This window comes from Peromyscus leucopus, chromosome 16_21 (genome assembly GCF_004664715.2).
Source record: "Peromyscus leucopus breed LL Stock chromosome 16_21, UCI_PerLeu_2.1, whole genome shotgun sequence".
Lineage (NCBI taxonomy): Eukaryota > Metazoa > Chordata > Mammalia > Rodentia > Cricetidae > Peromyscus > Peromyscus leucopus.
In genome coordinates this window covers 79,044,001-79,116,089 of record NC_051084.1, presented here as the reverse complement: position 1 = coordinate 79,116,089, position 72,089 = coordinate 79,044,001, and the positions used below count along the sequence as shown (strand labels likewise).

Sequence of the window (72,089 nt, the reverse complement as noted above, 5' to 3'; positions counted from 1 at the left end):
CATGTATAGCTGCAATGAAGGGAAGATCTGATGATGTCATTCTTTCTTGCATGGCAGCTGGCCAATGTGCTTCCCAGCTGCAAGCATAGGCTTGAGGACACAGACTAGTATGAACCAATGTGTCTTCTCTAACCAGCGCATGCCTGCACTACTGATGCTAGGTCACACTATTCCTGACAGTGGCCTTCCTGGCACTCATGGCCCCCAGAATGGGAGCCATCCTTATAGGACACTTGTCACACAATGCTACTGTGGAGACTGGCTGACAAAGCACCGCATTCCACCTTCCTCCCTCTCCCCGTTTCCCGTTTCCCCTCTTCTCACCCTTCCATCCTACCCTCTCTCTATTATTTCTCTTTCTGCCATCACCATCACCAGGAGAAGCCCACCAGGCTGTGGGCTGCTGCGTGAGGAAGCCCTGTGACAAGGCAATAGCTCTCAGGCACTGAAGCTCTTTCTCTACCCAGCTCCTGTGAGGAACTGACCTCTGCCACAACCACATTATGTGACTAGTGTGGGGAGACCGTTATCTTATGCAAAGACAACAAGCCCTATGTCTCACACCCTCATTAGTTTCTGATACCCAGAGGGGCAGATGGCAGCTTCACTCTTCCCTGGACCCCTCCAGGAGCAACATGCCTTTCCCCCACCCAGTGAAGTTCTTCTCCATCTTAGGCTTTGCTCAGGGCTCTTAGCGCATTGGAAGAGGACCTGAGGTGCCAGATGCCCTGCTACAGACCCCTATGTCTTCCTTTGCCTTTATTTACATGATCTGTTTATAGTTCTTTGATGCTGGTTTTGGAAAACACACAATAACATAATTAGGCGATTTAAGGAGATCAAATTGTAACATTCCAAGCACCATTCTTTGGGAGAACATACGTAGTCACTTTTCTCTCAAAGCCTGTATGTGAAACTCCCAAACAAACATGGGTGAAAGTTTTCCTCTTATGTCACCCTGCAAGTGACCCAACTGTACTGGTACTCTGTCCATGTGCCTCTTAGCCTCAGTGACATTGCATGATAAACTTGTGTGTTCCTTTTCCTTCCGGCCGAAGGTCTCGTTACAGCCTCATTAAAGTTTCTCATTTTTTATTCCAGGTCAGGTCCCCTGGCAGCCATCTGCTAGAAGTAGTTTTGGGTAGAAACTGATGTCATTTGTCACCTTTGGTGAAGGCTTTAGTCCTCCTGTAATTCACAGAAGCAAAATCTGCTAATTTGACTAAAGTCATTGCCCAAGTATCAGGGAAGACTGGGTCTGATCCCAACCCTGATCACACATCCTACTCACTAATATACCTGGAATAGAAGGCCAGTGTCCCAATCCAACCTCAGTGAATCTTCCCAGTGGTGCTCATTGGAGGCATTGCGTCATCTTGAACATCTGCTCAAGGAATTCTCACCAGCATGTAGGGTTAAGAAAAGGCGATTAGCGTCAACTGACCTGGTGTCTTTGGAAAGAATCATGTTTACAGCACAATTGATTGTCTGTCCACATGAAAATGAAAGGTGCTATGAGTAATTAGCAAACATAATTTAGTTAGACTCTGAATGTCTTTGACTCCGCAAAGCTGTTCTGTTCATTAACATCAAATTCCCCACTGTTTTATTATGCATTTGTGTTGGCCAGAGTTGAGAGGCCATTTGGAGTATGACTTTTTAGATAACACGGTTTTATTTTTTTCTTCTAGATTAGTTCTTTCATAAAATAATAAGATTCTTTATAAACCCTATCTAATATATATTCTCTTGGCATGAGTCCCACATAAACTACCTACTACAAGCCTGTGACAGAATGAAATGACCTCTGTCTTTATGATCTCTCCATTATAGCTTATGCTTATGACCTCTCCGTTATAGCTTTGCTCTTAAAATAAAAACTGAAGAAAAAAGAGGTCATGAGTTTGAGAAGAAGTTGGAGAACATAGGAGAAATTTTATGGGAAGGAAGATGGGTGGAAATGATGTAAATACATGACTCATATGAAATTCTCAAAAAACAAACAAAACATTTAAATGGAAAACATTTCAAAGAAAAAATGCTTTGATAACAATGTGAACAAAAAGGTTTTTTGCCATCTTAACTGACAGTTTTAAATAGCACGGAAATATTATTCTCTCTGTATAGGCAGTCAATATAAGGTCTTGGGCCAGGAAGTGTTCTAAAGTTTCTGCTCCCAACCTGTAATGTTATATAAATAAACATGCATTAGTGTGAAATAAATAGCCTTTCAGAACTAAGCAAATGCTGGTTCGATGCCTTTGTTCACATTAATTAACATGAACTTAACTGGTTTAAAACCTGTCTAAATGCTCTATATTGTGACAATAGGAGATTGTACTTTAAATTGTGTGCAGAATTCCCGGTAATACCAGGCTCTTTCATTAAACTGGGCCAGCAAAGTCTTCAGAATGCTCTAGGGGTTGGTAACCTTCCACACCCGTGTTGACCAATTGGTAATAGAGGACTTGCAGCAGGCCTGGTACCACTGAGGACCTAGATTTCACTCTACAGCAGTCTGAGATTGCACCTGGGTGGGTACCTTACTGGATGGGAGGCAGCTCCAGAAAAAAAAAAAGAAAGAAAGAAAAGGAAGGAAGGAAGGAAGGAAGGAAGGAAGGAAGGAAGGAAGGAAGGAAGGAAGGAAGGAAGAAGAGAAAGAAAGAGAAAGAAAGAAAGAAAGAAAGAAAGAAAGAAAGAAAGAAAGAAAGAAAGAAAGAAAGAAAGAAAGAAAGAAAGAAAGAAGAGAAAAAAGAAAAAGTTAGAAGAGACAGAAATTTTATTAACCACAAGTTCTCTGGTTCACTCGTCCTTAGACCACAGGGAATTTTGAGTCTTGACTTGCTTGTGAATACCTTACTTTCCGGAGCTGCCTGCAATCCCGGAGTAAGCCCTCCTCCTTCGGATAATTTAGCCAGCGAGTGCTCCCTGGAAATGATGGCTTGTGGCCTGACTTCGGAGCCTGCTCTTCTCACCCCAGACAGCGCCTGGGTCTTACACAGTAAAAGCACTCATGAAACATTTTCTCCCCATTTTCCCTGAACACTCGGGTCGTTTCCTGCTCTTCTGTTCTCTGACAGCCACGCCAGCCCTTTGAAGAGCCGCATTACACTTCTTCCTGCCTCCTTTCACTTTACCATTTAGAGGGGCTGCCCTCGCCCACCCGCGGCGGCTGCAAAAGGTTGGCACGCGCAGCCGCCATCTCAAATCATGCATACAGGAAGCACGTGTGTCCCAGGGGTGTGTACAGCCCTCCTGTCAGTGGATCCTCAAGATGTTTGATACCAGTGGTCCTCTGTTACCCTTTCCTCTCGAAGCCCGTCTCACGCACAGATGAGAAGCCAGCAGTCCTTGCATGATGCATCTCACATCTCACAAAATTACAGCTTGGCATTTGTCTAGATGCCAGAGAGAGAGGTGGTGGGGGGCGGGGGCGGGGGCGGGGGCGGGTTCTGTTGTTTGTTTCTTGCTCCTGCCTCTGTGCATCCAAGGCCCCAAAGTCATTTCTTAATATCCGTGCCTCCCTTACTCTATTCTAATCTCATTCCATGATCATTGCCTTTTGTTTCCTACATTGAATTAATTAAATTCCCTCTCAGTCCAAATAACAGATATCCCCCGAGTACCCCAAGAGACCAGAAAGCTCCTTCACATGTGTGGGAGCCCAGTGCCCATTTAACTCATCTGTTTTTCCTTGTCCTTGAGACAGCGTTTTCACTTTTTTCCTTATGTTAAACATCATTTTATCAAGGGTTTTCCAAAGGTGCTTTCTATATTACAGTTGCTTGTGTGTGTGTGTGTGTGTGTGTGTGTGTGTGTGTGTGTGTGTGTAAGGGGGGGTGGTGAACCAGGGGCCCAACACATAAGGAGCAAAAGCTCTACCCTCGAGTCACCCTGCTGGCCCCTCAGGCTTGGGTTCAAGTAATGTGCTGCTGGTTTCCATGCAGACTAATCTCACATGGGGGTATTTCATCAAGACCTCGGATTAGCCATAGTGAACAAGATAATGCACTAAACAGATTTTGTCTCATTCTGTTCCAGGAATTTTATATTAGTTGATGACACACACACACACACACACACACACACACACACACACACACACACACTTACTGGTGTTTTGCCTACATGTATGACTGTAGGAAGTGTCAAGTGCTGGAACTGGAGGTGTGAGCTGCCGTGTGGGTGCTAGGAATTGATATACTTTTTAAGATAAATAGGATTTACCTTTTTGTCCTTAAAATTTGTCTCCGTTGATATCAAATAAGAGAGGATAGCCATGTTTCTAATGACTCATATACTATTTTACCATCACATGACAACCAATAGATGATGAATTAGTTAATTAACTGATTAATTGATTATGCCATCTTGGGAACTGAACCCAGGGCATCTTGCACGCAATGCAAGTGCTCTACCCACGAACTTCATCTTGAGTAATAAACAGATTATTTTTTTCTGTAGCATTTCCAATGATTTCCTTTTTCCCCTCTTTTATGTTAATCCAAGCAGATAAAAAGGCCAAACTAATTAAAAATTAAATTAAGTGAGGAGATGCTATTCCCCTGGCTAGAAAATGTTCAGTTGTAACTCTGAGTAAATTACTACAAATGAGAAATAAACCCTTTGCCCATGGCTGTAGAAGACTGGAGTTTTTGGAGTTAGAGTTCTCTTCTGGAGACTCCTCAGTGCATGAAGGAATGTGTTTTTAAGGCTGTTGGGTACCATTTAATTAATGCCTCATTATACTGGGGACAAAGGTCATGGGAAGAAGAAATCCTCATTTCAATTCCTGCGTCCAAACATGACTTCAGGTCATTTATCATCCTGAATAGTGTTTAGTGTGGCAACTTTCTTTGCAAGCATATATGAATTATATATTTTTAGTTAAGTAGTCACATATCCTTCTGTGTTATCAGCAGCAAAAGGCTCTGGGGAAATCACCTGAAAAGGGAAATAAATGCCTTTAGATTGAGTAGTCGTAGTCTTCAGCTGGCCCCGTGAGGAAGGACTGGACTCTAACCAGAAGCTGGACAAGCCATTGAGAGGCACGTTTGGGGTCAGTTCCGTGTAACTTTCTACCCTGCTCTCAATAAATAAATAAATAAATAAATAAAAGATTTAATGATTTAATTATTTTGATCTTCAAATTGAATAGTTAAAAAAACAGATCAAGGAGTAGAAATGCCTGCATTCCTCTATCTGCCTTGATATCACTTAATAATAAGAGAATCTCACGTGAAATGAAACCACAGCCTAGGACATCGTTTTATGGCACCGACACAGGTAAAGCCGGGGGTCTATTGCACTGGAAGGAAGATTTGTAAGATGGTCGTTTATATCCCTCTCTGTGCATGTAAGAACTATGTAAGAGCTCCCAGCATGCCCTTGGTTCCAGACACCCTCTATACTGCCCTCTGCAGGAGGTCAGAGGTCGGGGTCGTGCTGCGGGAAGATGGTATAAGCAGGGCGAGATGGCTGGAGGAGGAGGTGGTTCACCTTCTTTCCTTTGTTGAGTGTAAGTTCCAGGCCGGGCTTGCTCATCCAGGAAGATCTGTGTATCCAGATGGGCAGGCAGAGCAGGCCTCAAGGGACAGAGGACATCAAATACAGATGTGGGATGGAGGGTGCTGTCCGTGCAGGAGGGACACACCTCCAGATGGCAGAGGTGATTTCAAATGTGCTCCATGTCATAGAAATAAATCTCCTGTTTGAACACTGGTGAGAGGGACTAGTTTTGGAGAAGTTATTTTCTAGAAAGACTTCTTCCTGCAGGAATGATTGGCAGGCAGCTCCTCACCACCGTGGCTTGGATATGTTTGGCTTCGAAATAAAGACACAAAGGAAAAAAAAAAAACAGCATGTGCATACCAGCACAGACTGTATCAGTTTATAAAACAACATTCTTAGAACTTACTTTATAGAAAGAACATATTTTATACAAAACCATTATTCCTTGGTCTAAACAGTGTTTAAATGTAGACAAAATAACAATGGATGGGCACTAGAACTTCTTTTATATTTATTTTATACAATGTAATGAAATAAAACTCTAATCTGTATTTTTTTTTTACTGTCAACTAAAATCACAGTGAAAAGGAATCTTTAAGATGTTGGTGGTTTGTATTTTGCCCCTGCTCCACATGAAAACCCTGTTTTTCTTTACATAACCCACTTAGGTTAGAATATAGTTATTTTTTTTTTTTATTTAACAAATGCTTTCTAAAAGCATGCTAAACTTTAGAAACAGAGTCTTCAAGTTTCAAAGCTATAGCAAGGAAATTGACTACACATTGGCATAGCCGATGCAGATTTTTATTTTGTTACCTCAAAATTAATTCGCCTACTCTGGCTGTTATAGAGTATATTTCATAAATTAAAAATAGTGTTAAATTGAAAAATGGCAATGTTTCGCATAAAAAAACATTAACTGCTGTTTGTTAGGTAGGACATTATATCTTATTAAATAAGGAATGGGAAAAACATACCTATGTGTCTGCTACCTGCTGTTTGCAAATTAAAACCAGATGTAACTCCTAGTACATATTGAAACTAAACAAAACTGGTAGGCAAATTTTATATTTTATTAGCTTCTGGAGGAGAGCTGACAGGCATCATCTGTGATCAACACGTTGGTTCTTCTATGGAATTGGGATTTGTCAGACTAAAGGAGGATAGGAAAAAAAAGCCTCAACGGTGGAACCAGACCATGAGACTTCAAAAGCCGTGGCCCTGGCTGCCAAGGACAATCCTTGTTAGAGGAATAAAGACATTGCAGCAATGTGAATGAGAATGTCCCCTACAGGCTCTGAGAGCTGAGCACCTGGTCCCCACTAGGTGTCACTGTTTGGGGAGTTGGCAGGCTGCGGTCTTTCTAGAGGAAGGATGTCACTGGTACTGAGTTTGGAAAAAGGAAAACGCCTCACTTACTTCCAGCTTGCCCACTCCATGTCATGCCTGTGGTAAAGTCTGTGAACTCTCAGCACCCTGTCCTGTGCCATGCCCGGTGCTTGCTACCATGCTCTCCCACCGTAAGCCTCATCCCTCTGGAACAGTAAGGCCAAATAAACTGTTTCTTCCATAAGTTGCCTTGGTCTTGATGTTTTGTCAGGGCAACAGAAAAGTAATTAACATCTAGCCTACCTACAGAAAACTAACATCTATAACGTACAGCAAATGAGTTGGTTACCTTAAGACTGAAATTCATTTCCTGTATTTCAAATGAAAATCAAGCCTCTGGTAATGTGCTTGGTCATTATGATCAAGCCCGTGCTGCACTGGATTGAGAAATAAATAGATCTGACATATCTGACAATCCTAAAGTCCTATTGTGTCAATTGTGTGCACCTTTGAATATAAGACAATCATAATTTGCAAAGAAAATACTCCTTTTTCAGCAAATCACCAGTTGATTAATACTTCTTTTCTAAGTCTCCTAACTGTGTTCAGGGCCAGGGTTTTTTCAACGCCACTGAATAGTCACTAAGAGTACTAGAAAAATTTGTTCCGGAATTTGAAATCCTTTCGAGTTGTGGGGAAATTGCATAGCTAATTTTGACAGATAACGGGGCACAGATGGCTTTGTTACTTTGGAAGCACTAACACTGCCTCATCCAGGGTTTTCCTTCAGGAATTATTGAAGGGAGACACAGGAGGAAAGGGACAAGTTAAGAAATGCTCTCTCCAGCCGCCAAGCAGCTCTTTAGCAAAAATGGAGGCGGGGCTCAGAAGACAAGGCTTGGGATCCAGTGACGATCTCAGTTCTCCGCTTCCTGCCGCCTCCATATTATAATCCCTGATCATCTTCCACACTTATCCATAGAACACTTCCCACTTCTCCCGGTTACAGACAAGACAAAACATAAGGAGTCTTCAAAACTAATAAGAACTGGAAGAGAAGGTAGCATGTGTGTATCTAAACGCTCCCATCCATCTCTATGCACCTATAGGAATATCCATTTCATTCCTTTTGAGCTTGTTTCCTTTATCCAATGTTTGTTGAGTTTCTACCACGTGCCACCACTGGGATTCAGTGTTGAGCAGTAGGTGAAGAGAGATATAGCCTTGACTTAGACTTGGTTCTCATAAATTTAGAGTTGCAGCAGAAATCATGAGGAGTCAAACACAAGACCTCAGTGGCACCTAGTGTGGTTAGTTCCACTGAGCAAAGCAGGAGGGCTATGGCAGAGACAAGGAGACAATGCACAGGTTGAAACTGACTTTTCAGTCTAGGGACAGTGGGCTCTCTCTGAGGTGTTGATGTATGAATAAGGAGATGGATGGGATGGGGATGGGCTGCTGGTGTTTTCACATACACTCTGTGCAAGACGAAGAACGATAGCTGCCTGTTTAAAGCATGGACCACAGAGAGAAGGAGACACCAGGGAGGAAGGTCACATGGGAACACAGAGGGCAGCCATTGGACAAAAGTGTGCACCAGCAAGGGAAGAAGCAGTGAAGGGCGTGGCAGAGACGGTGATGCCATTTGGGCCATAATATCATCTGCTGTAATAATGGCTGCTTGGGGTCCAGAAAGAGAGGGAAGTGACTGAGAGCACCCACAGCCTGACCTACATCTACATATGGTGGCCCATAGAAGGACCCTGGTGGTGCTTTTTATGTCCTCTGAGATATGAATGCCAGGTAGCAGTGTTGGTCCATTTGCTCAAAAGACCACAAATGCAACACATTGTGCTAGAAAAACCCAGACAATCCACACAACTTTGGTCCTGTCCTGCCAAGAGAGGCAGGGTCTGTAAACGAGTTCTTCGTGACCTCGTTTCTACTTACCAGGCCACCCTGCAGAGTGGATCTTTGGGTAAGCAGGGAGCCACAGATAATGTACCCACAGCTATCCCTGTGCGTTAGTTATGAATTCTGTGCTAATTAATGTTACTCAGCTAATTAAAATAGATGTAAATTAATTCAGAACGTATCATTCATGATTTGTTCAAATATTATGTAAGTAAAGAAATTTACCACAAGAATAGGTCAATGGGTTCCTTTATTCTCCAACGTGAGAAAATGAAAACCCTGTCCCCATGCACCTCGATGTTCTGCCCTGCCTCTGGTTTGTTCCTCCAGGTTGTCACGCTCTGGCAGCACCTGCTGGGGGCTCACCTGGCATAGGGCACGGAAGAGGGTGAGGGAGTGACCTTCCCAGCAAGGGATCACCCCTCTGCTGTGTCCGTGTGGCCCTGCTGAGGACACTGGCTGCTTACAGGAGAAAGTGAAGGTGGAAAGGAGTCAGGAGGGAGGGGTAGGGGAGAGATGGGCAGGTACTCTCGGCTTGGAATCACAGAAGATGACTGTCTTAGAAAGAATGTTTCCATGCTTTTCTGCACAGCAAACCTAAGACAGGAGATGGGCTCTGAACCATTTTGAGTGATGGTTAAAAGTAAGGGTGGGAGTGGACACACCGTTTTTGTGGTTTGTTCACCCAAAGGTGTAAAAATTTGGAGGCTTCTTGTCGTGGTTGCTTTTCACAGTAGGAAAGAGCTAACCGGAGAGTAATTCTTACCTTCTTCTAACGTCAGCAGGCCCTTCCCTCCCTGAGCCAAATGCTCCTCTCCCCATGGGCTTTGCTGCTCGGCGGCCAGGATGGGAAGCCTTCCATGTCTGATGTGTCTCCCAGGAGGAGGAGAACCTCTCCACCCAATCCCTGTCGGCCACTCGCCATGATCTCACTGACGGGCGCTTTCAGAGCCCCAACCATACAGACAGCTAATGTGTGCCAGGTACTGCTGTGAGGACCTGGCCTGTATTAACCCGTAGATCTTGACAACCACAATGGGCTCCATACCACAAGCTGCCTGTTCTGATATGTTGGATAAACTGAGGCACAGAAGGCTGACCATGCAGTGACATTTGCAGTTACTCAACTCACAGTGGCTGTGTGGGAGTCAAGATACTTCAGATTATTGTTGTTACGGCTTTTACAAAAGCTTCCAAAGAATCACCTAGAATCAAGATAAAATCTTCCAGAGTCATGTCTACGTACTGCACTCTATTGAAGAACTGAATGGTGATTGGGGAAGATAGTGTGGACTTTTGCAGTCTTTTCAAAGATGTTGACTACTGTGGGTTTTATCATGCATTGGACTAAGGTACCCTTCAGTAATCCATAGAGCATCAGAGGAGGAGGAAGTCTGACTGGGCAGCAGGGGAAGTACTGAGTTTATGTTTGGAGCAGCAAAGTCTAAGCAGATGAGGTAATGCCTTTAGTCTTGAATGGAGAATAAAATAAAGGTCAGAGACCACAGCCTGTGGATTGAAACCCAGATTTCTGACCCGGTTCTTGTATAACAGCATATCCCTCTCAGGTCTAGCTGCTTGTGAGTCTGTGCCCCACACAGGAAAAAGCCAACAATGAAATCAGATTTAGAAAAATAGCCATGATCATATGGAGGAAAAATGACTTGAAGTAGAGTTAAAATCTAATTCAACTGAGGAAGTCAGATTGGCATCATTAGAATACACTGAAATCTCCTTAACTATTTATGTTTATTTTTTCAGCTTCAAGGTAAAGGCATATTTCTATCCTTTTTTTTTTTCTCTGCAACAACTAAATTCTTCTATGTGATTTGTGTCTTTTCTTCCCTGGTTCCTAACAAACCTATCACTCAGAAACAAATCTTCAAGCTATGTCTGTTAGAAATGTCTCTATTCCTTGCCTGGACCATTAAAACCCACAGCTCCATCCTGAGTTTATAATAGATTATACTAATTGAATACATTTAAATAGTGGCTTTAATAGCTGATAGTATAAAGGGCCCACTGCAAAACCTCATGTTTTAAATGGGAAGTGATGAACAGGGTAATGTGGGCAGGTGGGGAAGGAAAAGGGAGCATGAGACACAAGAGTCCAGAGCCCACAGAAATGTTTTACGTGGGGAAAAAATAGACCCCTGCCAGTCATAAACAGAAAGGTCTAAGAAAGTTGGAAAATCTGTTGTGGTTTAAATGCAAAATGTCCCACAGGGGCTTGCATGTCTGGACATATGGTCCTCAGCTGGAATCACGATTGGATCCTTTCTCATTCCAAGTTGCAATGTTTTCTTACAATAAATGACTCTAACCTATTCAAATTAGGAATCTGTTGAAGTGTATTTTCCCAAAGATGTGCCGTAGCCCACAGCCTTGGAGTCTGTGATGCAATCTTATTTAGACATAGCATCTTTGAACTTGTAATCAAATTGGGGTGATGGCCCCCAGAGTGGACCTAATTCTGCTGACTGGTATGTTCACAAGAAAAAGAGCCAATGAAGACAAAGACACACGGAGAAAGCCATCAGTGACATGACAAAGGGGTTGATTGGAGCACAGAGCTGCAGCCTGAGAGTCACAGAGGCTTGTCCTTCGGGGCTAAGGAGAAGGCCAGGGCAGTCTCTCCTACTCTGCAAGAGTGTGTCCATGCTTGGCATTTGGGCTTTGGATTTCTGACTTCAAGAACCCAGAGAGTGAACTCCTTTTATTTTAAGGCACCCAGTTTTCAGAAATTAGTTCTGTCAGGCCTAGAAAGGGGATTACAGTGTTCCAGGTAAAAGCCTCTATTTTTCTTTTGTCTTCTGCATCCTATCAGTCCCCTTTTCTGTATTTGTTTACCTTATGCAAATATTCAGGTCCCTCATCCCTCCCCATCCCTACTCCAGCCTCAAACAGGCCTTCATCTCTCTCTGTAGGAACACTGCATGTTATTTCTCTCTCTCTCTCTCTCTCTCTCTCTCTCTCTCTCTCTCTCTCTCTCTCTCTCTCTCCATAGTCATGCAACATTAAAATCCATCCCCCACACAGCTGTTCAAGTCATCTAACTAAAATATCTTTGAATAAGGTCCCCCCTTCCCAGCATGCTGTATCTTTCTGTGATTCCTATTTAAATACAGAGGAAAGTCTGTGTTTCTCAGGGGAAATCATTAGGCCATTTCCACCAAACAATAGGTGCTATTAGCGAACCTGATCATCACCCTGGTTCTCTCTCTCGAAAATGGCTGTAAAAAGTGCCTGTGTCCAAGATGCCTTTCTGGTGCTCCTTTACTGTCTGGCTAGAAGGCCCCTTCTCTCCCGGTTCCTGGGGTCACACTCTTGATTGTCCTTAGTTTGGTCCTAGAACTGAACTACATGAGGCCCCCTGAACCAATCCACCATTAGCCACACAAGCTGGAGACAGACACTGTTCCTTGTCTTGCACTGAAGTCATTTTTTTCTTGTCTCTGTCCCTGGTGACTGAGAGCTCCTTAATGCGGGGCCACCCTTGACAGCTGAGCCTGGCAAAGTCGATGCTGCTCAAGGCACTCTGCATGTCTGGACTGACTGGCACCCGAGCAGTTTCAGGCCCCCTGCCTTAGAAAGCAGCCATGCATTACCATTTTTCCTGTCCTGTGCGAGTCCATGGGTGCTAAGCAACGTGCTCTCCCTGGAAGGAAGAGGGGGCACTCAGGAGTTTTGTGACTGTCATATGGCAGCCAGTAGTGACTTCACACCCTGAATATATTACAATGAGCTGTGCTGGCTCCATGTTCCATAATTTTGACCTTAACAACAGGAGTATCTACCTAACATGTAGAAACTCTCTTGAACATAATCCAGAACATTCTGGAAAAGGAGCCTTTTCTTGTGCCATTAACCCACACATTGCACAATCCTTTTGATTAGAGATAATAAATCTGTGCATCACAGTTTATAGTTGGAGACAGGAATTTATAAACACACACATAATCACCTACTATATACATCTAGTGCATAACTTTACAGCTCCCGGATTATCTTAAATCTGAACCTACAGTTCATATAGTTCGTGAGTTTTCCTCTTGTGTGTGTCTCTTCAGGATGTAATTGAAGTAATTATAGTACAGTTGAGAACTTAGGATGCTGAGCTCTTCTAAGATGTTTCTATTTTCCTTCAGGCTTAGTTGGTTAGCATGGTTTAGACCCACTAGGCACAGAGCTAAGCTTTCTTACCCAGTTCTATCCTGTTCTGCCTCCAGCTGCCTAATCAAATGCTCACACTTCTATCATTGCAAAGAGTTAGCTTGACAATTAATGTTCTTTATAACTTCTGTATTTAGAATTTTGTTTGTTTATAGTAATGACCTGCATAAAAAAAAAGTAGAAAAATAACAGAGAATAGAAATATAAGGTGCGTATGAATATTGTTTTTATCACAGAAATAGAATTGATTATCTGGTCAGACATGGCTAAACTGAGTTGTCCTGCTCCTTTGATGTGTATTGATGAGAAACATGTCTCTTTAAGCCTGGCTTCTAACTTTCAAAATGCAGCTATCTTTCCAGAATTTCTGCTATTTCTGCCAAGGAAGGGAAGCATATTGCTGTTAACCTTTTACCCTCAAGGGCCTTCAAAGGTGTCAAAAAGACTGGCTTTTGGCCAAGGCATCTCCCTGGGTCATTTTAAAGTTAACCCTTAGCAGAGCAAAGGCCTCACTGTTCATAGTCTAGGAAAGTCTGCATGGCCCCTATCCTCCAGCCTCACCAACATCCCTCTCTGCATGACAGGGTACTATGACCCACACAGATGGAAAGCGCCCTTCATCAGGCTGTGGGGACGTCTGTCTGCTCACACTAACCGTCCTTGCCATCCTGGCCAGACAGGAAAGGGACAGTCAGAGAACTAGCAGATGGGCACCTACCCACTACAAACCATACCCAGCCAACTTTAAGAGACAGTGAACAGGGGTAGGCCGTTTGGGCCCTGTGTTGTTCTTTTGTATGTTTCCTTTGGAAGGTGATTTCATCTTCCATAACAGTAAAGGAAGTTCCTGAACATGGCTCCAAAACACAGACGCAGATACAAGGAGCCCTTGCCTTTTGTGAACCAAATCTGCACCCGATAATCGAATAGCTTGGTGCATCATTCTGAACCACCCTGAGTGTATGTAATTGTCATGGTTTTGTGAGACTGTTTGGTTGGAGGTACTCAAGTAAATGTTTTCTGCATCACAAAAGCAAGCATTACATGGTGTGGTAGGCATTCAGTCTTGAAACAGAAGTTGGTGTTTGCAAATCTGAATTATTTTTTTCAGGTTCAGGAGATTCCAACTGGGTGAACTTGTTAACAAAATAATTAACGAAGTACTTTGAGGAAACATTTGACTAACAGGCAGAGTGCATCCTGGCCACAGATGTTAACTTGTTTTACTGATTTCTTCAGAGAGTTCTGATAAGTTATGTATTAACTAGTGGCTTAGTCCATTGGTCAATTAAATTAATCAGCAAAGCTATAGAGAAAGATTATAAGAACCAAACAGCAGATGCGGTGGGTGTTCTCAGGCCTGCACACTAAGAGGAAGGACTCAGTGGGGATTGATTTGCAATGGGAATCATTGGCAAGGAAGTGGAGAGGAAGAGGGTACGGAAGCCTTACCGTAGCTTGTTAGCATTCAAGCAAGCAGAGCACACGGATTTTCTTGTCAGCTTGCCTGTCTGAAATGCAAGGACTGGATTCTGACTGTCAGTCAGTCAAACTGTAATTACCAAAAATAGCAAAGTCAGAGGCCGGATCTCTGGAAACACCTCTTCAGGAACCGAGGAGCTCAACATGGCCTTTCCTGTTCAGCTTATGCCAAACACTGTGCAGAGGTCCAGGGGAGACCACTTAGAGTAGCTGTTAGCAGAGTCTTGTGACTCTTAGTCAAGGACAGAGACATCTTGGGGACATTGATTATTCTACTTTGCACCTGACCCTGTGTGTGTCTCAGCACAGGACCAGCGGATGGCTGGGCTGTGCAGAACCTTGCGACCGGCCTACTGGGGCTGGCTGTCCAGCTTGTCTTTGATGTTTATAAAAACGGCATCCTCATTAACGCAGAGAACACAGAATCCTGCCACCTCAAGGACACGTGTTACCTTGTGAAAGGATAATCAGGTCACTGTTTCTCACAGACTCCCTAGACTTGCTCTTTGCCGCCCCCCCCCCCCCCCCCGACCATGCAGACCGTCTAGGGCCCTTCCTTGGAAAGGGAGCTTACCAAAGCTCTCGCTCAGCCTCTGACTTCAGCACAGTGGACCTTGGGTCACTTTGAAAGAGGAAGAGGAAAGAAAGAGACAGTAGCTGGAAGAAAATCTCATTCTACCACCCTTAAAAACAGAAGGACAGGCCGGGTGGTGGTGGCGGTGGCGGCGGCGGCGGTGGTGGCGGCGGCGGCGCTCGCCTTTAATCCCAGCACTCGGGAGGCAGAGCCAGGCGGATCTCTGTGAGTTCGAGGCCAGCCTGGGCTACCAAGTGAGCTCCAGGAAAGGTGCAAAACTACGCAGAGAAACCCTGTCTCGAAAAACCAAAAAAAAAAAAAAAAAAAAAAAAAAAAAAACAGAAGGACAGACAGAACCCTCCCTGACCCTTCCCTGTTCTGGCTCTACTTAAGACACAGTAGTGGCTTCTACTTTTAATTTCTCATTTGAAGCTCGAAATGCCGAAAAGCATAATAATGATTTTTCAGCATTGTAACCCCTTTCTATGGCTTTTCCATTTCTTGTATAATTTGTATAATAATGTGATTATTCCTGTAATAATGCAATAAGAGCTAGGCAGTAACAGAATAAGTCCATGTGGTAAAAACCAGTAACAAGATTATATAATCTGCATGCTCTCTGCTCCAATTTCTGCAAAGACTGGGGGAATTAATGATTGCCCACTTTCTCATTCTATCTGAGAACTAATAATGAGTTTTAACAGTGGTGTAAACTAGTTAAGTTTTATGCATCTGTTTTGCTGTTTTACAATGTACTCTTAATTATGAACACTTGGCTCAATGCTGGGTTTTAAATTTTCTGTCTCCTGAATTTCCTGTAAGAATGGTGTGCATTCTTAAATGTCAATTTTTAGACAAAGAATTTTAGAGAAGAAAGTATACAAGGGACTGAGGGTTTGCACTGGGTAGAAGATATGACAGAAAAATAGTTCCCAGAATGAAGTCTGATTCCGTATTTCCATTTCAATGGCAGTATACGGTTTTCCAATATGAGGGGATAAAGTTTTGCTGATTTTGTTATTTGGTAGTTAAGGTAGGAAGTAATGAGCCTTCTGTCTGTTTTTAACCCCACCCCTCCTGCTTCGTGGCCTTGGTAGTAGGCCCTAGCTGTACCTGCTCTGAATTCAATTTAGCTGCTATCGATCCTGCCTCTGTTCTTCCTGCCTAAGACCTGCTTACGTAACGGGCGGCACAGCCAGACAGAAATAAACCTTTGGAACTCTGTAAGCAAACTGCTTACATATATTTTTGTCTTTCCTCGTTTCCCCCAAATCTTCGCGGTAATGATCTGTGAGGGTGTTTCCACCTCAGAGTTTTATTTTAGTACCCGAAGAGTATTTGACTCAAGATTTTGTGGAGATTAAAAGACTAGGGATCAGTGGGCCTACACTTTGGAATGCGATAACTACATACTTTTTATTAAAGGAGTTAGTTCATAGTTTCCCACAGAGCAAATCACAAATACCTTTTCTTCCAACTTACAGTCTTTTGTGGCTATCTGCTAGTGACTGAACCATGCATGGACAGAAGGACTGAACCATGCATGCATGGACAGAGGACTGAACCATGCATGCATGGACAGAGGACTGAACCATGCATGCATGGACAGAGGACTGAACCATGCACGGGGTGGTATCTCGGTTGGGCTCTGTTGCTCGAAGTATGTTCTCCTTTCCTCTGTTTCTAGGTTCCCATATTCTTGTCGGTTTGCACAACCTTCATGATAGAGAAGTGATGATCCAGGAAATAGCACTGCTCTTACATAGGTACTTGTTCAAAATTCAGGATAAAAGTAAATCCCTGTCAGCTTAACTATTTTAGTTGTTTTCTGCCGATTCCTTAATGCATGGATCAAAAAATAAAGTTTCCCTTTAGAGTTAGCGAAAAGAAACAGTGTGGAAAGCACAGAGTCACAGGGGACCTGAGGACAGCCTCTGGGCTTCAATCTTGCTCTAAGGTTCCCGGCCTGCATCCTGAAGGATCTGAGGGGAGGATTTGTGAGGGGACAAAGATGTACTGGGGGAATTAGCCCAGAAACTTAGAACCAGCAAACACCTCTGGGGTCTCACATTTTCACTCCCCTGCTCTCCGTCTTTGAGATCTCTAGTACTTTCTGTGTCCCCCGAGATAGGCTCTGGGGACCAGGCTCGCTGCTCCCAGAAACAAGCTTGCCAGGCAGCCTCGACGATTAGCTCCATATGCCCCTGGCTCTGAGCTGCCTGGCCGAGGACTCTAATGCCGTGCCAGGACCCCTGGCAGGAGAGATCGGCATGCCCTTCATTACCTTGGCTTTGTTTCCCTCGTGCTTACGTCATGGTGACCACAGAGGAGGAAATTGCTGTGATCTGCAGGGCTGACACACAGTTCAGGTCTCCACTCTCCCCAGACTTTCTTTGTAAGAGTTTAAATTTAGAGCTCGTTGGGGTTTGCTTATTATGAGAGACCTAACTTTTCTAATAGTTTTAACACATTTCTTTGCCATCCAACCATCCCGACGTCTATTAGAAAATGAAAATTGAGAAGTACTTAAAAACCTTAGAGTGTTTCATGAGATAAAGCACGGAAGCCCATGGGAGCTGGTGAGGACTTCTGCTCATTCACCCCTGGGGAGGGATCCGACTGATCCTGAAGGCCATCTGGACCTTTCATGCTCCACCCTTGGACCTCATATTTTCAGGTTCTTAGTCTCCAATACACTAATCTGATCCCAGAAAAACATCGAGGCTCCCTCTAGAGTAGAGATAGCATCCTTCCCTTGCCCTTTGTATATTACAGTCAGAAGGCCTTCGGAAGAGGCCTCGGTGCACACCAGGTGTGGACTTAAAGACAAGAAGAAGCAGGAACTAGAGAACATGGAACATGGCTTTGTCTAGTGATATTCTCCATATTAAGACATGTTTTATTTGTTCTAGTCCGATAATAAAGCAACTTCAAATTTTCTCACTTATTCACCGCAAAGGGGATCTTGTGCGGGGGCCGGAGGGTAGGAGAGAAAGCATCACTTACGTGAACCATTAACAGTGCCAACCGCCTGGTGGCTTGACTTTGCAGTATGTTTCCCATGTAATATTTTTAATGACAAAGTAAAAAGAAATCGGGGAATGAAACAAACACGAAAACAACTGAGGAATGTGCAGCTTTTTATGGGAAGGGGCGTGTAGCTTGACATGCAGGCAGATGGTTTTAGACCACTGTTCTCTCTTCCGTTCCCTCGATTAGCCCAAACAGAGTCAGATCTTTTATAAAACTTGCCTTGTCAACGTTTCTTGTCAAAATCAATGCTCTTTAAGTTTCCCTGCGAGGCCTGGACCCAGTCTTCCACACAGCTCCTGCTGCACACCCAGTGTGTGTATTAGAAGGAGCAGGGAGACTTCTCTCTCTGTCTCTCTCTCTCTCTTCCGTACTCTTCCAGTTTCCTTGGTCGTATCTTCTTTGTGTTCCTCCCAGTCTTTCCTAGGCGAGCAATAAATATTTATTATCTTGAATTTTGCAATTTTCCTGCATAATTCTACTGCTTTATGTGTGTTGAAAGCAAAAAAAAGGATGAAGATGCAGATGTGCAAATATAATGTGCGTATGTACGGTGTATTCACATACACAAAGGACTTGTACATTTTGCTCTATCAGGTTCACAGAGATAAAACTGGTGAACTTATGTTACACTTCTCGCTCCCGGGCATGCAGAATTGCTTTTTGGAGTTTGAGGGACTGCAAAAAGAAGGAGAGAGGAAAAAAGTCTCCCCATATTTTCTAAGGAGATTGTATTTTTATTTTGCATTTTAAAATGAGAATTTCTTGAGTTTATTATATTGAGTCATATGAACTTTCCATTTTTTTAGCCAAAAAGGGTTGAATATCAGGAACATCGTTTGATTCCATCTAATAAGATTAATAGACTCCGAACGCCAGCGTCACCTCAGAGGTGCCCCCATGTGTGACTTAGACGGCGGCGCCTCCCTCAGGGGCGACCGCAGCACCTGGCAGCAGAGCACACATTGTTTCTCCACAGTTCCGTCATCTCTCTTCTCAAGGGCAAACACAGATGAGAAAGGACAGCTTTCCTGCCACTTGCCAAGACTTCCATTCAGGTACAGAGAGTTCCTTTACCCTTGGTCCTCGTAGTCATTGGAAGCTTCCTTTGGAATCTGCTCAAAAACAAATGCCAAAAAAAAAAAAAAAGCCATAGTTTTGCAGAGGCAGCGATGGGGAGAGATGTGAACCCAGAAACCCTACCTGGTGGATGTGCTTTCTTGTACCCAGAGAGACCTTAATTAATGTTAATGGAGAAACCTCCTTCAGAACCCAATTAAGCACTTAGCCAGCTTCTTAATGACCCCTGCTCTGAGCCGGGGTGTGGAGAGGGGAATTGATTTAACACCAGGGATGAGACTATGAATGTTCCATGGGCACGGTGTGCAGTCCTCTCTCGGTAAAGAAGCTTTCCTTCCCATTCCTCATCCACTTGGCGTCGCCCGGACACCTCGCTCGCACTCTTGAACTCTGCTATGGAAAGGTTAGCAGCTGAGCCAAAGGCGTCCCCCAGCGCACAATAACGGTTATATAAAGCACTTTAAAGTATACACAGATTTTGAGTACCTAATTATACTGCAGGTGCTGCACAACCCCCGGTGTGAGGAAGGTTCTAGAATCCTCTCTTTATCACAGACTGACATAATGAAAACTCCCCAGTGCTCAGGAGACGTTGTCCGCCCCAGAACACTTCTCCCCAGGCATGGGACCCCCATCATCATGATTGGTGTTGATTTTACATCAACATACAAAGTATTCCCTCATTTAAATGTTTTAAATGAAACTCAAAATAAACAGGCTCACTTATGCCTGTTATTGTTTCAACATTTTTTGGTTGCGTGTGTCTAAAGCACAGCTTGTATTTTACCTGAGGCCTTCCTGGTTCGGATAATATTCTATTGGAAGCCTGGGGCAAAGCAAGGATAGGAAATTCTACACAACAATCCAGAAATGTGGCTTCTATGAAGAAGCGGGTTGATGGGCTCGGCAGGCAGGCAGGAGCACCACCAATTCAGACTCACTCGCCTCTTTGACTAGCGTAAAGGGTTGGCGCTGGGTCAGTCATGACCCAAATAGCTCCAAATGACTGAAGGGATGTTTTTGACACGCTGGAGGGAGTCGTGACTGGAGCGCATGCTACATGGAGTGTAGAGTGAGCAGAGCTACGCACGGAACTTCCCGGCCTCTGCCTGCTCTGTAACAGGACTTCCATTCCTCCCTTCCTCTCTCTTTCTCCCCTACGCCCCTAGGACTGAAGCTGTTTCTACCTCTTTGATATACGGGGTACGCTACAAGAGATGTCTGGCAGTCTCCTGCCGCTGAGCTAGAGGAGATCATCTCTGAGAAATGGTTGGAACCACCGGCATAACTCCAGGCTCAAACGTTCCTTTTATTATTGTGCTTTTAGCTTGTTTTCCAAACAGGTTGCATTAGATGGTGGTTGTCATGACCCCTTGTTGAGACCAACCCACACTCTTCCAGTTTCTCTAAATTTACCTATAGATTTATGTTCGGTGATAATCAATAAGTGGTGCCAGGCCTGTTAACTGACATATCTGGCTTACGTTCTTCTCGTGGCATATACTCCCTAAACCTGGCTGGAATGGATACGTTAATGAAGAGGACTGATTTCATTAGTTATCCTGTGAAGCACCACACACAAAGAAGAGCTTGTACTTCGATATATGGGGCTTTGCCAACACCTAACATCAGCAAAATCTTGTTACACTTGATTATAGCTCATGTTTGCTGGCAAGTAGATGGTTATTTTGTCCATACAAAATTGTGAGTGTGGTATTGCCAACTGAATCTCAAATAACACAAGTACACACACTCCTGCAATAGAGAGGGGAATAAATACCAGGGCTTCCTTACTTGAAGGCGTGATCTCTCCAGCTCGTACTCTTTGCCATTTTGCTGTCTGTCTTACCATGTAAAAAGCAGCATATGCTGGGGGAAACACTGATTGCTTTTCAAAGTGCCGACTTTATTGTGTAGTAAGACAAGAAAATCACCAGTCCTGAACAGCCTGGAGTTATAGACATGATGTTTCAGAAAAACACACGGCTAAAATTATAGCAATGAGATTATCAGGATTATTTGATCAGATGACCTAAGTTCACAGGAGATCGTTGCTTTGTTGCTTTAAAATCATTTCTACAAACATGGTTTTTCCAAGCATGTTCCTTAGGACCCATGCACACCTTGTTGCTTAAACACTGGCAGCTTGCAGTATACAGACCCATTCAAGGCACAGCGCTGGACATGGAGGGCTCTGTAGAAGTCCGCATACCTGGCAGGTTGAAAATATGGCTCTGCATGTCCGTTATCAAAGAGGAGCTGAGACAACCAAGGCACAGGGGTCAGTGGCGGTACGGGACTCAGCCAATCACAGCAAGTCTTGAGGGCATCAGTCCTACAGGCCTAACCAAGATGGCTTCCGTATTCCTTATGAAAAAAGACACTCAGAAAAACACTACACATGAGCTGCAATCTAATTGAAGATACCTATTATCTGCACTCTGTACGAAGGAAGTGGAGAGGAATCTGAGCTCCCACTAGAGCAGAGGTATCCACAGTGACCTCAGAGAACTTCCTGCACTATTCTGATGTTGTTGTTACCCATTCCTTTCTTTCCATCTATTTTGTCACAATAGATCAGAAACAACCACACCCCTAGAATGCCCGTATACAGTATGTACCATGTGTGCCCACAGGAGACACATGAGGTTGGGTGGGTGCAATACTTTGTGTGTTACTTGGAAAGGCACATTATTTTGTGATTGCAGAGTCCAACAGTGACAGATGTCTTTAGGCCATATGTCTGGCCAGGAAATTGAATTCTGGCTTCTTGGCTTTGTATGTTCTCTTGAGTCTCTTCCTTTACACATGCTAATACATAGATATTGAACAATTATTTTATTCACATTGGAAAATATAAAAGGTTTTTGTGACTCATGATGATTTTAAGTAATAACAAGGTTCTTAAAGTCACAGAAATACAACCAAACCGCGTTTTCACCATTACGATTCCTTCCCTTTATAATGTCATATGCACACTCTCCCGCTCGGCGGCTCTGTAGGGCTCCCTTCCTGTGAAATCTACAGTCTGATGCTCTGCTGCAGAGTCAGGGTGTGAGCAAAAACTCCAGGCAGTCACCACTATGGATCATTTGATGGACAGGCCAGTGACACAGAGCATCCTTGAGGGAGAGGTCATACTTCACCCTTGACAGAGAGTTAGGATTGTTCATGCGTGGAGCAAGCAGTGAGCTTTGTTTGTTTGTTGTTCCAATTCATGTGTGAGGAAAACAAGCAGAAGGTGATTTGTAATAAGACAATGGAAACAGAGTCTGGCCAAATGTGGAGAGAGAGAGAGAGAGAGAGAGAGAGAGAGAGAGAGAGAGAGAGAGAGGAGGAGGAGGAGGTGGAGAGAGAGGGAGAGGGAGAGGGAGAACAAAACTATGTCATATCAAGGTGGGTTACGACCAGAATTCAGGGAAATGGGAAATGGCAGATTTTTGAATTGTGTTCACCATGTCTTTGGCAATGAGAAGATTAAATGATAAGCCCACTTTTTGGTTTACATTTTTGAATGGGTATTTTGAAATCTCTTCCAAAGCCAGGACTGGTGACACACAGCTGTCATTTTAGGACCTGAGGAGCTGCAGAAGGATGATCGAGAGTTCAAGCTTGGCCTGGTTCATAAGGGGGACCCTATCTTAAAAATAAATAAATAAATAAATAAAAATAATAGATATTTCAGTTTTGTTCTTGATTTCCCCTCCCCAATCAGCTGATTGAGATTTGAGTTTATATGTTGTCCGAATCTGCTTATTTCAACTCGAAATGACATTTGCTTAATCCTGTCCTTTTCCTCCCCCTCTTTTGTAAAGAAACCTGAGGGAAAATGCCTCCTTAGTTATGGATGCGACCTTGTTTACAAGGGGATAGTCTTCGCTTGCTACAGTTTTCTCTGGTTTTCAGCCCAGTTTTCATTTCTGATCCTCAATTTTAAAACAGTTCTCACCACTGGCAGCATGTGCCACAGAGCTTCACCCTGCTCCTGTTACAGTTGCTATAAGTCTTGATGTGATTTGTAATTGAATAGACTTTATTAATGTGCTTCTTTCAAGAACTCTGACAGCAAGGCGAAGGGAAACGTAGAACGCAAGGGCAACATGCTAGTTTCACATTTTAACATATTGCACGGACATGTTTGTCAGGTTTGGGGTCGCTTGGAAGGATTTGGGCTACAAACACACATCTGATAGGCAAAACCGAGAACGTTCTTCATCTGTGCGGCGACCTATTTTATCATGGACATGAATATTCATTTCCAAAACAGATGATTCTTAGAGTTAAATGTCCAGATTTTCGGATGTAAGTTGTACAAGCTGTGGAAGTCCTTTCTGGGTTTAACTGAATCTTACTTCAGTGTCTTGTGCACTTTTTTGTGGGGATTTACTCTGAGAATGAAACTGGGTATAGCTTTGTCCTTCCGGACCTGTGCTTTTTGTCTCGGAAGCGGCTGAAATCTGTAGCTACGGAGCTTCACATTGCAGTCTGCCAGGACTGTTGTTAGCACCGATCCCGGATCCCGTCAGTAATTATGCACGATTGTGATAATGGTTCTCCAGCAGCACATTTTGTTGTTAAACTATGTATCTGAGGGATATCTAGTTCTGGATAAGACAGGAGGGATGACCCATTTTCTGCTTCCTCGGGAGCAGAGCAAACTGCCTGTCCTCTGGTGGCTGCTTCCCAGCTTGTTTACAGCACAAGTCCAAGGCCAGAGGCCGTCTCTATGTTAACTCTGAAAAATACCATCCTCACTCTTCTCGGATAGTGTGCACTCAGAGAACAGGAAATGCCTGTATCTTACTGACTTCCCAGGGATGAGGTTCAAAAGGAGGAATGAAAAACAAGAAATAACCAGTTGAGACCCATTGTCAGAAATATTTTAGGAAGAATTCGAATGTCCCATCTATCACCTTAATTTGCATAACTTAAATTTATTTCCATTTTACCTAAAATACCTATCTGATTTTTTTTTCCTAATTTCCTGGGCAGTCACAAGGTTTAAGCTGCTGAAAACATCCATTTTCTAAATCCCACCATTTAATGAAGAAATACAGTAACGTGGCCCCTTCCCTTTGCTACCCACAGTTGACGGAGCACGTGAGACACATTGAATGCGTTGTTACCTGTGTTTTATTGAATCCAGAAAACTATCTGAATATGTGAACTGATGATTGTGAATGCACGACTGGATGGTTATAGAAACTGCTGAGTCACACCCGTGGGGACAGGGGAGTGGTGTGAACGGCTGTCATCACTGAGCAAAGCAGCATCCTCACACTTTATTCAGAACTGTGCGGCGTAGCCCAATTTGGTTGCCTTGAAAAGGAAGCAGGGTAAAGAAGGACACAGAGCCCTGTTCATTTCTAGATTAAAATAGTCATGTCTAAGACTGGCCAGGAAGACTGGATCTCCCTGCCTAGAATAGGAAGGACTAACTTAGCCCGTGTAAGTCATGGCCATTTGTGTTCACCTTTGTCAGGACATACATGGTTTCATTCATTCACTCACTCACTCATTCGGGAACAGTGGCTGAATCTCACCCAAGGTCCCTGTACAATTCCATCATTAAGTTATCAGACTCAGTTCTTTCCTTTGGGGTTGGTAGGGGATGGGAAGGAGGGGGGCACTGTTTTGTATGGTCATTTAGATAAAATTCATTAAAACTGGCTTATATAATTTAAGCAAGTTCTCAGTCTTACATATTTATGCAACAGAGTCTGACAATTTACATGATTTATCTCATAACTTAAGAAGCTAAAATCCCAGCTCAACTGAGCCAGGCTTCTCCTAAGTGCCTGGACTGATGCGTCGCAGTTAGCATCCCACCATCTTGGGAAGTCCTTGTGTTTTTATCATGTTTTACAGTGAACACACTCATAAGTCTTATGTATATTTTACTAATTTGTATTTATGTAAGGAACATATTCTAAAAAATTTAAATGTGTAGAATGCATACTAAAAATGTTTAGCAAATCCTGTTTAAAATGTATGTAATCGATTCTACAAGCATGCAATTTAATAACTGAATGCGTATCCATTTGAAGAAAAGGCAGGGAGGTGGGGTGAGGGAGAGAGAAAGTGCACACTAGAGAATCAGAGCCAGAAAGATACACTCCTTAATTGGAGGTGGTTGTTAATTTGGGTAATAGACAACTCCAGGTACATCCCCGGCTCCTTCCTCATTAGCTAAATCATTATTCATGTCAGCGACTCATAGGGTTTGAAGCTTGTGTCAAAAACTCTTGAATACTGTGAGCCTCTGCCATACTTTGAATCTTTCACTGTGGGGTGGGGGGTAGGCAGTGCATGTACTCTTTGCAGAAAGATCTTGTTGAGCGATGGCAGATGTCAGAACGTATTTCTATATCCAAAGTTTAGCCCTAGAAGACGCATCTTCTTTTTCCTCCTTTGTTTTGGCAATGGGAACTTCACTATGGAAGCCCCTCACCACTGCCTCACACCCCTGGCCCATCTTTGTGTCTGTTCCTTTGTTCATTAGGTTTTTTTTTTGTTGTTGTTGTTGTTTTGGTTTTTTGACCTAGAGTCATACTAACTTGTCCAGGTTGGCCTTGAACTGACTGTATAGCACAGGCTGGTCTGAATTTGTGATTCTAATTGCCCTGCCTCAGCCTTTGGAATCCCGAGGATGACAGGCCTGCACCATCCAGTCCCAGTGTGGAAGAGGTACTTCCTACACCTTCCAAACAGTGGTCATAGACTAGCACGAGCTGATGCCGACCTTCACTTGACAGTGGCACAGACTGTGATGGGTTTTGATGTGTGGAGTGCGGCTTGGGGTAAAACTACCCAGAAGGTCCTCCTGGCTGTGTGTCTGCCATGGGATCCTGTCCAAGTGGTGTGGCTTCTCTGAGCTCGGTTTACACATGTGGAAGTTTGGGATGGGGGCGTTTGCATGGGGCGTATGTGGAAAACGCCCGGCAACTGCTGGTAACAGTCTTGACTCCACCACCCCCAGCACTCCGCCCTTCTCGTCTCCTGTACACCTGGGTCGCTCTTATCTACTCCAACCCCTTTGCCAGACCCAGGCCACTCTCTGTCACAGAACATCCTTCTCTTCATGCTGGTCTCCTGTTTTGCACGAAACGAGCAATGTACCTATACATCCTACTTTGCCCACGTTAATTTCATTAGTCCTACTTTTGATGACAAAAAGAAGTTTGTTTGATTTTTTTTTATTAAAAAAAAAAGTCTCAACTCTCTCCCTACTTTTCCTCTCCCAAGTTGGTGTACGTTTACACATGCCAGTGACGGGATGTGGAGATCACAGCCTCAGGGGGCAGTGCTTGCCTTCTACCTTGTTTTAGACAGTATTGCTTGTTCATTGTGGCACATGCCAGGCTGGCTTGCCTGGAAACTTCCAGGGCTTCTCCTGTCTCTGCCTCTTGTAGTTGGAGTTTTTTCTCTCCGGGTCCCGCCAAGCCCCGGCAGTCCCTTAGCCCACTTATAAAATAAACACACCGACGCTTATATTATTTAAACTGCTTGGCCATTAGCTCAGGCCTATCATTGTGTAGCTCTTACTCATATTCAGCCCATTTCTATTAATCTATTGCCACATGGCTTGTGGCTTACTGGTACCTTACATCTTCCTTGTCCTGGTGGCGGCTGCAGGTAGCTTCTCCCCCTGCCTTCCTGTTCCCTCAGTTCCCTTCTCTGTTAGTCCTGCCTATACTTCCTGTCTGGCTACTGGCCACTCAGTGTTTTATTTATACAGAGCGATATCCACAGCAGCCTCTGATATCACAGCAGGCAGTACAGGTGAGCGCTACCATAGCTGGCTTTTCATGTATCCTGGAGATCCCAGCTCAAGTCATCATACTTCTGTGGCAAGAATGCTACCCACCAAGCCACCTACCTACCCATGCCTTGTGAGGAGACTCCACTCTGAAGGATACTCCTACTGCGTGAGTCTCTGTGGGCTCTCAGTGACAACTCGTGGATGAACAGCTAAACTGAATGTTAGCCAGGAAGCCAGCAGTAGTGAGAAACCTTCTTTTGTCTCAGGGTCTCAAGCCTTCACTCTGTGTTCTCACTAGAATATGGAAGGGCTCAGAGCTTTTAAAGCTGTGAATCCAGTAGTACCAGTGACTTTTTTTTTCTTTTTTTACAGTAAGAGACCAACTGTAGAAAGCACTGTGTTTAAAAAGCCAAGTCTCTCAGTACTGCCCCATGGCTGAAATGTAGTGGACTTTCCTTCCCTCCTCCACCTCTAGGTATTGGGTCACTAGGATGAGGTAACAACATTGGCCGCTTGTCCTGATCCATCATGATGACAAAAAAAAAGCCATGCCCCTGGCCATGAGAACCATGAAGATCCCACAGTCTAGAGCAGTACCTTCCCTGAGCACAGGCAGGCCCCTGTTCCCACAGTAGCTCCAGTGAGTCTGATGTTGATAACTCAGGCTGTGGCCAAGTGTTCTTGGTCCAAAAGGACTGTGGGAGTGAAGGGTATGTATCTCCAGAAGCAACGACTAAGATAAGTTCTACAAGGCACATAACAATGTATTATGGTCAGGCTGTGAGAAAAAACGGACTGTATTAGCGCAAAGCTCCACATGGAGTCTGGCAACCTTACACATTAATTATTCTTAGATTTCCCTCTGTATGAGGGGGTTAAGGCACCCCATCATATCCACATGTAGAAAACCAATGAGAAGGTGCCTGTTCAAATGAATTTCAGGCTGCTCATGACAGCTCCACAGAGGACATCGGTATCTGGAATTCACTATAGAACCTGGAATTTCACTCTTGTGCACTGATCGAATGCCAACTGTTCCAGCAAGCATCACACAGGTCTTACAGATTGAAGTCTGCTGGAACACCCCCGCCCCATAGGTGACTATACCCCCTCCTCACCTGCTGTCTTCCACTTATTTCAGGCTCTTCTGTTCTCTCTTCTTCACAAGATTGATTTTTTTTCCCACTTTCCAGCATTCTCAACTCAGTGGAGATGGGGAACCCCCAAAGGAGCATGTATGAAAGTGTCTCTACATCTTTTCAAGCCTGCAAATGCCAGGAGAGTCCCCAGCCCTTTCAGGCCACTTCAACCGGACCCAGTTCAAATGATCCCCAGAACAGCAGTCAGCGTGGCACTCAACAGACATTGCTGCCCTCTCACGGCAGAGCCTGAGTGGCTGCCATGTATTTTTGTCTCATCTCAACTTCCAAAAGGACTATTGAGAAACACCATCCGTCTTAGAACAAGGTACCACGCAGCCCCCGTGAGAAGAACATCTGTCCCCTCAGAAGCCCACAATAGACCTCCCTTCACCTTGTCATCACCATGACAGTCATATGAAGTATCTTGTTAGATGCTCATATTTCTCTCTGGAGCAATGGATGGATGCTGGGTTCTGTGTGAGCATCACAATGCACGTATCATTTCTGATGTGTGACTGAGCTACTTCTGGAAGTGTCACCCTCTGCCACCCTACCACACACCCAACACATGACATTGCTGTGCCCGCCCGAAGGATGCATGGCAAACCCCCAAGAGGATTCCAATAAAGGACCAGGTGTCTCCTATGAGCACAAAAGTGTTCCCAGCTTTGACCTACAGCCCCAGGGGACTCAGTGAAGAAAGGGACTCAGAGGGAAGCCGATGAGGCCATTGGATCCGTGCATTTGAAGAATGCATGTCAGGTCCCTGGGCAGGAGTCAGGAGGGTTATAGAGAAGTCCCCCAGAGCCATTAGACCTAAGCAGGCCAGGGAGCAGAAGGTCTACGGGGCATAGGCTACTGAATCCGTTAGCCCAGGTGCCTCACCATTAGCATCTGGGTGGGGAGTGGAAGGAGATGTTGCCCAGGGATCCACAGGCCAAGGCTGTGAAGCTCTGAGTCTGTGCAGTCCTCTGCTTTTCCCTCAGAGCCTGGCTGATAAAACGGAGTAGTGAGATCGGTCAACCCAGGATCGATTCCTCTAACCACAGCATGGAGGAGGAGGTCACTCAGGTGGGGTCCACTGGGTATGTGAGAGGAAGAACCTCAGGAACAAAGGTAGTGTTATGCTGAGAAATCAGAGGTTTGTGGGCAGGAGACCCATGGGGTGACAGATAGAGCCTGGCACTGTGCTGGAGTGTGAAGAGGCCAAGAGGGGTACAGATCCGCTGAAAGGAGCAGGCTGACTTCCATTTTGGATTCTGTAGGAACTGGGGTGTTAAAGAGGGTGAAACAAAGGTTTTAGATACCTCCATACATGAGAGAGCAGGAGGGAGAAGGAAAATAAATCAATGTTTAGGCTTCATTACCATAAAAACAATTGAATCATAAAAGTGGACAGTTAAGCTGTATGGATAGTAACTTTTGGGGACCAGCAAGGAGCATATATAGACACTTGTTGTTGTTTGAGTTTTACTCTTTTGGGGGGCCCGCCATCCAGCTCCCAAATAAAGTCTTATTATTACTTATGAATGCCCGGCCTTAGCTTGGCTTGTTTCTAGCCAGCTTTCCTTATCTTAAATTATCCCATCTACCTTTTGCCTCTGAGCTTTTCCCATTCTCTTGCTTCTGTAAATCTTACTCTTACTCTGTGGTTTGTTGGTTGTATAGCTGGGCAGCTGGTCCCTGAAGCCCTCCTCCTTCTCCAGCTTCTTCTAGCTCTCTCCTCCCTGTTTTCTCCTTCTCTCTATATATTCTCTGCCTGCCAACCCCACCTATTCCTCTCTCCTGCCTCGCTATTGGCCGGATCAGTTCTTTATTAGACGTCAGGTGTTTTAGACAGGCACAGTAACCCAGCTTCACAGAGTTAAACAAATGCAGCATACACAAATGTAACACGCCTTAAAATAACATTCTACTGCAGACACTGTGGACAAGGACAGACAAGGAAGGACTAAGAAAGAGAGGCCCCAGGCCAGGAGGGCTGGGCAGAGCAAGTCTCAAATCAGGATGCTGTCATTTGGGAAGATATTTACCCGTCCTTTGAACCCTGGCCAGTGAGGCATCAAATAAGACACATGTGACTTCTGGAGCTGGATGTGACCGCACAGGGACAAAGTGGCCTGCAGTGGACAAGGCCAGTGGCCCGGCCACGTCACAGGAGAGAAAGAGTGAGGAGAGGTAAACCAAGGACAACGTGGGACAGAAGTGATGCTCTCTCAATAGGGAAGAATAGTAATAAATGGCTTCCGGTCAAAATTAGGGTATTTTTTTTCTCCTGAATGGTGCCAGAGACGAGAGACTCTTCTTGTGTTCCTTCATCTCCTAAGCACACAGACCACCCTGAGACCTTTGCTGCCCAGGCACGCAGAGTTGGGTGACTCACTCTGTGTCTGCCCTGTAGTCACACACTGGTGACTCCAACATTGTCACACCTGGAGTAGCAGACTGGTGTGGGGTGGCCCCACAGCTCTGAGGGCAATTCTGTCCCTGAATGAGTCAATCCTGCCACCCATCTTGTCATTGGGACTGGATTGGATTGGATTGGGTGGGCCTGAGAATGAGGGCTAACTCCAGACAGCATGGGAAATTCTGAAGGACAAGGCTAGCCCCATCAGAACAGAGGACCCAAAGACATGGGTCAGCAATGACAGACAGGAGGCTATCTGCATTAATCATTAGTGCTCAGGAATCGTCCAGCCACTCACTCCACTAGAAGCCTGTGTGTGTGCGTGTGTGTGTGTGTGTGTGTGTGTGTGTGTGTGTGTGTGTGTGTGTGTGCTGCCCCAGTGAACCCTGTGGATGAATGAGCCAGCACAGATGGACTCTATATTTCCTTTCTCAGACTCCACTCAGCCTTAGAAGCATCAATTTTCTTTGCCTCTTGCTCAGAGTAGACCACGCCTCCCCATTTTTGCGTGCAGACAGTGCTCTCCAGATAGAACAGACTGTCCGTATGAAGATACACAGACTCCAGCTTTGACTCTTGGGTCTGTGACCCACTTTAAACTGTACAATATGTACTCTGCCAAAAACTGCAGTAGCTTCAGGCAGCTGGCCTTGCAGACCAACACTTAACAATGCCAGTTGTCTTATGCGCACTCACTGCAGACTCAGGCCCTAAAGCCTTCACCCGTATAGACATGGATTTAATGAAACACATTGGCAATGTGACGGAAGTCTGAGGATGTCTTTACTAGAGTGAGGGGACCAGGGAAAACCATATTCGTGTGCATACGTGTGTGTATATGGTACACGCAGAGGTCAGAAGTGTCATGTTGTATGTGTGTATGTATGTATGTTTGTGTGCATACGTGTGTGTATGGTACACAGAGAGGCCAGAAGTGTCATGTTGTATGTGTGTATGTATGTATGTATGTTTGTGTGCATACATGTGTGTATGGTACACAGAGAGACCAGAAGTGTCCTCCTCAACTGAAGGCTGCCTTATGTGAAAGAGGGGTTCTCCCGCTGAACCTCGAGTTTGCTGATAGGCTAGGCTGCCTGGCTAGCCTGCCCCCAGGGAGCTGTCTGTCTTCACCTCCCTGGTGTGGGATAACAGGCCTATGCTGCTGGGCTGGGGCTCATGGGGGGCCGGATTCTCCACTCAGGTATTAATGCTTCACAGCGAGCACTTGACAGGCAGAGCTGTCTCCCCGACCCCAAACGAGTGGTCTACAGCCTTCCCGAGGAGGCCAGCTTGCAGGGGACAGCGCTCTCCTTCCACCATGTGGCTATCCTCTATGGTTCATGACTTCTTCAGCCACAGGCGGTGGGCTGGGTTTGCAGTGCCAGTCCCGAGTCCCCGCATAATGAGTGAGCCTGGAGCATAAACTAATCGGTTGTTCCCGGGTGTAAGAGCCACGATTGCACCTCTCTGGACGCCTTGCCATTCTGACCCCACCTCGAAGATGGTGAACAAATAAAGGCATTGTCGTGGTCACACAGCACACAGCAGCTCGCCAAGAGGGGAAAGCTGCGGGCACAGCCCGTTACAGACTTCACTCGATGGCATATTCCCAGGCGTGAATCTACTCTTCCTAGCACACTGCTTAGATTGTTGCTAGCATGTTCTGTTTTTAACTTTTCAGTCTTTTTTTTTTTTTTGCAAGAGTACAGAATTGCCTTTCTCCCAAGCAAATCTTTTCCGGTTAATGCTGGAATATTCCAGCAAATGTCCTCTGTGCCTGTGTTGCCTCTTTTATCACAAACATGTCTGCACGGGGGGAAAGATAATTCCTTCATTACATAAAAATTGTTCCTCTGCCTTAATCTCTCAAGTGATGATAAAATATTTCTTCTCTGTCCTCATTGTTTTGTTCACGTGGTTCCCTCTGACTGATTTCCAGTAGATGCCTCGGAACGGAAATGTTTTTCTCAAATGGGGGCTTTCTATGGCGTATCCAAACATTCAGGTCCATCACAGCACTGAAGGGCAGGGGAGCTGGCTGCAGGTGAGTTAGCTCTTTGTAGTAAACAGAGCTCTTCTGTCTGCAGCCTCTGCCCGATGATGGGAAAAACTGCTTTGGTCGCTCGCTCTTCTTTAAGCAGAAACAAAAATCTGCAGTGCAAATATGATCAAGTCAGAATAAAAGTGGAGTCTGTCTCAACGAGGTGATTCCAAGGGAAAGGATGGATGAGAGGACATGTCCATATCTCAAAATGCATCACTACATGCCACCGCTTTGTCTGTGGGTGAAGAGGGGACAGACACAGGTCATAATGTGGCACCCAAACACATTGATATGAAAGAGCATAAAGCTGCCTAGGGATGTAGCTCAGCTGTAGAGTGCTTTCCTAACATAAACACGGTCCCGGGTCCCATCTCCAGAACGTATGGTGGCACAGACTTGTAATCCCAGCACTTGAGGGTTGGGGACAGGAGGGTCTTCCTTGACTACACCTTGATTTCAAGATCAGCTGGAACTCTGTCTAAAAATTAAAAGACACACACACACAAAGTTAGCCACTGGGGCAGGATTGGGAACAGAGGCTACAGTGGGTCCCATAGGCATACCTGGAATTTTCTAGAATGTGCAGGAATATCACTTAAAGTAGATCATTGTAGGCCTTAGAGTCCCACAGATGTGCAGTGAGGCTTTCCTTAGCATTTGGTTTTACTGTTAGGCTGTGCAGACAACCACACCCACTTGCCCCTAGCACCTAGCAAAGGTATTTAAAGCACACAGACTCCTGAGACCATGGCATCCCCGACACCATAAACGCTGCATCTCCCGTCACACTAGGTCACACAAGTACAGCTTGGTAAGAAGGCATCTACAACCCCCTCTTTAGCCCCGAGTGAGGCTTAGACACTACTTCCTTTCTCCTTCTTCTGAAACTGATGTTTCTGTCCTTTATTCATTCCGTGGTGGCATTGGCTGGTGCAGCCGACACTCACCACCCTGGGCACCCAGGGGACACCTGGGCTTCCCAGCAGCCTCTTCTGTTGCTGTTGTGTCAGGGTCCACTGGAAGCCCCAGGCAAATGGGCATAAAGTGATAAGGGTAACAATGGTGCTCCACTGATGAATCAAAGTTACTTTGGCCGGTGATAATTATGTGTGAATTTCACACTCTCTTTCCCCCTCCTCTAGAAACCTTTTCTTCAAAGAATAAAACTTTATTTTTAAGGAACTAACAAGAAGTTATGAGACAATCCCAAATCAGCTCATAATAGATGGACTTTGATGAACGACCCAAGTCGGGTTGTTTACAGTCATCTGAAAACCCTGTGACGGCTTCATCCAGTCTTGAAAACATTTTCCGACTGAGCACAACATAACCACTAGAACAAAAGTTTGGAAAGCTATAGATTTAGGCTTCAAATTCTGAAATTTTCCACTCATTCACACACTTATTATTCTTGAGGAAAAAAATAATGTGAGCAGTCAACATATTCTAAATGTATGCTGAGAATCAGAGCTGAAAAAAAATGTAACTTGCTTAGAAAATACATAATTGTCATTTTTATCCTATTTTATGGATCCTATTTTTTCAAGGTAGACTATAATGGATAAAATGCTACCTAAATAGTATTATTTACCCCTGGAAACAAACAGAATCATCCACTGTTGGTAAAGATCTGGAAAGAAACAGAATTTCATCTATCTGTGCTGATTCATTTAAATTATTATTTAAATAATTAGACTTATTTTATTTCACGGTAAAAAAAAAATGAATTTTCAATGTTTATTTCCCCCAGAAGCCACCACACAGAAAGAGATAAATGAAGCCACGTGTTAGCAAATTACATAAATTCTTCGCAAACATAGATCACACGGGGCTGAAAGGTCAGGCTCTGGCGAAGGAACCCTCCGTCCCTCTCCTAACCAAATGGAACATATTACGACCGATCTTTGCTGAGTGTTTCCGCTTTGGGTGAGGTTTTCGGTGCGGTTGGTGTGAGTCACAGATGCAAATACCCATCTTTATTTTGTTGTTGTTGTTGCTGCTGCTGTGTGCGGTGGGGAAGGCAGGCTGTAACCAGCCCACAAGCTTCTGCACCCCCTGCGGGTCGTCCTCGCAAAGGGCCTAGCGCCATCTCGCGTCCATCCGAGGTATGAGGCGAGGGAAAGCTGGGGAAGCAACTGGATTTCTCTGCGCACTGCCATGAGTTAGCAGTTACAGGCGGGGTTATTGCGTTCTTTACCTTATGTGCCACTGGATCCTGAAAACGTTAGCTCCTCCTCCAATCCACTGTATTCCAAGAGTGCTTCAAACTAAATACTGTTCATCCTTATTGGACCATGTCCAATGCTGTCAGTGCTCACTGCAGATACTCAGAGCCGCGTTCTTCCCATGTCAAGCTGCCAGTGTGTAAACCCTGCTCCCTCCCTCCAAGTTGTCTCCTGACCTGAGTGAAACCAAAGCATGCTCTCCCAGCCCAGCCTTTCCCTTACAAGAGGCGTGTGTGTAGCATTCCCTCCACGTCTCTGACTCTTCTCTCCTTGCTTTTCAGATTGTCTACAAAGCCTGGCTCTGCTCCCAGTATTTTGAAGTCACACAGTTTAACTGCAGAAAGACAATTCCATGCAAGCAATATTGTTTGGAGGTGCAGACCAGGTGTCCGTTCATATTGCCCGACAATGACGAAGTCATCTATGGAGGCCTCTCCAGCTTCATCTGCACAGGTACGGCTGGGCTTGGGGCCTTCCTTTGCTCGCCATGCAAGTGTTACTTCCTTTTGCTCACGTGACCTTGAGCCTGCAAAAAAAAAAAAAAGGTATTTTTACATGGCCCTCTTCTAGAAGCACGGAAAAGCCTCCCAGACTGACCTAAACAAGAGTCAACCTCTCTACCATACATCTACACTCCAACTGCGGCGCTCTGTGAATGTCCCATAAGGATAACTGCAGGGGCAATGTTTGCAATGATTCCTGTGTTTGTGATGAATTTCATCACCTTATCCTAATCCGTATTGAGAACAAAAAGAAATGTTGGTCTCAGTCACGTGTGTGCATATTAGTGCGTAAAAGCCCCAGGAAGGTGATTTCTATATTTTCTGCATTATATATTTCTACTTCTTTTGGGAAAAACAAAACAAAACAAAACTCATATTGGGCAGGATGTCAGCACTAGCACCTGTCTCCAGAAACCCATGAGCATTATGTAGTTTAGGCAAGCATAGACTCCAAGGTCAACGCTAAGAGCAGTCTCATGCTGAAACAGGCTCTCAGTGAGAACAAGACCCTAACCAGAACACCGTCCTCACCTGAGTTCTTCGTAGTCTCTGAAGAGGAGAGAAAACCCACCTTTTAAAAATATTTGACTTGATTCATAGCATGTTTAGCGTTTGAGTTTTCATCATAAGAATAAGTCTGGGACAATCAGAAAGTTCTCTTTGTATTTTGGGCTTTCAAATGGTCCATTACACAATGGAAGGACAAGAAAGAGAGCCAGGTGAGTGAAGGCACCTGATGCTAATCCTAACCACCTGAAGTTCAGTCCCTGGGGCCAAGACGGCAGGAGAGAAGCCACCCCTCCAAGCTGTCCCCTGACCTCACGCAGGCACACACACAAAATTAATTTAAAAATAGGCAATTATATTTAAAAGGGGGAGTGGCTAGAGAGGAGGCTCAGAGGTTAAGTAAGAACGCTTGCTCTTGCAGAAGACCTGGGGTTGGTTCCCAGGACCCACATGGTGAGTCACAGTCCTCTGTAACTTTAGTACCAGGAGAATGAACATCCCCTCCTGACCTCTGCAGGTATCAGGCATGCATACAGTGCACAGACATACATGTAGGCAAAACACTAACATACATAAAACAAAATAAATAAATCTAACAATAAGTAAGTAAAATAAAACAACAACAAGTTGAAGTTCTCACTGTGACAGCGTATTAGGTGGTTTCTAGGTCACCCCTGTTCATTGTAACAAAACACCAAGATACAGTCCAGTGCCCTGAGAGCCCTGGCTGGCTGAAGGGCACTTATCCCATCACATAATCTGGTTTTTCACTGATAAACCACAGTAACTATCCCCAGCCCAGGCCTCCGCATGTGCTAAGAGGGTGTGGATGAGGGAGACCTACAGGCTTAGCAATAATAGGCAAGAAGGGGGGGGGTTCAAGAAAAGGAGGAGGGGATGAAGAAAGAGAACAAGGGAGGAGAAAGGGAGGAGGAGAAGGGAAGAATGGGGACCAAGAAGAAGAGGAGGCGGAGGAGAGAAGAGAGAGAAAGAAGATGGGGAGGAAAAGGGAGGAAGGAAGGAGAGAGGAAGGCAGTAAATGAAGGAGGGAGGAAAGGAAAGGGGGACGAGGAAAGAGAGGAAGGAAATGTTATTCTCTGGGGAAAAAAATCCACCAGAAACAGGCCTTAACTTGTGTTGACTTTCCCATAGAGCTTTGCATAAATAACCACTAAAAAAATGAAAGCCTGCATTCTAAAATCCTGTCCGCAGGACGCTGCAGACGCTTGTGGCCTCCGGCCTTTCCGAGGGTCTGCAGGTCTTAGTTCCTTCCTTCGTGGCACACAGTCCTTTCCAGGGCTGCTCAGAGGGTCTCCACCAAAGCCCACAGGAAGGTGTGAGGTCCATGTGTCGACCTCGCTTGCGTTCGTAGGGTTCTTTCCTCGGGACGCCTCTCCAGCCATTGGAATGCAGAGGCAGTCACAGGTATCTTCTGCACCAACAAGGCTCCTGTACCGCTCGCATTTTTAGTTGTTTGGGGTTTTGTCAAATCTGCCGTTTTGTGGCTGTGGTGACGTCTCTAAGGAAAGGTGACAAAAAAGAGGAATCTGTCACTGGCCTAGAAGATAATGCCAGGTCCGCGGAGGCCTTCGGAGTTGCCTGGTGCGGAGCACTGGGAGGCCTCTCCGCCGCCGCTGGCTCTCTGCCGGCTTCGTGACCCGGTGTTACCAAGCTCAGAATGCTCTGGTTAGTCTTTCAGGCACACCACTCTGAAATTCTGTGAACGCCTACAACAGGAAGGACCACGGCTCCTTTCTGGGGTGGGACAAGGCTTTGGTGGACACTGTGTCCAGGGTGATCACTGGCAGCTCCGAGCCCTGCCTGAGGCTGCAGAGTCCCTGTTGAGTTGCGTGGCTGCAAGACCTTACGCCAAAGCCATTTATGCTCCTCCTTGCTGCCTGCCTGGCCGTGGGAGTAGAGCTCCAGGCATGACCCAAACCAGACTCCGGCTCTGGAAGAGCAAGAAAGGCAGGTAGGCCTCTGCTGAAGCTCACAGCGCCCAGGCTGCGCTTGTGTCTGGAAGAAGGGGACCTGCTGGAGCTCAGCACTTGCTCCCCAACTGCAGCGTAAAGGCTTCCTGAAGCCCCTTGTTGAAGATAACACGCAGATTCGCACATCACCGTGGAGTGGATGTAAACCAGCCACAGCCCCCTACGCGTACGGAATGAAAGGTCTTCTAAGCTCTGGAGGGAACAGGTTCAAAAGAGAAGTCATGTGTGACCGACCTTTTTACCGTGGCTACTGGGGAGCCAAGGCCGTCTGGTTTGCTCCTCACAGTAGGCATATAGGCAGACACAGAGCACAGGCCCACCACAAGCTCTAAATATGGTCTGTAAAAGAAAAGGAGGGGAGAAAAACCAGCATCTAAGTCAGAACTGTGGCTCTTTCATCCCGGCTCGTGAAAACAAAGTAGGTAAATAAGGTTATTTCCACAGCAGGGGCCAGAAACTATAGTCATTTATCATCGAGTTTTGAAATAATCTGAAGCAGTGGTTCACAGTCTGTGGGCTGTGACCCCTTCGGGGGTCACATAACAGATGTTTACATTACAATTCATAACAGCAGCAAAGTCACAGTTATCAAGTAGTAATGAAAATAATGTTGCCGCCCAGGGTCACCACAGCCTGAAGAACTGCATTAAGGCGTCGAAGTGTTAGGGAGGTTGAGAACCACTGCCCTAAGGTCTGTTCACAAGATGGTGCTCAAAGCTGGCACAATTGGTAAGCAAAGAACCTGAGGCTAGACAGGTCACAGAGCCTGGGGAGAACCGAGGACTATCACTCTGATAAATAGACAGGTATTAAACTGAGTCCTGATGAATTATCCACATAGCCAAGGAGGAGTGCCTCTCTCAACCCTCACCAGAGAAGCTTCTGTGTGCAGTAGGCAGTGACTAACACAGAGACCTACAACCAGTCAAAGATACAGAGAATAAGAGACTGGGGAGACCTCAACCCAATCTGTGACATCTGTGTCCCATCCCCTCCTCCCAGGGCTCAGGGATTTATTGCAGAAGAGGCAGAAAGAAATGTAAGGGCCCGAGTCAGCATATGACTATGGAGAGAGAGTGTTTGGGGTGGGGGGCATAGAACGGAAATTGTATGTATAAATTCACACTTGTCACGTTGTGCACAGGAGCCATGCCTTTTCACCAAGCGAAATCAGAGCCTGCAGAAGGAGGTGGGCACAAAGTCCCATTCCAGGGTGTGTAACTATTGGTGGCTGAGAGCTGCTGGGAGAGGGGGGGCCAGTTTCCTTCAGTGTGTGTCCCCGGTCAGTCGGCCATACTCCAGTGGAAAGCCGTACACTAAAGAATCAAGGGCACCAGCTGGGTGGGTAGGGAGGGGAAATACTTGGGAGGAGCTAGTGGAGGGAGAGGATGTGATCAGAATATATTGGCAAAATTCTCAAAATAACTAAAAAAAAAGTGAAAAAGACCAGGAAAAGGGGAAAAAGGAACCCTGGTATTTCAAGTTCAACACATTGAAGGGGAGTGAGTAGGTTTTGCATGGTTTCTGGGAGGGTGGAGGGTGGAGAATTCCTCCACAACACTGAGAACTACTGGGATTCAGTGAGCACTCAACTACATGTGGCCCTGGCTGGGTGCTGCAGAGGGACCAGTTCTGTCCAGAGGTGTGGTGACCCAGACCTTGGTGGGACCATTCATCCCTTAGCCATGGCTGGATGCTTCTGACTCTGTTAGCTACATCCATGGCTCAGCTCAGGCCAGGGCCAGTACAATTTTGGTAATTTCAAAACATAATTTTCTCAAAGCAGCTATGAAGTTGAATTTGTCATGGAAATAATCTAGAATTAAATTCAACATTACAGCACATTGCTTCTTTTGGTTTTGTTTTTGAGGTATGGTCCCACGTAGCTCCTTAGGCAACTGAGAGCGATCTTGGACCCCCATTCCTCCTGGCTCCATCTCCCAAGTACTGAAATGACAGGAATTCAACACTATGCCTGATTTACAAAGCACTGGGGGTCAAAGACACACAGAGCCTGGAACCTGAGAGGCCACCTGAGCTTCGTCCTCAGCCCTGGTGCATCGGTTTTTTTTTTTTTTTTGTGTTTGTTTGTTTGTTTTGTGGTGCTCACAAAACTTAGCCATGTCCTCTCAAATGTAATGTTATGACCAGCAACAGGACAACCTGACCCTTGTTAAGCCAGAGATTTATATTAGAGAGCCGAGCAAGCCCGTCCATTGTGATAAAGCATCTGCCTCGGGGCGCTGTGCTCATGCCCCAACGTCCTGGCCATGGATCTAGACGGCAAAGGGGCTTCTGCCTGCCTGGGCTTAATTCTGCTGTAGGAGAAAGGGGGGCGATGAGCCCAGACGTCTCTTGGTTTTTCCGTTCTGAAGAACAGAACTGGCAAGACGAGACGGGAGGAGCAAGCAGCCTTCGAGAGGTAATTAGGGAGAAGTTCCGGGGTGCTGTCAGGGCAGACTGTCAGTCAGTGCAGGGGTGGTGGAGGCGCAGTTTCTCATGGTTAGTTCTGCTGAGCCCCCCCCCCCCCCCCCCGTGACACGCTGCCTGCCGTGTTAGGGTGACCGAGGTCTCACTACCCAGCCTCCACTGTAGTAATTCCGGTGTTTCCCTCCCTCACCGGGTCGGTCCGGGGCTCCCCGAGCAATCCTTGATTGCCTACCGGTAATAGGGAGCTGAGATGAAGGAGACAGAAGCAGCAGTGGAGTACCACAGCTGTGGGTGCTATGGTAACAAACGCGGGAAATTACCCTCTGATGGATGGGTAGAGTGGGCCTGATGTCATTTGCCGCTCCAGATTCGCAAGAACGAAAGTAGAAGCTGGCCCGCTGGGGGTTCCTGACAACGAAGATAAAACATATTTTGAGAATTCCGTGTAAATTCTGCATCCCATTCTTTTAGCTGTGACAAGGATAGGGTTATGTTTCTGCCTCTGGGGAAAACACCGTAGGTTGAGCTTGTTCTTTTCTTGCCAGGTGGATTTAGCTGAGGCGGTGGATGGCGCCGCCTCGCGGCAAGTCTGCGCCACTGCAGGGCATCTGAAACCTTCCTGCACATAGGAAAAGCCGGTCATTTCTCTGTCTCTGTCTGTCTGTCTGTCTCTGTTTCTGTCTCTCTGTCTCTGTCTCTCTTTCTCTCTCACATACACACACACAAATGTGCTTCAGATCACAGAAGAGTCTTTAAAATTTTTTAAAGTGTTCTCTCATTACAGTATTGCAGTAGAGAAATATGCTTTCTATATATTTTAGTTTCAATGTCTCAGCCACTTTCTATTTTCACATTTAAACTGTATTTAAGTATTTTTCCAAATTCAATTCTGGGGGGTAGGAGAAAGCTCAGTTATTTAAAGGAGGCAAAAAACAAAAAAACAAAACAAAACAAAACCTCAGTAAGATTATGAACCTTGAAGTCAAAAGACAAATTTAAAGAGATAAGATATTGCCAGAATAAAATACAAAGAAAACATAACAGACCACAAAATTAAATGTGTGGAATGCAAGACCACAAACATGCGGCTGTTCTGTCTCCTTTCTGTGGAACCTGGTATTTACAGGTGTCCAATAATCCAAGTTCAGATCCTTCCTGCTTTCAACAGCTTCGTCTTCTACCTTCAAATGTCTGCCTTTGGGAGGGGCTCACATCATGGGGAACAAAATTTAGGATGTCTGGATTCTTCCAGAAGCTATGGAAATACATGCCTAGTGCAAGACTCTCTTGTCTGTACAGTCAGTGAATGTCACTAAGCCCATGGAATGAACACTCAGACGTAAGACTTTCCCCTCAGACAGACACACACCCCAGTCCAGTCTGATGGTGGCAGGGAGACGGCCGAACTGCAGTGGAGGCTGGGGATTTCCCATTTATCTGGGTGCAGAGCAGAGCGTATGGGCTGAGGTGCATCCTGTGTGCTGACAGAGAGCCTGAAAGAGTTTGTGGGCACACTCGCACAGCTCCAGATTTGTAGGTGGCAGTGTGCTACCCTCCACAAGCCTGCTGCTCTCCACAGCTTTGGGGAAATTCTGACACGCCTCCAGTGAACCTTCTGTTTTACATCCTACAGCTTGCATGATCTGAGAGGAGAAATTGAACAGCATAGACCGGGAGAGCTGAGGAGTCTGAGCCTGGAATACTGGTAGGGACTGGAGTTGAGCTTATCCCAAGAGGAGTTCAAGCTGAATCAGAGGGATCCAGAGGTCACCCCTCCAGGTCATCGAGGCTGTGTCCAGAGCAATGCAGGGGCCTGTGTGGAGAACACTGGTTGGTGCCCTTAAGGAGGCTTTCCTGACATCGGGCCTCAGCTGTCCTTGAACCTGGCAAGGAACTCACATTCTCTGTTTCTGGCATCCATATGGGGACTCCAGAAGGAGCTAGATCTGTCAGGCTGGTCTGTTGAAAATGTGGAATTTCAGATTAGGTAAGGAAACGTAGCGAAGTCAGGTTTAGATCGGGAGGACGGCATTCAGAGCCGGAGGACGGCATTCCTTGACCTGTCTGCCTGTTTCACACACACTTGAGACGTCTCCGTGAAGGAGCAACCCCAATTCTGCCGCTGCCGTAAATTGAACTTGCTTGACCACAGCTATTTCCCCACAGTTATAGAGTAAGTCTGGCCACCCCAGCGCTCCTTTAAATCGTGGGATGCATTGCCGAGTTCAGGATCGTGAAAAATCAGTAACAGGGAAAGCTTTCTGACTGCATTCACCCCAAAATAATTCAAAAGCAAGTATGAAATGAATTCTCGGTATTTCTGTCAGGGCTCCCCAGATTTGTCTTGTAACTTCACTGAACACACAGTAGGGGTACACTCTCACTGTGTAGCATCAATAAACCCAGGCTCACATTAGAGACTATCCTATGCTGAGAATTTTGGGGGGGTTGTTTTGGTTTTGTTTGTTCGTTTGTTTTTGTTTTCGAGACAGGGTTTCTCTGTGTAGTTTTGGTGCCTGTCCTGGAACTCAGATCAGGCTGGCCTTGAACTCACAGAGATCTGCCTCCCAAGTGCTGGGATTAAAGGCATGCGCCACCGCCACCACCACCTGGCTTAATTTTGGTGTTTTTATTGCACGAAGTTTTCTGCAATTATGGGGCCAGGATGGCTTAGTTATGAAAGGAAAGACTTTAAATATATTTTACCATCATGTCTCAACACACCAATCTCTAATTTATGTATACTAGGGTTGTCTTGTTTTAGAACACTTGATTGTATAAATCACTGTTTGAGTTATCAGCTTCAGTTTCACAAAAATTACCAAAAGAATTTTGGCTTCGGATTAGGACAGAATTTTCATCAGTTTCTGAAATGGTCTTAAACATGGTTCTGTTACTTTGTACTAAAGATTTATGCAAAGTGACATTTTCAGCATTATGACTGCTGAATCAAAATATTGATCAGCTCTGGAAAATGTCGAAGATGCTGCATCCTGCAGTATGAAATATCTACCCAAGATTCAGTTCTTTATGCAAAAATAAATAAGCACACCCATCTCATTAGTGTGCCCATTGGCTTTCAGCTTTTATGAATAAGCAAAATTCAGTGCTTACTAAAAAAGAATCGTAAAACAAATTTCTTTATGACTTATTATCAATGATGTTAATAATGTTAAAATGTCTAGAATGAAAAGGGATCAAAAATGGAAAAAGTTTAAGAATCCTTGTCTAGTCTGATACTGCTTTTCCAAGTCTGTTATTGCAAAAGCAAGAATAATTCCACACTTCACAGCTATGGATCCAGCATTCATGTCACAAGTGGGACAGGAACTGCCAGTCAGCTGCCTGAAACCAGCTCATGAGAAATGTCTCTGTTGTTTGCTAGAGCAGGGAAAGTCCTTCCATGCGCTCACAGAACTAAAAGCCCATGGCTTCCACCTTTTCCTTGAAGGTTGACATCATTCACAAAATCTCCCGGCTCCTCATACCACACATCGCATAAAAAAGGGATGCTACAAGTATTTTGCAACATGGACCTTTTTTCTTCTTTCTGTCTATCTTTGCTTTTTTTTTTTTTCTTTTTTCCTTTTCTTAGGTTAAATAAAAACCAAGACTGTCTAGCTCTCTGTTCCTGGAAAAGCTTGTGGTCAGATGGCCAGCTCTGCCAGCCAGATGGAAAGTGAGATTTTCAGATCCCACCCTCTGTCTCTTGAACACTTGCTGGCTCTTGGTCTTATTCCCCCCACTCCCAGACAACACACACACACACACACACACACACACACACACACACACACACACACACACACGAGCACAGAGATATATCCCTGTCATCAAGACAGCCAAAGCTTCTGATGTGTATCACTAAACATGGCTATGACTCTAACTGACATTGTTCTATGTATTATAGCTCTCATATAAGATATAATAATTATATTATAGCAACATATAACTAATGTATTTATAAAATTCTAGATTTTAAAATTAACTTTAAATCTCAGTCCATGAGTTAGAATTTCAACATGACAAAAAGAACCAACTATATTTGTGTGTGTGTGTGTGTTGTGTGTGTGTGTGTGTGTGTGTGTGTGTGTGTGTGTGTGTGCAGAGAAAGGTGTGAATTCAGTGTAGGTGAGACAGCTGCAGGGTACCTCACTGCCCCAAGAGAAAACCGTCTCCCAGATAGTCATACTTGAGGCATTAGAAGTTAGCGCTTCAGGGTGTGGTTCTTAGCGGGCACTGCTCAACAGAACTTAGGTATGCATTTGAAAGGGGGAAATGTGGATGTGCATGGTGCAAAAACAGTGTGAAGACGACTTCTGGAGAAGATGGCCTGTGATACGACAAGATCAAAGGTCCGAGGCCTCCTCGAGGGATGACCCTGACAACAGTCTCCTGGCACTCCAGCCCCAGACAAGACACAGCCGTCTCCTGCTCTTCAAGTCAGAAGATGGGGACGTCCACAGCGTCTGTGTCTACAGTGCCCGTTACAGCAGCCTCCACTGATGAGGGCAGTGAGTAACGGCTTGCGAGTTTGAAATAAAACAGATACTCATCACGGCGCATGCTAGAATAAATTCTACCCTTTACATGAGAAAAAAAAAACTGTAGGCTTTAAAAATTCACCCAGATTAGAGGGCATGGAGTGACAGTGAGATTTTAGAATCAAGGAGATCTGAGCTCTGGGGCAGGGACGAGGACAATGAGACCAGAGTGAGCCATATTGCTGACCACAAGGCATGGACATTACAGTTCTCTTTAAGATGGATGCTAGAGTGATCTCTGAAATTTCATGAGTATTTTTTTGATGGAATTTAACACCACAGTAAATCTGCAGTGTGCTCTGTGTGTGGTATCCAGAACCCCCCCACCCCCACCCCCACCCCCACCCCCACCCCCGCTGCCGCCACTTGTCAATCATTAGCATATTTGGCCCTGAGTCTGGGAACCCTTCAGTGCAGGGTGAGACCATAGTGAACATTTTTCAAACAGCTCAGCCACTCTGGGGATTATGCTGAGGGTCGCTCAGAACCTAAACTGATCCAGGTTATCATGCCTTTCTGGAGGGAGAAAAGTTGGAAAGAAAAGAAAGAAAATCTAGCTAAGTAGATTCTTATTATGTTTTAATTTATTCTGTGAGAATTTGATACATGTATGCAATGAAATAGGGTCATATTCACCCCTCCTATTTTCCCTCCAAGATCACCCAGAATTGCCCTCTTCCCATATCTGTATCCATATCTTTTTCCTTGAATGACCCATCCACTAAGTCTGATTAGAGATCTCTTTATGCATGGGTGTGGGGCACCATGGGAACCCACCAGTTTCTTACCTCTACAACACTTTGTCTTCCACTTGGAAGTGTTTCTCCTGTCATTTTTAGACTGATTTCATAGGCTTCTCCAATAGTTTTGAAAGGAATTATAGTTTAACAGTTTTGTAGAATGTATTATTTTTATTTCACTTTCCCTAAATCCACTCTACTATTTCCAGGCATTTTCATAATTTTTTTCAGAACTTTATGTATGATGTTATATATATATATATTTCCCTACCTCTACTTCGGTGCCTTTACCCTCATTATTTTGCTTTATGTATACATACACAGAGAGAGAGGTGTGTGTGTGTGTGTCCGTGTCCTGCTGAGTCAATTCAGTATTACCCATATGTACATTTAGCGCTGACCATCTGGGATTGGACAGCCTACTGGGGTATCCATCCCTGGAGAAGACTACTTATCAGCCTCCATCCAGTTACTGTAGCTTGTCACCTAGGTGTGGGGCCTGTGAGATTTACCTGTCCTCCTTGTCTTGTCAGTTGGTGTTGTCGTTGGTCAGGTCTTGTTGAGGTGGCCATATTGTTAGGATTTCTTGGGTGCCACTTTCTGTCATATAAAGAAGACGCAATCTCCCACCTGACAACCTACTCCTCTGGGCTTAAAAAGCAAGCACTCTCGCTATAGAGACACCACCACCCCCCCAAGGCCTCAGATCCTCAGTCCTGATCCTTACCAAGGTGATAATTTCTACTTCTTTCCATTCCAATTGTCCTGAGAATAGAGGAAATTCTATCCATGGAGGAATCATGTTTATGTAAAATCATGAGTTTCATCAGCTAACCCAAACAGAAGCAAGGGTGACCGACCCCACAATGAGAGAACCAAGAGTTTCAGCACTGACAGGCCAGAGCCAGCTGCCCAGCTCCAACAAGTGGCTTTGCCAATGGTTGCCTATACTGTAGGGAATCACGGTGTCTTGGATGGGATGGACTCACTGAGGGTTAACTCTGTAAAAGAGAAATGTCTACCTTGAGGGAACAGGAGCTCAGTGGCTTTTTTGACTTTTTACCCCACCATCATGGCACAGGAATTAAATTCAGCAAACAAGAAAACTGAAGAATAGAAATTAACTTGCCTTTTCAAGCTCATCAGAAAGCCAGCTGCAGACTTCACAAGTCTTAGGCTCCGTTGGCAATCTCTCTTTGCTCTTTGGTGCCTTCGTTTCCATGGGAACGTGGTTTTGTAACCAGAGTACCTGACATCCTTTCAATTAGCTACTGGTTTGACTCCAGAGGTCATAAACCATCTTCCTGCTTTGATAATGAAATGCTTGCTGTATGTAGTTGGAAGCAATCTGTACAAACAAATGTGTCGACATTCTTTCCTTTCTTCATCATGATATATTTTTTTTTTTCTGGTTTTGAAGTATACCTTGTATCTTTTCTCCTGGATTTTTACATATTCTTTAAAAATTTGCTGAAAATGACTAGTATTAGAGTACCATAAGGCTTTGTAGCTCAGAAGTATGGTCAGACTTTTTCATAAGGACCATGGCTCCCCAGTAATGACACTGAGACTTATTAACTATGAAAGCTCAGCTTTAACACATCTTTTAATCTACATGTTCTTTTACATGGCTTGGTTACTTTTACTTTGTAATGACCATGCTGTTTGCTCTGCGTCCTCAGGCATCTCTGCCTTCTTCTTCCAAGCATCCTTTTGCTCCATAAATACTGCCTAGCTTATTGGCCATTCAGCTCCTTATTAAACAAATTTGAGTGACACATCTTCACACTGTACAAAGATTATTCCACAACATAGAAGCCTAATGATATTCCCTGGATAAAAATCAAAGCGTTTGCACCTGGGTTTCTAGGAGCATCTAGGAGAGTTTCCCATTCTTTTGTTCGTTTTGTTTTTTGAGACAGGGTTTTTGTCTGTGTGTATCTTTGGCTGTCCTGGAACTCACTCTGTAGATCAGACAGGCCTCAAACTCACAGAGATCCCACTGCCTCTGCCCTCCAAGTGCTGGGATTAAAGGCATGTCCCGCCACTGCCCAGTGAGTTCTCTCTCTCTCTCTCTCCTCTCTCTCTCTCTCTCTCTCTCTCTCTCTCTCTCTCTCTCTCTCTCTCTCTCTCTGTAGATGCACACACATGTGTATATATGGCTGCCTCAGGGACCAGCCTCTAAAGCAACACTTGGGGTTCAAAGAGAAAAACCACAATGTTGGCACGTCCTGGACTTTTTTATCTGAAGGATTTAGGAAAAAGACGCTCACACATTCTCTTGATTGTTTCCTTTATTCAGCAGCCTCTTCTGATGGACCAACTGGGCTGGATTCTGCTGGCTTCCCTACAGCCATACAGAAGCGTACTTATCAATTGTTCCATAAAGTACTTCCTCGTACCAGGGTCCCCAACCTTAATTTACATGTCTTGCTGAAGGGGAGCATCACAGGCCTCCATGGCCCCAGCCTTTCATTGTGCATTGTGTGCAATGCACAAGAATACAAGAGCCCCAACTGTACCTGAGCTGTCCTGTGACCAAGGTCGTGGGGTGGCCACAAGGCCCCCTCAGTGAAACAATTATTATTTTCCACAAGGATTCTTTAAGGCCAAAGTACTTCTAAAAACCATCTTCATTCTAATCTCTGTCCCATACAGTGATTTCGCTAAATTCCTAGAAAGTACAGGTAACATGTTTTTCATCTCCCTTACATGATTAAAAATAAAGCCATCCCAATATCCCATGTACATTTACATCTAAGTAACTTATTGCAGATCAACAGGGCATAAGCAGACAGAAAGCATCTTTTCACAGACAGCTCCCTTGCTGGCAGGGTATATTCTGGGCTACCAAGAAAGAATCAATCATTCTATTGTCTGTCAAGAAAGTTAATCTTACAAGGAATCCTAAAGGAATCACAAACCTAAACTATGCACATAAAAGACAATCAGCCGGCTGTACTTTAGATCTTCAGGGTGCATACCCATCTACCACTAGTTTTTATATCAAGGGACTGAAGGCAGAAATGGTACAAAGAGTTAATCATCGCCTTTGATCAACAGTCAGCCTTAATAGTTGGGCTGCTTTGTATTTCTTAACCTTAGCTATGTGTCTTCATGGATATTAGATTGTTCTCTGTGGGTTTTTTTTTTTTATCTTAAAGTTATTGTCAAAACATCTATCAAACCCGAAATTATTACAAGGCTTGTTTCAGCCAAATGATGCACACCGAGACCTGTGCCTGTATCTTTTTAGCATTAAGAGAGTTGAGGACAGTCTGGCTTCCAGAAAATTCAATTGTTCTCCTTAGTCCTTAATCTGAGCTGCGATCTAAAACAGTTCTTTAGGTGGAACTCAAAGGTCTAGCTGTGAAACAATCCTTGTATATACTTTTGTTCATCAAAGCTATGTGTAAGCTGACATGATTATCATCAGTTAGATGGTACTTCTTAGGGAGGGAGTCATCTTCATAATGATTCACAGGTAAAACTGCCCAGTAGAATGGGAAGTTTCCATAAGATAAACACATTACCTTAGAGGCAGTGGGGAATTTCCCCACACCCAGTTCAACCATGCCAGATATCAGAAATGGCAGCAGCAAGCATGCAAAGGCACAGCAGAAGCAAAAGACATTCTGGGGTCTGGGGTCTCGTGGGCCTTGCCTAACAGAGATACATCCATCAGGGTGTTTCCTCCTGGTGGTTCAACACCCTGAACCTCAGTCACCACCTGCTGCTCCTCTGACATGGCCTCTGGCATGTATATGCACGCCTGTGGAGGCCAGAGGACAATCAAAAGTGTGTTGTTCCCCAGGTGCTAGCCATCCTGCATGTTTGAGAAAGAGTTGCTCTTTGGCCTGAATTTCAGTAGTAAACTAAGTCTGGCCAGGGATCCCCAGGCATCCTCCCATTACCATTTCCCAAGAGTCTGTGACCACACATGGCTTTTTACATAGGTTCTGGGGATCAAAACTCCAGTTGACCTGTTTGTAAGGCAAGCACTTTATCAACTGACCCTTTGTCCAGCCCCAGAATTCAGGTCCTCACTTGTGAGTGAAAAACAGACAAAACCATATTAAACCACTGTGCTTGTCAGGATACGGCTTCTGTTGCCCCGATGAAACACCATGACCTAAAACAAGTTGAGGAGGAAAGGGATTATTTGGCTTACACTTCCACATCTTAGTCTGTGACTGAAAGAACTCAGGACAGGAACTCAAATAGGCAGGAAACTCGAGGCAGGAGCTGATGCAGAGCCCACGGAGGGGTGCTGCTTACTGGCTTGTTCTTCATGGCTTGTTCAGCCTGATTTCTTATAGAACCCAAGACCACTAGCCCTAGGATGGCACCACCCACAGTGAGCTGGGCCCTCCCCCATCAATCACTAATTAAGAAAATGTCTTACAGCTGGATCTCCATTTTCTCAATTGAAGTTCCCTCCTTTCAGATGACTCTAGCTTGTGCCAAGTTAACACAAAACTGATCCTCGTCAACTTGACACACAAGCTTATCACTGTTAAGTCATAACGTTTTCTTTCTTGTTGATCCCCAATATCACACATCAACATCAATATCACAATATAAAACATTTTACAAACTTAAAAATCCCACTGCCTTTGCAATTTCAAATTCCGTCTGTTTTTAAATCTAAGGTTTCTTTTAGAACCCAAAATCTCTTTATAAATTCAGCCTCTGAATTATGGGCTCCTATAAAATAAAAAAATAAATTAGTATTTTATTTGAGAGAGAACCATGACACATTTTCATTCTGAACAAAGCAAATCCAAACTCCAAAAATATAAATAGCTCAGTGTTCAATGTCTGGGATCCACTCAGAATCTTCTGGGCTCCTCCAAAGGGCTTGGGTCACTTCTCCAGCTCCACCCTCCGCAGCACACACATCTTGTCTTCTAGGTGCCAGATGGTTCACCTCCACTGCCGCTGCTATTCTTGGTGGTCATCTCATGGTACTGGGCATCTCCAAAAATGCAGCTGGGCTACAATTTCATCAGTAGTCTCTCCTGGGCTCTCTTCAGGGACTCTAGTCCTGCTACACAGTAACAAGCCTCTTCTTCTCTCCATGACCCCTCCATGCCCTCAAAACCAGCACCTTCTGAGTGGCTCTTAACACTGTCAAGGTCAGCTGCCAGTGTGGGGCAGCTTGGCTGCTTCTGGAATACAGTTTCTGTGTGCTGACCCTGAGGAAACACTTCCTAGAAGACTTTACCTCAGTGATGCTGGTCTCTTCTTACCACAGCCGATTCTTCAGCCCTGGCTTATCAGCATTCATTGTCCCACCAAAGAAAGGTTTTCTTTAGTGGTTCTAGACTCCTGTTAATCACAGCTGATTCTTCAGATCCACCTGATCTGACACCAGATATGCTTCACACAAATGGCCTGGTAGAGCCAGTACTTCATTCTGACTTCACAAGCCAGGCCTCCATCATCCACACTGCTCTCCACAGTCCTGCCTTCCAAGTTCCCACAGAACAGTCCAGTGAACTCTCAACACTCCGTGGCTTTTCTAGCCCAAAGTTCTAGTTAGGGTTTCTACTGGTGTAAGGAAACACCATGACCAAAAGAAATTTGGAGAGGAAAGGGTTTATTTGGCTCACACTTCCACAACTTAGTCCATGATTGAAGGCTGTCTGGACAGGAACTAAAACAGGGCAGGATCCTGGAGGCAGGAGCTGATGCCATGGAGGGGTGCTGCTTACTGGCTTATGCCCCCTGGCTTGCTCAGCCTGCTTTCTTAGAGCACCCAGGACCACCAGCCCAGGGATGACTCCACCCACAATGGGCGGGGCCCTTCCCCTATCAATCACTCATTAAGAAAATGCCCTGCAGGCTTTGAAGGCGTTTTTCTCAATTGAGTTTCCGCCCTCTCAGGTGACTCTAGCTTGTGTCAAGTAGAAATAGAACCATCCAGGACAACCACCAAAAGGAAGACAGTATTTTACAGCATGTGTAGTTAACGTGCCACTGGAGGTCACATCTGAATCTCTAAATGTGAGTCCATAGCCGAATTTAATGTGTGTGTAAAGACGCGGCAGGCCTAGGCGCAGCACACGTCTTTTCACTCACTGTAGAGTTCTCACTTCCGTTTCTTACACTATGTGAATATAGGTGAGTACTTATACCTAGACGCTTCTCTCCTTAACACAAATCCTTTGAATTGGAGAAGGACCAAAGCATGAAAATCTTCAACTCTTTGAATGTTGTTCGCAGGAACTCAGAAAGTCTACGATTCCTTCTAGCTCAAAAGCAGCTTCCTCCCATGCGGGCTTGAGCTTAAAACCAGCATCTCTCAGTCATAAAGCAGCATTCCCACCCTATCACATCTTTTCCAGGTCCTTAAATATGAGTGTTTTACATGTTTTCTTTTTATTTTTCACATCACTTCTTGATGCCTGATTCTTTACACACACACACACACACACACACACACACACGTCTTTTTTTCTTTAAACAGGGACTCACTATGTAATCCAGACCATTCTTAAACTGTTGGGAATACTCCTGCCTCAGCCTTTTGGTGCTGGAGTTACAGACCCGCGCCACCATGCCTGGCCTTAGTGTCTGATTCTTAATTCAAGGAGTAAGCATTTCTACCCTGCTCTGTCCCCTGCCCCCTCTCTCTGTCTCTCTCCATCATCACCTAGGCACATTTGCCAGTTTCATAGAACTTCCAGAATTTTCTGGCTTTTTGTTTGTTTGTTTGTTTCCTTGTTTGTTTTTGTTTGTTTGGGGGTGTTTTTTTGGGTGGGGACAATTCTGGAGAAATACAATTATTGAAACTATTTCAGGAATGGTTTGATTTGTTGTTTTAAAGGACAGATAATCTGGTTCTCAATTAAGAGTTGTAATGGGATAGTGAATACTAACTTTTTTTTTTTTTTTTTGGTTTTTTTTTTTTTTATTTTTTTTTTTTTGAGACAGGGTTTCTCTGTGTAGCTTTGCGCCTTTCCTGGAACTCACTTGGTAGCCCAGGCTGGCCTCGAACTCACAAAGATCCTCCTGGCTCTGCCTCCCGAGTGCTGGGATTAAAGGCGTGCGCCACCACCGCCCGGCCTGTGAATACTAACTTTTAAAAATAACCATTTCCTGACTATTTAAAAATAATAATTTCCTGATACTGAACGACCACTTTAGTTTCAGCCCTTGGCCAATTAGTGAACGTTTTCCAGCTCCTCCGTGCTGAAGCTCTGTAGAGGCTCGCGTCTTCCGTAGTTCTCGGAGGCAAGGCCCCAACAGAAGGAACTGGGCACAGGACAGGGCGCGGAGGCAAGATGCCTGTGGACGCAGCGCCTCGCTGACGTCAACGCTCTCCCTTCACTGTAGCTAAGGGAACGAGAATTAATAGTCCTGCTGAGATGTTCCATGTGGCTACCGGCCTGCATGAATCTAAAATTAATATCTCCAGTTCCTCAGTGGAAAATGTGCGACTCTGAGAGCGCAACTTTCCAGGGAAGGATATATGAGTGAGATCCTTTTCCGAGAAACCAGCCCTCCATCCCAGCACACGCTCCCCGCTCCCTACAAATATGCAACACTTCCAATGTTTTTTTTTTATTCCTCTCTGGAAATTACTTTCTGACATTTTTCACTTGAAAGCACCACTCTAAGTGTTAAAAGTACTGGATGTCAGACTGATGAGAGAGGGCTCATCGGTTAAGAGCACTGGCTGCTCCTCCAGAGTACCTGAGTTCAACTCCCAGCACCCACACGGTGGCTCACAACCATGTCTAGAACTCCATTTCAAGGGAGATCCAATGCCCTGGCTTAGGATGGCACCAGGAACACATAGGATCTCATAGATGTACAAGCAAGCAAAACACTCATATACATCAAGATAAATAAGCAAATAAATAAATAAGTGGGGAAACCACTACTGAATGTCAATTCAATTTAAATTTGAGAAAGGTAGCTAATTATTCTAGAGTTTGTTTTTTTTGTGATTGTTGTTATTCGGTTTTTTGTTGTTGTTGTTTGGTTAAATTACACATTTACTTTATTTTCTTCTTTGGTTTTGGTGGCACTGGGATCAAACCCAGGACTTTCCACGTGCTAGATGTGTGTCCTGTAATTGTGCTACAACATTAGTTCCAAACAGTACTGACATATTGACACTGACTTTTTTTTTTTTTTTTTTTTTTTTTTGGCCTGGCCTATAGAGTACTATAATGTATTTTATTTTAATAGACAACTAGTGGGATTTTTTTTTCCCAAGTTTCAGTCTAACCAACTTAAGTTTTAGCATTTGTTTCTTAAAATCTCAACTGTTTGTTTAAACATTTAGCATTTCAAAAACTGAAATAAATTATGAAAATAATTTCTCTTACTCAATAAAGCAAATATCTGAAACCCAAGCCCATTTACAAGGTATTTGAATGCCATGGAACTGTGACCGTGTGTCAGTGTGTGGCTGAGCACGTACAGACCTGGAGGAGGTTTGGGTGTGTTCTGCGATTACATGGAGAGTCTGGTTTTCTTTCCAAACCCAAGGCAGGAAACGTTGCCTGTGCAGTAACTACAGGGATGGATCAAAGCGTTAGCAAAACTGTCTCTCCCATCACAGCTCACCGTTTGAGACACAGCAGCTGCAGAATTATTTGTACAGTTTCCTGTTTTCAAGAATATTTCCTTCACAGAGTACTAGTTATGGGGAAATTCCAGTTTAAAAGGCACTGCAGGCCAAACTGATTTACAGTATGTGATATGTGCCGTTTCCCAGAGAAAATGAAAGAAAATAAATAGAAACAGAAAGCAACAGGCAACGCTCTCGCAAGGAGTAACTGTTCCCTCCCCTTGGGCTGCTTTTGAGTAATGCATGATGGGAATACCCACCTCAGGGTCCAGAGCTCTCAGCATGAAGACACGGGAACATCCTCAGACAGATTCAAGGTCTTCCAGTCCTCCTGGAATGTGTGAGAGCAAGGCAGCCTGAAAGGAAAGCATTCTGCAAGAACCTTCTGTCATAACCACAGAAGGGGGAGGAAATGCCATTTTCCCACATTCCTTGGTGACTCTCACTGTCTCTGGTAGGGGCCTCTGGTCAAGGGGTAGACGGTCACTGAACAGAGCAGGGAAAGACAGGAGCCATTCCAGGTGACCCATGTGACTCCAAGGTTTAGTATAACTGCTCACTTCTTCAGGAACCTTTTTGGTTTTCCATACATGACAATCCCATATTATCAAGCAGTCCTAGGGCAGCCCACCAAGGAGTCATTATGGGTGGGGTGAAGAAATAAATGATATATTTGGTGAGTGTACATTCTCTCAGTCCAATAATTTTTTCTGTTTTTCTCAGATGCATTTTTCATAATTAAAAAGCATCAGTGTGACGACTCTGAGGAAAATAACAATGTGAAATGTGATATTTTACAGCACACGTTGGTTTCTGTTTAGACTGTGGCTCTCTGGCTGCATACTGTCTTTGTTCTGGTGAAATACTGGAAAATCTGAGAACACTGGTTGAGAAAATTCTCTGCTTAGCTTCAAGATGACGTTTCAAATGCCCAGTTTATTCTTGAACTTAGCTATGGTCTTAATGAATGAGGAAAATCTCTGTGTAAATTTTTCTGGCTTTATAATGTGAATCTTTGATTTTAATTTCATTGCATACCATTTACAGTTTAGAAGCAATCTATAGTCTAATGTGCAGTGAGCACTCGGCTCTCCATGGCCTTGGCATAATCCAGTCCGTGTGGTGCTTTCTTGAGAGTGTGTGTCAGATTTCCTCCTGATAGAAGTTCAGTCTCACTCCACACAGGGATAAGGTCCAGGACTGCCACCAAAATCTCTGATTGTTCAAGTCCTGTGCAGAACTTGAGGGTGATACCTTCCTACACATCCTATGCTTATCCTGCCCTGTACCTGAAATCATCTCCAGAGAAGTTATCATGCCTAATGTGATGTAAAGGTTATATATAAAGAGCTGCCATGCTGTGTTGTGTGGAGGAGTGATATTGGGAAAATATTGAACACTTTCAATACAGAGGAAGTAGTTTTCAAATATCTCCATCTGTGGCCAGTGGAGTCCATGGGTGTGGAGGCTGGGAGCGCAAAAGGCTGGCTGTGCTTGCATTTCCTTTTATTATCAGGCTATGCCTAGGTATTTTCTGATTCAAGGGATTCAACCACCAAAGCTTGCCTTGGTCCCTTCCCTCATTAAAGAACTATCTACATCTCCTTTGTAGACAATTTCACCGAGCTGTGTGCCTAGAAGGCTAAGGCAGAAGGAAATGGCAGCAAGCATTCCCCATACTGCCACCTAGAGGAAGACTAACCCTGCTGACTTAGCTGTGTGTGGTGACACTGCCCTTCTCAGCATTCTAGAGCTGAGGCACCCGCCCTTGTCTCCCTCCCCTGACACTGCCCACTTTCAATTGCACAACTTCTTTACTACAATTTGACCTTGCTTATAAAGACATGATTAAAAATGATAAACATTTAAATATACAAAATCTGATATTTCTTCAAATGGCCAATACAGTTAAAATGAAACTCATGTTATATTATTTATATATTATTTGCTGAAAACCAGCAAATTCTCTATAGATTTTATTTTTTTTTCCTTTTTGTAAGAAAAAATATACAATTTGAATATTTGGACAGTTTAAGAGAAACTGGTGACATTCATGTAGATAACTATTGTAGTAAACATGAAATTAAGCAGGTATTAAAGTCAAAATGCCCATTTTCAAAACCATTTTCTGAAACACGAAGTTAGGGTTTTCATAATGGCAAAAAAAAAAAAAATTGTCTCAGTAAAGAGTAAGTCATCGCATTTAAACATTAGTGTGACTCCTGGCTCCAACTAGTGAGCTGGAGCCAATATTTTACCTTCTGCCAGTCTCTAAATTCTACTGAATCTAAAGTAAAAACTTAAAGTTGCATTCATAGAAGTGACAAAGTCTGAAAAGTGGTTCGTTATTAAAACTGAGACTTTTGAAAACAGTGTGTGAAAGAAAAGGGCAGATGCCATAGTCCGGGGATTCAGAGTGAAACGACGGAGAAGCCCAGAGCTGGCTGCTTGCAGACCTCCTGGATGGGGTCTGACTGTGTCTTGTGTGTCTACATCGCTGCTGCTGATCTTTAGTTCAGCCAAGTCATCTCCAAGTCCAGAATGAAAGAGAAGTTACAGCATACAAGTGAAGCGTGAATGCCATTAAAATCTCTCAAAGAGTGCCCACAAAATGTCAATAATTGGGAATAAATAGATTTGAAACACGGAAGTACTAGTCAAAGGACGTAAAATATCATTGTGGTGGGGTTGCCCTCAGCTGTCATCCCACCAGGCAGGCTGAGGCAAGGGAATCTTGGATCCAGGTCAGTCTGGGCTGTATGGTCATAGAAAGTCTCATAATAAGAGGAATCCTCATTAATTATTGTTCTTTTTAATTCATCAATTAAAGACAAGGGTCTAATAAAATAACAGCATGAATTTATAAAATTCTGAAAAAAAATTGTCCTTAAATATGTTCACACAGTAATGATGGATCCAAGTTCTTCAGTCAGTGTGAAACTCTGAGGTATAGACAATACAGAGAGAGTGTAAAAAATTAAAATAAAACACAAAAGCACATATGCTAAGTGTTATAGAAGAAATATTTATAGTAAACAATGTGCACTCAAAGCCACAGCAGGAATCATAAGACAAAAACCTCAACAAAGGTAACACAATTGTACTGTTAGCGTATCAATCGTTTTGGTTAGTAGTAAATGTCCCGGGAAACATGAATGTTGATGAATATTTGTACCTGCTGACAAAACAGAAAAATATATAGGAATCAACATGTTATAATATTTATAATGTATATGCATGTATAAAATAGAGAAAACTAATTAAGAGCATCTATAAGTTACACATTCCTCAGATGCTAATATTCCGACCAGACAAAAAATTTACTAAAACAGATACTACTCATGACTGTAGAATGCTAACACTTGAAAAAGCAATTAAGTAACAAGACATACGCAAAACATGTGAAGACCAGACGTCTTCAAGAAAAACCACTGCACTTAATACAAATAAAAGTTTAAATGAATGATAAATGTATTTTTAAAATATATCAAACAAATTAATGCAACAAAAATACAGAAATTAATGTGTTAGCAAAAGGAATAATACATGATAAGGTTGAGAATGCATCTTTAATAATACAATGAAAATTAAGGAAACACTTCAAGTCTCAGCAAGAACAATACAGAAAAACACAAGTAACACATTAACAATAAGGAGGCAATGTGGAAAAATTAAGAGTTTTAAATCTATAAATATAAAAGTTTCTACAACATGAGCCATTTTAAAATATGAACTATCCAAACTACAGAACACCACCTCAACACACCAATAATCAGAAAATATAATAGAAATATAACTACCTTTAAGAATATATTCATGAAGTTTAGAAATTCTGCCTTTTTGCTTTTCTTTTTAAAAAATTTTTCTTGTTTGAGAATTTCCTGCTTGACTATAATGTATTTTGATTTGATATAATTTGATTAAATCCACCCCAACTACCTCCCCTCTTGTTTATCTCTGAACCACTCACTCCCCGACACCTTTGAGTACTGTTTTGTAAACCCGTGAGTTCAGCCGATGTTGCCTGTAGGCAGCTGGGTATGGTCCCATCCACTGGAGATCCCCTGGAGAATGGGCAGCCTCTCACTGGCTGCATTGCCCAGCAGCTCTCAATTGCCAACTGCTCCTCAGATGGGGTGGGACTCCACCAGCCCCACAGCACCTGTGCTGAGCTGCAGACTGGCTTCACATTGTGAAGGTCCCACATGCTATGAGCCCACCTGTGCAGCAACCCTATCCAGCAAAAGCTGTTTCCCTGCAGACATCCACTACCATTATGGCACATAGCCTTGAAACTTGATGCTCCTAAAGCTGCGCATTATCAGACACATTGTGTGGACTCCTACTGGTAATAAACATGCAACATATAAAACAGACACTAGCAAATCAAATGCAGAAGAAAAATGTAAAGCATAATCTCATTTAAATGTTTTATATATGAAATCTACAAGTTAAATTTATTCCATATATGTGTGTACCTTGATAAAAAAATGTAAATTGTTCAGTATTGTCTTTTTTCTCTGATGATGATGATGATGATGTGATGATGATGATGTGATGATGATAATATGAGGATGGTAATGTGATGAGGTTGATGAGGATGTGGTATGATGATGTGATGAGGAAGAGGAGGAGGATGTAATGATGATGATGTGATGACAATGATGTGATGATGATGTGATGATTATGATGATGATGTGATGATGATGATGATCATAATGATGATAATGATGTGATGATGATATGATGGTGGTACTGGTGGAGTCAGATTTGGCTGATTTCATATTGTTTTTCTTCACAGTATTATTTTCCAAGCTTTTACAATTAGAATTTTCAACAACCATTTTAAAGTCTTTCAAACTATTTAAAAATTGAACTTTCTCCCTAGATTCAAATATCTCAAATGGTAGGTGTCAGAAATAATGGAGGATAACCTCACATGTTTAAAGATTTCATCTATGTATCTGGCCTTCTTGTGCTGAGATGATAAACTAAAATGACCACATAGTAAGGTTTATGTTCTTGGGGGCTCAAACTCAAAGCCTCAGACATGCCGAGCTTGCATCCTACCATCCAGCACAACCCCCAGTTCCTAAGAGTAAGTATTTGGAAATCGTAAAGCTTTTCTGTTAGCCAAAGTGTCATCACACTTGTACGTCCACTGAATCACTGTTCCAGTGGCCAAGAAACAGCAGTGCAAATGTCCAGCTGAGGAGCTGAGAGAGAATGCATGGTAGACATTTGAACATGTGTGTGAATATATGTACACATGAATACCATTCCACCGTAAGAAATGAAGGAAATCCTGCCATTTCAGCAATGTGAATAGAAACAGACACGATCATGTTCAATGAAATAAGCATTGTCGCCCTGCGGGACTCTGAAATAGTCGGTCTTGTAGAAGTTGTGAATAGAACGCAGGTGGAAGGTAAATGATCAATGGGTGCCAAACTGCAAACAAGAATAGGTTCTGGTACGATGTTGTACAGCGGGGTGGCTACCAATTAACAATAAGCTACAAGAAAGGGTTTTAAATATTTTCACATAAAGAAATGATAAATGACCTACTCTAAGCCTGGTACAACACATACATATATTGAAACACTGCTTGGTACCCCATAAAAACACACAATTGCTATTCTTTTATTACTACTATTGCATTTATTAATTAAATGTATTGTGAACACATATATTTTCTTCTAAAATGAACAGCAAGAGAATGTTGCTTTTATTTTCCAAGTGGTTGTTTAGTCACAGGGATAGGAACCTCCAGGACAATCAGTGGAGATCCAGTGGCTTCTTTGCCAGGATGGGCTGGCGGCCCATCTGCTGTAGATGAAGCTGTGTGTCTGGAGCTGATCCGGGGGCATAGAGAAATAGTAGGTCTCGGAAAGCGGAGAGCTGTAGGAGCAGAGGCTTGGAGTCCACTGTTCCTTTCTGAGCTGGGTCTGAAAGAGGTCCCAATGTTGCCCCTGAGCAGGAAGCACTTGGAATTTATGCTTTGGGAATTTTCTTCTCCCTTTCTAAAGTGTCTGGTGAAATGACCTGAACTTTAACGTGTACATGGCTCCCAGTGATATTCTCAAGATATAGAAGGAAAAAGAGAAAGGTAGGAGCTATGGCAGTCCCAAACAAGGGCCTATTGGCCCACACTAATTGTATTATTCTGTCTATAATGGTCTTAGTTTAAATCAGAACCCACCTTCTGAGTAACGTTGGGAGGCCATCTTATTTTCGTGACCTTGTGAAAAAAAAAATACTTCAGTTCTTAACATTTTAAAGTGCTGATTAAACAATCTTCAGGGTCTTGTTTGTGTTGCTCTCTATAACCATTTTTCATTGTTGATTACAGTACTGTAAATGTATACTTCGATAAATGACTGGTCTATTGCTGAGATATATGAAAGAAAATATACGATAGACATGTCGGAGCTGCAGATCTCATTAATTCAGTCTTTTTTCCGTATTCTTCCTAGGCGAAGGTGAAGTTTACCTTTGAATGCCTAAGAAGAAATGACTATTGTAAGCATCACTATAAACATACTGAAGCATATTCTATTGAAAGCTTCTTTGTGGTTAATTGAATAGATGTGCTTGGTTTCTCATACAATACGAGCTCATTCACCATTTACTTGTCTAGGCATTCTGATCTGTACCGCAAATGTAATGGTGAAACTGTTCAGTTCATGCTTTCAAGTTGAGAGTTGGGTGTGGGAATTGACACAAAAATGGGCAGCTGTGATTGAAAGGGGGGATTGATTGAAATGCTGTGTTGAAGAGTATGAAGAGTAAACCACTGGCAGTGTGACCTCACACAAGGAAGTTCCTCTCATCCACTCCTGAGGGAAAAGTGAGATGAGGGACACACTGGGAATCAGTGGGAGGAAGGGCAGCCTGGCTCATACCAAGTGCTCCCGAGACTGTCGGGCACTGAGCTGTGGGAGGGGTGGGAAAGATGCTTGGATTTCTTGAGGTGGGTACAAGCAATGAAATGCCATGGCAAATCACTATTGTTAACATTAGCCAAAATTATCAATATATTTGTTAGTCGCTGAGCCAAGCACTTTCCATGGAAGAAAAATGTCAATTCTTGAAACACCTCTCTTTAAGATTTTCAAACACAGGGATGATGTGATGAATGTTCATTCTAAGACCCTATGAGAAAAATCACTAGATAAAAATGAAAACAGCAGCATTAGCTGCCAGGCAGCTTATACAGCTACTTACAGTATTATACAAACTATGGCAAGATGCAAAACAGGAAAAAAATAATAATAATTTGTTTTAGTCATCACTTTGACAGTTTCAAAGTACACACTCATCAATTTTAAAATACAAACAATGTGTTTTTGGAGGAAAGAACAGGATTCACCTAGAAGAAAAAGGAGAGCAGAGAGAGAGAAAGAGGTGAGAGAGAGAGAGACAGAGACAGAGAGACAGAGACAGATCAGAGAAGTTGGTTGGAAGTTGCAGGGTGCATGGGAATGACTAGTGAAAGAGCCGGAAGCTTCAGAGTGCGGAGGGTCCACACCAACGTATTAAAGCATCAATTCCTGGGGTCACAGAGGGTGTATCAAATGGGGACCCGCTTCCCGTGAGATGCGGAGACCCCCTCCTGTTCTCTCAGCATCACAGACAGAACGAGGGTCACCGAGGGAACTGTGGGCAAACAGGACTTCCGGTGCTTGATATCTGATCCATTGGCCCTCTCTCTAGGCGGGACTCCTTGGTGTTGGTGTATGGATTAGGTTAGTGGCCGCATTCCTGTTAAGGGTTGAATGGTGGCCGAGTAAACTCAGTCTCCATGTCCATCTGGAACCAGAAGCTCTGATTGTCAGTCTAGGAATGTTCTGTATACTTTCAACGCCCAGCACGCCCTGTCCCCATGTGGGACTCCAAAGCACACTTTGGGAGCAGGGCCTGTAGGCAGCACAATCCTGAAGGCTGAAGGACAGCTGGCATGAGGCCGTCCCCTTGCATCCCCCACCCCCAACCCTCGCGCCCCTTCCTCCGCATCCTTGGGCTCTAACCTCCCTCCTCTTCTCCCCCCAGGGCTCTACGAAACCTTCCTAACCAATGATGAACCCGAATGCTGTGACATCAGGAGCGAGGAGCAATCCGCACCCCCACCCAAAGGGACCGTGGACAGAAGAGACTCCTGTCCCAGGACGTCGCTCACAGTGTCCTCGGCCACGAGACTGTGCCCCGCCCGGCTGAAGCTGTGTGTACTCGTCCTCATCCTCCTTCACACAGTGCTCACGGCCTCCGCGGCGCAGAACTCCTCGGGGCTGGGCCTGGGCGGCCTCCCCACGCTCGAGGACAACTCCACCCGGGAGGACTGAGCGCAGGCAGCCCGGGGCGCGCGCGCGTGTGCGCATGCACCGAGCAGGGCTGGGCAGGTGCACACGCTCCTGCGCGCAGAGCATTGGCGACCCACCCGGGATGCGCACCTGCTGCTGCCCGGGAACTGAAACCCACCCGGGTGCTTTACCCTCCGACTTCCCACAAGACCTGTGGGTAACATTCAACAAGATGGGCCCGATTCCCAAGGACACAGCTGCAGCTTTTTACCGACTAAGAGGCTGCACGTGACTCACTTTCTCACACCATTTTATACACTGTGTTTTAACGTTTGGAGGGTTTTTTGTTGGTGGTGGTGGTGTTGGTTTTTTGGGTTTTTTTTTTTTATTTTTTTGGTTTGTTTGTTTGCTTTCGGTTCGGTTTGGGTTTATTTTCTGTTTAGTTTATTTCATTTCATTTTCCTGCACTTGAAATGCAGGATTTCTTTGTGGGTGAACTTAAGTCTCTCCACTGTCTATCTATCTATTTCTAGTCATTGTGTGTCCATCAGATACTTCTGTCTACGTCCAGTCAGTTTCTAATAGAGGAATGACCGCTATAACCTCACGGTGTAGCAAAAAAACAAAAAAAAACAAAAAAACATAAAACAAAAAACAACAACAAAAAAAGAAAAAAAAAAGAAAAAAAGGAAAAAAAAAAGAAAAGAAAAAATAAAAAAATTCCCTAAGCCTCCTTCCAACCCATGGACGCCACGCCCTGCAGGCCCTGCTGGCCCTCGCCTTCTGTCCCCAAGCAGACAACATCCGCTTGCTTCTGTCTGTGTCTCGCATGGTGGGTGTGTGTCCTGCACAAGCCCAAGCAGGGGGAGCCGGGCCTAGCGGTTCCTCTGGATGGTCCCACAGCGCGCTCTGAGGGTCAGGCAGCGCACAGGTTTTACGTGGGAGGGAAAAAAAAAAAAAAAAAAAAAACCAACACACAATGAAAGAGTGAAACACGCTCCGGTGAACCGAGTCGCTCCGGTGCCCATCCCCAGTTCTTTCTTCCTGGCCAGGCAGACAGGAGCGACCCACGGCCCAGGGCCAGTGAGCAGCCCCTTTTGAACACTGGGAGCTTGCCTCCAAGGGATGGGAGCAGAGACCAAGAATACAGATCCAGACTTCTGTTCCTCCCTTATCGCGGTGGAAGGGATTCTAGTATCCAGAATATGTACCATTTTACCCCAGTATTGCCCCAGCCTAGGGTTCCAGTTTCTTCCAGGTATAAAACGTATACAGCTCTGCATTATCACAGAGGAACTCTCCTTTTTAAAACAATCCACAGATCAGCCATTTTTACTACAGTGCGAAGCGTCCTCGCTCCAGCAAGCTCTAGGCGGCTGAGAAAAATTAGTCCAATCACTGTTTGCATTTTTCTTTCCTTTGTGGGAACATTTCACCTGCTGAGTGTATATGAATTTGCTTTCTAAAAAGGCTTTTTTGGGTTTACAGTAGGGGCCAGTGGAAGGAAAGTCAATAAGGGCTGTTTTTACAAAAACAAACAAAACAAATAATTTTAAAAAGACACTTCACATTCCTTCCTATTCTCTAACTACACTTGGGAAGTGCACTTCGGGTAAGTTTGCTGTGTGGCTGAGAGATGAAGGAAACCATAGACAAGGTCCTCTTAGTGAACAAAATTTAGTTGTTAACTTTAGAGCTATTAAACACCCCCAGGGCATTTGTTTTCATTCAGAAAGATTCTATCCTCTGCATCATGCTTAACCCTGCGACATGCGTACAGTATGCATATTTTGTTTTGAATAAAATGTTTTGTTCCAGTCTGTTAAGAATATTAAAAAATAATAAAGGTATTGCTTAATAAAATTGCTAGAATTGTTTAGCAGTACACGCACAAATATTTTACTAGATTCTTTGTTTTACTAGTGTTCTGTTGAGTACTGAAAACCTAAAATGGTCTGCATAAATACAAAAAGAAAAAAAAAACCACCAAAAAAAAAATGCCAAACTCTCCAGTTTCTTTTTCCTTTCCTTTAAAAAGAATCCTTCCCTCCCCCCCTTACAAATGGAGATTTATTTACAGGTGTGTGCACTCATATACACACACGTAGACACACAGTGCTCTTTGGGGATGTAAAAGCTGGCAACTGTGGCTTCAGGAGGACTTCTGGAGGACTTGCTACCTGCATGAGGTAAAAGAAGGATTGCTCCAGGAAAAAAAGACTCCCTGGAGAGCTGTGTTCAAAGGATGTAGGGTCAGTGACTGAATTCTGGGAATGCTGCCTGCCCCTCAGTGGAAAAGCCACACCCAAACCTGATCTCCTCAACACCCTCCAACCCATTCCATCTGTGCTGTAATCACTTCCATTCTTGGAGAAAATATCATGTCAATAAGAAAAAAAATGCTACCCCTGTTGCCTGTTACGAAGAGAAGCTGTGGTTCTTTCTAAATATAGAATAGCATAATAGTAATTATAAACTAGAACCCTGGATGGATTGTGGAGGGGACATGCTTTCATTTTCTCTTAATATTCTTTGCAATCCATTAATGATGTTTTCTCCCCAAATGTAAGAGATGGGTAGCTTTGCTTTCAGAATGAAGACAGAAAAATGTAAAAGAAAAGCTACATGACTTTCCCTTGGAGACAAGCACCCACAGGAGACAACCTTAGGTGCTAGCTGAAATAACATACAGCTAAGTGTTAACTCAAAACCATGACTTAGATGAGAAGAGGGCTAGAGGGCTGGAAGGGAGAAAACACACACACACACACACACACACACACACACACACACACACACACACACACACCATCAATGCAGAGATCACTGGGATAATCTGTAACTCCCAAAAGATATTTTCCGTGTTGTCTTCAGTGCCTGAGGTTCATCAATATGGCAGGTGTCCCCCTGCACAGCTCCACCCGAAGCAAAGGAAAGCAGAGGGGAAATTCAAGTCAATGGTGGCCTTGAACAGGCAGAGGACAACCCACAATGCAGCTGCTCCTGCAGGTTTCCCAGCACATACCGAGTATGTTTAACATTGTGCACATGTTAATTCTGGCAGAATAAAGTCCAGTCCTGCTCCTCTGGAGTCATCTCATTTTGTTTTCCTCATAGCCGTTGTCCCCTGCATACTGGATAATGAACCACAATATTAAAACAACTACCTCTTCAGGCACATAGAAAATCAACAAAATTATACCTGCATCATCATAGATATATGGAACAAATGCCCCTGAGTTCATTATTGTCTCTTTTTCAGCGGTAGAGAATTCCAGTTTGTGAACCACATGGGTCCTGCTAAGCAGAACACCACACCATGTAATGCCATGGGGGTTATTTGTTCTGCATTTACATTTTGCTAATTCATTGTATTGGATTTTCTTTCATTACAAATGTTGCATTGTTTCCCCCATACCACAATGTATTAAGGAGAAGTTGGTCTTTTGTGCGACATCACTACCAACAGCGTTGGTCCCTAATTCACTAATGAATTCATGCCTTTTATGTAATTGACTCTATGCTCTTAAGTGAAGGAAGGCAGAAAGAAAAGAAAGACAAGACACGAAGAAGGAAGGTTAGAGGGAAAATTAGCTTTGAAGTGCATGAATAATAAGCTCCTTCCTCTGGGGGAGGGAAGCCAATGAGAGATGTAATTAGATATCAGAGCCACATGCAAAAGACACAGGTTATCAGATGATATTTGATATCTGAGGAACATTCAAACATTAATCTTTCTGAGGCTTGATTTTCATCCTCTTTAGGTAACTGAGTGAGCTGGGGCTTTTGGCAGTATTAAATCCACACAGAAATGAAAGGTGTTTCTTGTTTTTCCTGGAACAGAAGCCATGTATTTGATTTCACATACACACATGTGTATATAAAAAAGGAATAGATTATATATACTGTGGCACAGACTTACAGAAACATAAATATACATCACATATGCATAAACATCACAAGTAAAACCTTAACTGCACAATTATTCCATCCACAACAACACATGCATAGCATTATGATAATTTTTTGGTCTGCAAACCTTTGCCCAGTGTGCTAGTCTGATATGGAAAACAGACTCTCAAAATGTCTCCATCAGTAAAGGCAAACCAGTTTTGAAATAACCAGAATCTTTTCCATCTTCCAAGCTCTAATGATGTTTAGAACAGACTGAATATGGCTTGCAGGTATTGGGCTATGCTGGATAACAATACTGGAAATGGAACAGAGGGAAAGGAAAAGTCCTGAGTACTGTTTACAGGAATCTCTACCATGCTGATACAAATGATCAAACCTAACTAGAAAGTCTCCTTATAATAATAAAGTGAACGGCTGTTCCTCTCACCCATGGAATACAACTCAAGGCAAAGATCGAAATATGAAATATGTACTTTTTCTTGAGGCACTTCAAGGCTATCTTCACCTGCTACAAGACATTCCAAGGAGAGTTGGAGTAACAACCCCCCCCCCCCCCCCCCCCCCCCCCCCCCCCCCCCCCCCCCCCCCCCCCGCTTCTCTCCCAGGTCATGCAGGTGGGTGGGACCAAGGCACGCAGGAACTTCAGATTCTACCTGAGCTTGCTCTGGAGTGTGATAGGCACTTAAATTTTTTGGGGATTGAGTGTGTTCTCTCTGTATTCTAAACTATCTTCTTTTAATTACTTAAACAAATTCAACATCTGCAGGATCTAGCACTCACATGAAATGTTGCTTCGTCCCCCTTTACTCTATTGTCGTTGTATTCTGAAGTCACAGAAAAGGAGTCTCCAGTAAAATCTTGTTGTCATACCTTCCTAGGAAGTAGCACACAGAGCAGAGGCCCAGAGCCATGACTGAGGTGCAATTATGACCCTTCTTATCTTGTGGAGCAAAGAACTGGAAGCCTTGAAGGTGAAAACATTTCCTGAAAATTTGAGGGGCCCCAACAAAATAAATAATGAGACACCCTTAGATGTCATGGATCCCCAATAGACTTCATGAGTTCCTTCAGAACCCACAGTGATCAGCTCACACGCATTAACAGGTCAGGAAGTCTTTCTGTTTCCAAATTGTAGTAGTTTACCCTTACATTACACATATTTAGAAAAAACTGACATCTTTAATCTAGTAAACTGACCATGGCCATATTTTCAAGATAATTTGAAAGATTTTATGTTACAGAATTAAAATGAGCTCTGATGACTTTTTATGTAAATAGCTTAGTCTCACTAGATTTCTGAAAACTGCTGAGGATGATCCAAGTTGAAATCCCTATAAATGGAAATGCGGACCCATCCCTTAATACAAGTGAACTAGAGGGGTGGGTGCAAGCTATGTTATCCACAGTCCCACATGAAGAGACTGAAGTGGGAAGAACACTTGAGTCCAAAAATCTCAGACCATCCTGGGCAACATGATGAGACCCTATCTCGATAAGTAAATAAGTAGATGGATGGATGGATGGATGGATGGATGGATGGATGGATGGGTAGACACTGATCTACAATAATAGAAGAAATAAAGATATAGTCTAAAAGAAAATTTCTTTAAATTGTATGCCTCTGAATTTTTTTTTTAAACAATAGTCAGTACAGGGATATCAATGCACCCAGCATGAATGTATGTCTAAAGTGAACTAATAATTCTTTTGTCTTTAATTAAATGTGTAATCTCCATAGAATGAAGCATGGTGTGAAAAATAGGACATTGACTAATTTCTTATGGAGTGTGTGTATGGATTAAGCAGGGCTTTGATTACTTTTCCCTATTTCTCTAATTCTTATCTCTTCCCATTGAATGTGCTCATTGGATATTTTAACACACTTCTACTAATATTTTGCCCGCTCCATTTTTCTGACTCCAACTTCTAATTTTCAGTTTGCACTGATCTGTAAGGCAGACTTTCTCCTTGAATTCACCCTAAGACAGACTCCCATTCACTGCCACCCTGGTGGCTTTAAGATTCTAGCATCAGACAGCCAGCTGACTCAAATACAGACTTCACTTGATGTACATTTCAACTATGTCCATCCTTCTTGGAGAGTTTCAATACAAGATGTATGATGTAGTAGGAAATAAAACCTACAGCACATTAATGTTCTGTGTGTAGAGCCTAAGTAGAAAGCAAGCCTACGACTTCTTCCTGCTTCTTCTCCTTTTTTTGCCTCCAGATGGCTCTCATTTCCAGGTCCCAATAAGCCTCATAACGTTCGTACTTAAAGTTATTTCCCATTTGTCTTAGATTTACTGATGAGGTGTGATACAGTTAAACCAGGTACATTGCAGATCGATTACTTTAAAATTGTTTTTGCTGCATTTACTCAAATAAAACTTCCAAGCGAGTGTGTGCGAAGAACAAAGGTACCAACATCAAACCCGAGAGCTGAAGAATAGGAGGAAAGCAAATAATAATAATAAATGTTTTTCCAGAAGCAAAACAGATGCCATATTTCTTAGATTTCAGATTCCAAAAGCACTGAGATACAGGCTCAATGATTAAGAGCACTGGCTGCTCTTTCAGAGGACCTGGGTTCAACTCACAACACCCACATGATGGCTCACAATTACCTGTGACCACAGTTCTAGGGCATCATCCAATGCCCTCTTCTGACCTTCTTCAGGACTACACATACATGGTGCACACACATATATACATACATACATATAAAACACAATATACTTAAAATGAAAGTCATTAAAATAGGAATATTAAGGAGATACAGAGCCCCCTGCTAAGATGTCATGGCTCTTCCCTGTCATAATTATGCAGCTTGACTTTATTTTTGTTTTCTAACACAATTCGCCCACTGTTGGCCCATGGAATGACTGACCAGGAAACAGAACCAGTGAAAGTACTTCGTGCAGGTACTGAGTCTCCTCAGGTCTAGCTGAGCTGTTGATTTAGTTTCAGAACCATATCTAGGTGCCTGCATGTTCCCAGAGCTGAGAACTTCTGATTCTCCTGTTCTGTTTCTGTTTCTTATTCCAGGCTGCACTTAGATCCTCGTGGATACTTGAGGGAAGGCAGCTTAGTAATATTACGTGCTGACTGGGTACTTTATCATTTTAATAAGAAGACTGGGAACCATTAGCCGAAGGTGCCTGGGGGACCAAGAGAAGAATGCTGCAAATTTGGCTCTAAAGTTGAGCATCTGTCTTGGTGAGACCACAAACCAGTCACGTGATAGCTTAGTGATTTAATCTGGGCTTCTACTGAAGCAGTGGCCAAGGATTCTCTTATTCAGAGAGACTGGAGTAAATGTTTGCTTTGCCCTTTTCCCTCTGGTTAGCCTAAAAGGTATGTAAAAGTGGTGGTAAGTGAAATCTAAGTGGCTGTCGCCCAAGATTCAACCCCACTGAAAATCTCAGTGGGATATCTGCTAGAGCTTCACACATAACAATTCTGAGCCCAAGCATTGTGACATAATGCAACTTTTTTTCCCTCTGAAATTGATAGAGTGAGATCACATTTTTAAATATGTGAAAACACATCATGAAGACAATTATACTTACAAAAGTAAAACATATGCAAAATATTCACAGGTATTTTTTTTTTTACCACAATCAGAGTTAACAATTGTTTTTAAGTAAAACGTCTACTTTTTCATTTAAAAAAAAACATAGCTTTCTATTTAATTTTTGTGGGATTTAAAGGTAGTTTTCTGGTTCTCTTCAATTTGTACAATTCTTATTATTATGCTTTCATTTATTTTATGTCTGTGTCTGTGGGGGGGCGTGCAATGTGGGGTTCAGAGGTCACAGCCTGGGGGTGTACAAAGGTAGAGGTCAGAGGTTAACTTGGAAGAGTTGTGTAAGACAAATTGCTAAACGATGTTATTAATAAAAAACCTGGGGCCAAATTTTGGCGTAAAAACGGAGAGATCAGAGAAGCAGAAAGAAGCCAGTCATGGTCTTACCTCTAGGAAATCCTCAGCCAAAGAGAGACACTTCCTGCATACTCATGCCTATATCCTTTCTGTCCCTGCCATCTTACTTCCTCTCTCTGCCCAGCTACATCACTTCCTGTCTGTCTGTCCAGACCTCCAGACCTCTATGGTTAACTACTGCTGGGATTAAAGGTATGTGCCACCACACCTGGCTCTGTTCCCAATGTGGTCTTAAACTCACAGAGATCCTGATGAATCTCTGTCTCCCAAATGCTAGGATTAAAGGCATGTGCTACCATTGCCTGACTTCTATGTTTAATATAGTGGTTGGCTTTTTCCTCTGAACTCCATGAAAGCTTTACTTAATGGTTTCTCCTGAATTTTTTGTTCTCTCTGCTATAGCTGTTCTATCACCCCAAGCAGTATGGTTTTTCACAATAGGTATTTGATTATTTAATTGCTCTGGGGAGAGGTTTCTTCTATGATGGGAGGAAAGGACTGAACTGAATTTGCCATGGGGGCCTGTGAGAGGCCCCTCTGGGAGTTTCTGGAGGACAGAGGAGGAGGATTACCTTGTCTGTCCCTTGTTGATCTACATTCCTTAGCCCAATGTTTACCCTTACCACACCTTCTGCATAATCTAGAAGGGAGGGGCATTCTGTGCCATTGTTCCTTGAAGAAACATTGTTTCTAGGAATTCCCTGTTTACAGTCCCTTTTTAGGTGACCTTGTTTACAGCAATTAAAGCATTTGACATTATTATTTTTCTTCAAACCCCTGGAAATCACCTTTCCTATCCAAGTATCATTACAGTCATGAAATTCAATATTAATTGTATCTCAGATCCATTTCTCCAAGGGTGCTGATCTTGCCTTTAACAGCCTAATTATCCTTTTGCATTGTGCACTGGCATTTTCAAAAGCCAGAGATTCAATTATTATCTGTCTAGCTTCTCAATTTGGTATCATTCTATTTACTGCTAAAGACGGCCTTTGTAAGAAATCCATGAAGGTTTCTTTTTGACCCTGTATAACTTTCATAAATGACTCAATTTTCTTTCCTACTTCTTCAATTCTGTCCCAAGCACTCGGGGCTACCATTCAGCATAAAATTAAAGTGTGGTCATCATATAAAGACTGTCTTTGTATATCAACATAATTGCCTTCTCCAAGAAGTTTATCTTGGGAAATTTCTATACCTCTAACCCTACATCACTGTTCTACAGTCTTAGCCTCCTCTTTCCACCAGGTTTGCTATTGTAACTATGGACCAATCTCTAGGACAATTGTAATCAAAGCTCTCCAGTCTTGAGGGATAGTTTTATTACAAGTTGACCACAAGTTTAACATCTGCTTTACAAATGGAAAATGCATACTATATGAGACTACAGCTTTTTAAAATCTCCTCAAATCTAACATTTCCACAGGAGTTCAGTTAGCTCATACACAGCCTTGAGCATTTGGTAGTTCCTGTATGGTTACCAGCTGGGTTAATGTTGGCTGTTTCTTTGTAACTGTATAAATATGCTTCTTTGTAACTGTATAATTCAGTGATGATATAGGTTCACCTTTAAATCCTTCTGTCTGGGTCTGAGTTTCTCTGATTTGTTTTAACAAGTCTTTCTAAAACTTTTATCTTGGCATTCAAATTAACCAACATTTTTAATGATAAAACAAAAGTGACCAAACAAATAATATTCATAATTGACATGATGTAAATCCCATCAACATTAATTGTCCTTTCATTTAATTGTTGCATTTTCGGACTGCCTAAGGTGTTATCAAACAGAGACCAAATTCCCTCCACTGTAAAAATCTTTCCTGCTTTTTTAATGTGGGGGGAAATTTCTCTTTTAACTAATTTCTCCCTTTAAGATACCTTAACTGACTCACCAAGTCTTCTGACTGCATAGAACAGTAGAAGCCCGAGGGAGTTTCAGGGCAGCCACCTATG

At 43.8% G+C, this 72,089-nt stretch overlaps 1 protein-coding gene across 2 annotated transcripts; it reads left to right on the top strand.

The window, feature by feature from the left end:
* Positions 1–34,958: 34,958 nt before the first annotated feature.
* Fam155a (family with sequence similarity 155 member A) lies at positions 34,959–62,672 on the top strand. 2 transcript variants are annotated; one of them, XM_028872313.2, is made up of 3 exons: positions 34,959–35,126; positions 60,452–60,497; positions 62,028–62,672. In XM_028872313.2, exons 1-3 carry the CDS (start codon positions 35,082–35,084, stop codon positions 62,315–62,317), a joined length of 381 nt encoding a protein of 126 aa, XP_028728146.1. In that variant the 5' UTR covers positions 34,959–35,081; the 3' UTR covers positions 62,318–62,672. The 2 variants fall into 2 exon arrangements, 1 of the variants encoding a protein (XP_028728146.1); XR_003734809.2 differs by lacking the exon at positions 60,452–60,497.
* Positions 62,673–72,089: the final 9,417 nt, after the last annotated feature.

What these genes read in the sequence shown, in the direction of transcription:
- Fam155a (XM_028872313.2), top strand. Translation starts at nt 35,082, where the DNA reads ATGACGAAGTCATCTATGGAGGCCTCTCCAGCTTCATCTGCACAG. An exon ending in CTCCAGCTTCATCTGCACAG is followed by an intron (nt 35,127 to 60,451) that starts GTACGGCTGGGC and finishes TATTCTTCCTAG; the next exon opens with GCGAAGGTGAAGTTTACCTT. An exon ending in CCTAAGAAGAAATGACTATT is followed by an intron (nt 60,498 to 62,027) that starts GTAAGCATCACT and finishes TTCTCCCCCCAG; the next exon opens with GGCTCTACGAAACCTTCCTA.